Source organism: Cannabis sativa, chromosome 6 (genome assembly GCF_029168945.1).
Source record: "Cannabis sativa cultivar Pink pepper isolate KNU-18-1 chromosome 6, ASM2916894v1, whole genome shotgun sequence".
In the NCBI taxonomy this organism is placed as follows: Eukaryota; Viridiplantae; Streptophyta; class Magnoliopsida; order Rosales; family Cannabaceae; genus Cannabis; species Cannabis sativa.
The window spans coordinates 14,242,945-14,315,033 of NC_083606.1; the positions used below are offsets into that span (position 1 = coordinate 14,242,945).

At 31.4% G+C, this 72,089-nt stretch overlaps 1 protein-coding gene and 2 long non-coding RNA genes across 3 annotated transcripts; 2 read left to right on the forward strand and 1 right to left on the reverse strand.

Moving 5' to 3' along the window:
- Positions 1–8,761: 8,761 nt before the first annotated feature.
- LOC133038793 (uncharacterized) lies at positions 8,762–10,053 on the forward strand. The gene is made up of 2 exons (XR_009688304.1): positions 8,762–9,204; positions 9,870–10,053. It is a non-coding gene; the product is annotated as an uncharacterized LOC133038793 (long non-coding RNA).
- Positions 10,054–17,863: 7,810 nt separating this feature from the next.
- On the forward strand, positions 17,864–21,224 carry LOC115694795 (uncharacterized). Its single transcript, XR_004007464.2, has 2 exons — positions 17,864–18,519; positions 18,586–21,224. It is a non-coding gene; the product is annotated as an uncharacterized LOC115694795 (long non-coding RNA).
- Positions 21,225–33,148: 11,924 nt separating this feature from the next.
- On the reverse strand, positions 33,149–40,813 carry LOC133039170 (uncharacterized). Its single transcript, XM_061118002.1, has 4 exons — positions 40,487–40,813; positions 36,126–36,222; positions 35,483–35,692; positions 33,149–33,222 (listed from the first exon to the last, which is right to left on the reverse strand). Exons 1-4 carry the CDS (start codon positions 40,811–40,813, stop codon positions 33,149–33,151), a joined length of 708 nt encoding a protein of 235 aa, XP_060973985.1.
- Between the last annotated feature and the right edge of the window lie 31,276 nt (positions 40,814–72,089).

Sequence of the window (72,089 nt, forward strand, 5' to 3'; positions counted from 1 at the left end):
GGCTAGGCCCAGGTTATGTAATTAATGGCTATGATATGTCAATGTTATGGTAAAGACATGATATGATTGAAATAATTTTTATATGTTATTGCTATGATTGTGCTATGAGTATGATGTCAGGGTTGTGATCCCTACATATATGTAATGGTTTCGTTTAGTACAAATATATGGTATATGATATAGCTTTCCATATCTTGAGTTATTTAAATTACAATTATGAGCTAAGGCATAGAATTTTGTTAAGACTGGATACGTTAATGTTATAAAGAATCGTATTATTGTGAATTTTAAGATATGTTTAGTGTATTGAATGCTATTGTATGTTAAGCATTTCCTTAGTGGGCTTTTAGCTCACCCCCCTTACTTTCCCCCTACAGGCAATAGACAGGGAACATTGAATGTAAGTTTGATGAGCTGGGTCGCCCGGTATGTATACTGTGAGGGGCTATGTACGAGCAAACGGTCTAGAACGTCGGTGGAGCCTTGGTTTTGTTTTTTTTTTTATATAATAAAGTAATCTGAGCTCAGTGGGATGTTGCAAATTTATTTTTTTTTTTAAGAAAAATACACTCAACTACTTATTTTGTTTTAATATGAATGATCATTCACCTTTTTGCATATTCATTGTAAAACCCACTGTGTATTTCCAAACATCTTTGAATCTTTTTAATTAATGCATCAAAAATAGTATTTTGTAAAATAAGGCAAAATATTGGGGCGTTACAATGTTATATGGTATATAAGTTTTATTATATGGTATATCATTTTATTTTAGATAATGCATGTTCAGTTTTTATTTTATTTTATCATTTTATTTTATTTTTATTTTTATTTTTATTTGTTGTTATTATTATATATATTTCTATTTTAAGGTATATATTTTATGTTATATGGTATATAAGTTTTATTGTATAGTATACCATTTTATTTTAGATAATGCATGTTTAGTTTTTATTTTATTATACATAAAGGTAATATATAATTTTGTTAATATGATATATATAATTTTTTTAATAATATTATATTATTTTATTTTATTTTTTATTGTTTGTATATACGTTTTCTTGTATGGTATATAATTTTTTTTTTATCTATAGTATATCATTTATTTAAGATGATATTTATTTTATATTTTATTATATATACATTTTTCGGTATGTATTCATATTTTAATAGTGGTATATATAATTTTGTTAGCATGATATATATTTTTTGAGCATTAATTTAGTGTTGTTATAATTTCTTTGTGGTATATAATTTTATTACTACGGTATATTAATTTTCAGTAACACGATATATCAAATACTGCTGTATATATTTAATGATTTAATATATTTATTCATTTTTGTTACAATATAATAATATGCAATACTAAAAAAAAATTATATAACTTAATTTTATTATTATATATTTTTTTAAAAAATAAAATATGTGGTTAATGTATTTTTATAATTTTTATCACATAATTTATTATATTTGGCCATTTTCTTAATTTGTTTAAAAAATGGACATTTACTAACTTAGTTTCTAAATTTAGGGTCATTTTTCATCTCAGCCCATTAAGAGAAATTATTTCACAAATACACAAAAATAATAAAAACAAAATTATAAAAATATGGTTTAAAGGAATTTTAAATATTTTTACGATTTATTCTATTTTATTTACAGAAAATACATTTGTTTTATGTTGTACTCTTGTTAATTTGTTGTTGATTTTTTGTTATCAGTATATTATTTTTTGTTGTTGTTTTGATGTTATTTAAATGTTATTTTCATGTTACTTTTAAGTAGTTTTTTGTTGTTTTTATGAAAAACTGTAAAAATATAAAATAAAAAAAAATCTTTAATCGTAAAAATATAATTTTTTTTTAAAAAAATAAATTATACCATTATTTATTATATGTTATTTGAAAAATTAATTGTTAAAAATAGACAATATTATTAGTTTTTTTGGAAGAAAAAAATTCACCAAAAATATATTCTGGGGACCATTTTAATTATGGGATGATCTTTTTTTATCATTTTTTTTAAAACAGATAGTCTAAAATGAAATTTCCTTATAACAGAGAGCACTTTTTTTTTTTTTTGTATTATCCCTTTTTTTTATAAGGACTTATTCCTAAGACTTTCTCAATTTGTATTTTGATATTTTTTTGTTAATTCTAATATTTTTTAGTTTAAAAAAGTCAATATTATTCTTTTTTTTAGGAATTATTACATAGAAAATCTAAATTGACACTTTATTTACAAAAATACCTTCATAAGGTGTGGACAGCATTTATACCTTTTATGTAATTTTAATTACTAAAATACCACGTACATAATCACTTACATAATATTCAGACGATAGTTGCAGGGTGGTTGCTGCGTGGTTGTGCGGTGGTTGCATCAGACGAAGGTTTCAATCAGACGATGGTTGCAGGGTGGTTGCTGGGTGGTTGGCCGAAGGTTGCATCAGACGAAAGTTTTTGGGTAGTTGCTGGGTGGTTGGCTGAAGGTTGCATCAGACGAAGGTTTCAATCAGACGAAATAACTGTTAGCAAAATGTTTATGCAATTGTAATGCAACTATTGTGAAACATTAAAAATCAGAATAGTGTTTCCACGTACATAACTCTATCTACATGTCTTTTTATGATTTAATATGAACAAATTCGTCATTAGTAATTTGGAAAACAACAAAAATACATCAAGATAAATATTTTACTATAGTATTGACATGCTTTTTTTTTTTGGAATATACTTGAGTTGGAGTGTTTGGGAACTCCAGTTCAACTTTTTGAGACCTGCCTTTCATGGATCTGAAAATTGAAATCAGGACATTAGTTTTATGTAAATTAAACTGGATTTCCGGTTGAATTTTAGTTTCGTAGTAGTTTTTCTACACTTTTTTTCATGAATTCGAAACAGCCTGCGTTTTGATTGATTCTGGTTGTCTTCTCAGGTGAAGTCGCCGAAATTAATGGTGGTTCTCTTTCTGATTGAATTTTTGTTTCGATTTCGCGTAGTTGCGCGATAATTGCCCAAGAAACATGGATTTTTGGTTGAAGGTGTATGTAAGTGGTGTATGTATAATTTTTTTTATTTAGGCTGTATATTTATTTATTTGGCCAGCTGAAAGTATTTTTGTAATATTGTTACTTTTTTTTTTTAGTTAAAACTGAAAACAGTCCAATTTTTTTAATCTTATTTTCATATATATTTTTTTTTTAAATATACATTTATTTTACTTTAGCTTTTCGCATAACAGTTGAAAATACATTTATCTAAACTACATTTTATTTGTGATAATTTTCTTAAAAAAATTTATATTTGATTTTTTTAATAATAAGAAGAAATTTAGGAGAAAATTAGTAAAAGTTAGAAAATAAAAAGGTTTTACATAATAATAATAATATTAAGAAATATAACGTCTCTAAATTTTTAAAAATAATACAAAAATATAACGTCTCTAAATTGTTATGTCTCACATATATGTTAATTAGTTTATCATTTTTAACAATTAATTGAAAATAATATGAATATGTTATAGGATGTTGGCATTAAATGGAAATAAAAAATAATAAAATATTATTTAAAATAATAAAATAATATTTTGAAAAATAATATTTAAAATATTATTTATGAAATAAATTTAATGACAAATAAAATTATATTGATAATTTTGCAAAAATTCATTATATTTAATTTAGTGGTATACTACATAAATTAATATATTAATGCCGAATAAATATCATTTTATGAAGATAAAATATTTATACAACAAGGTCTATTCTAAAAACAATACAACAAGGTTTAAAGCCCTCCAATTGGCAGGACTTGTAATTTTGTTGCCCATAATATGGCTAAGTGGGCCTTTTCCCACAATTTGGTTGGTGATATTCCGGTATTCACCATCCCTTTGAACATTTTATGTAATGACCACGAGGTCTAGTTTGTTGATTAATCAAAAATGCTTTTATTCAAAAAAAAAAAAAAAAAAAAGCCCTCCAATTGGCATGGACAGTGGTGAACACATAAAATACGATAAAATGGGAGAAATTTTATAAAAATACTGTGACACCAAGTTTTTTACATTTTTATGGTACCAACTTAACAAAAATATTATATTTAAAGTTGTAAAATTACAAAAATACTGTATTTCAGTAAAATAAATACAGTATTTTTATTGAAATTAGCACAATAAAAAATATAAAACACTTTGTGTCACAGTATTTTTGTAAATTCTCCCTTATTTTACAGTATTTTTGTAAATTCTAAAAAATAATAAAAGAAAACCTTAGCCTTAATTTTATGGGGTAAAATAAAAAATACCTTTTCTATTTATCAATTAATTAAATCTACCTTTAATTTATATTTAATTGAAACATACCTCTCTTTATATGTACTGTACCCAAAATACCCTGATATAAGGAAGTCACATGAAAGTATGTTGAAGTGACAAGGAAAAAATTGGTAAAGTATATTAAAGTCACATGGTTTTTCTAGCTACTTTTTCCAGGACAATTAGGAGCTAATAGGGAATGATATATATGAAACAGTGGATTCTTTTTTGACTACATGGAACATTTTGAAGGAGATAAACTCCACGGTGCTTACTCTTATCCCCAAAGTTAAGTGCCTGAACACAGTAAAGGACTTCAGACCCATTGCCTGTTGTAATGTCATATACAAAATTGCCACTAAAATGTTATGCTCCCGGCTAAAGAACATCCTTCCTAGCCTTATTGCTCAGAACCAAAGTGGATTTGTAAAAGGGAGACTCTTAGCTCACAATGTCATGATATGCCAGGACATAATAAGGCACTATGGGAGGAGGAATGTTAAGGCAAACTGTATGATTAAGCTGGACCTGCAGAAGGCATATGACACAATTGAGTGGGACTTCATTGAAGAAATATTGGAGGCCTTTTAGTTTCCTAACTAGTTCATCAGCTTAACCATGAACTGTGTTAGGACTCCAAGGTTCTCCATCATGCTTAATGGTACTCTACACAGATTTTTTGAATCTAGAAGAGGTCTGAGACAGGGAGATCCCATATCACCATTGCTCTTTGTTATGGGAATGGAGTACTTGTCTAGAATAATGCAAAATATTGGAGATAGGGAGGATTTCCAATTCCATGAAAGATGTGGTGGACTCAAACTCAACCACTTGAGCTTTGCTGATGATATGCTACTTTTCAGCAAAGGAGATTTCAAAAGTGTCTACCTCATGCTACAAGGATTGAAGTTATTCTCTTGCACCTCAGGTTTGCATCCTAATCCTACAAAATCTGCTATTTATTTCAGTTGTATGCAAAATGGAGAAATTCAAAGAATATTGGATATGTTTGGGTTTAGTAGGCAGGATGTACCTTTCAGATACTTGGGTGTCCTGATATGTGCTAAAAGAATCTCAGGGCAGGATTGTAAATTGCTGGATGAGAAAATGACTTCCCGAATCAAAACCTGGAGCTCCAGGAACTTATCTTTTGTAGGTAGAGCAGTCCTTGTGAATTCGGCGTTGATGGCGATCCATTCATATTGGAGTCAGATAATGATATTGCCTAAGAATGTGGTTAATGAGATTGAAGCTATTTGTCGAGCCTTCTTGTGGAAGGGACAGAACACCCTGAATGGTTCGAGTCTAATTGCATGGGAATCTGTTTGTCAAACAAAATCAGAAGGTGGTATTGGGTTCAAAAGGGTAGCTGAATGGAATAGAGCCGCAATGTTCAAGTATGTTTGGGAAATTGCAAATAAAGAAGATAATATGTGGGTTAAATGAGTTCATAGTGTGTACATTCGGGAGGAAGATTGGTGGGGCTACAAGGCCCCATCATAAGGGAGTTGGTACTGGAATAAGGTAGTGGAGGCCAAGAACCAGGTTAAAGACTTGGTAGATGGACATCAGTTTACCCAATCCAAGTACTACATCTCCCTCGGGTACAAGCTACTTGTTCCTCCAAATCATAGAGTCCATTGGAGTAATGAAGTTTGGGGGAGGCTCAACACTCCCAAAACTAGTTTCATCATGTGGATTGCAATTCAAGGAAGATTGAGAACAAAAGAGAGACTTCACAGGTTCGGAATTATTGATGACCCCGTGTGTGTACTGTGTAAAAATCATGCTGAAACTTGTGAGCATCTCTTCTTTTCTTGCTCTTTTTCAAGGCATGGACTTCAAAGAATCAAAGATTGGTTAGGGTGGAATGCATCCACTTTGGATATCACAAGACTCACCTGATGGATAGAAAGAAGCAAAGGCAGCAAGTTCAGGAAACAAGCTCTCGGCTACTTTGTCAAGCCTAGTGTACCGTGTTTGGAAGGCTAGGAATGATCAAATATGGAACTCGAAAGTAGGTAATGTAGACAGAGTTGTATGTACAATTAAAGAAATGGTAAAACAAAGAATATATAGCATTTTGCCTAAGAAAATTGGGCAACAAGAGTTGGATTGGTTTAGATCATTGTAAGTTTGTAGAGTTATACTCATATTGTGTATTACATACGAAGTTTTGAGGTCCTTCAATTGGGATGCTCTTAGGTTGTAAATTGGTTTATTGGAGTAATGAAAACACTGTTGATTCATAAAAAAAAAAGAGATAAAAATGATAGACTTTAAAAAAGATAGTAAAAATAAAAGAGGACAATATAAAAAGGATATAAAGTTTAATTTTCAATCTATGCCAATTGAAGGGCTATAGACCTTGTGGTATTTTTTTAGTATAGACCTTGTGGTATATATTTTATCTTCATCTTTATTTGACATTTATTATATTGAAATTAGTGATAGTTAAATTAGTTACAAAAATAATATATGATCCGTGTCAATGAAAGATGTTATTATATATCTGTCCAGTCATGCAAAATTTAATTATACACATCACATTTATTATATTTTTATCCACATATATGATCCGAATCAAAATCACACACACTAGAAGTATAGTGTATAGTAAACCATACTTAGCGTTCCATATTGAAAATTCCTATTACTTTAATACACTACCAATTTGTTTTATTCATATGGCATGATTTTAATTCTCTTGCACATCCTTACAAAATTATACCTTCTCCATATGAATAAGAAATTTTCATATAATTATTAATGAGCAATTTGCGGCGAAACCCCCTTATGTTTTGATTTTTATACACTTAACCCCCTTATCTTTATTTTTGGTGGCAAAACCCCCTTATGTTTTAATTTTTATACACTTAACCCCCTTATCTTTTTTTTTTTGTGGCAAAACTCCCTTATGTTTTAATTTTTATACACTTAACCCCTCTATCTTTTGTTTTGGTGGCAAAACCCTTCAGTTTACTTTTCTTTGCAAATTTAAAGTTTTAGTTAAATATTACCGTTAAATACTAACCGGATTACTACTGTATCGACTTCGAGGTTTTACCGTTACATATACAAAGGTGTATACAGTGGTCATCCAGTTGATATTTAACGGTAATATTTAACTGGCGTGTCAAATTTGCAAAGAAAAATAAACATAAAGGGGTTTTGCCACCAAAAAAAAAAATAAGGGGGTTAAGTGTATAAAAATTAAAACATAAGGGGGTTTTGCCACAAAAAAAAAGATAAGGGGGTTAAGTGTATAAAAATTAAAACATAAGGGGATTTTGCCACCAAAAATAAAGATAAGGGGGTTAAGTGTATAAAAATCAAAACACAAGGAGGTTTCGTCGCAAATTGCTCATTATTAATTATACTTCTATAATTAATAAATGTCCCCTTTATAAAAAAATTAAAAAATGACCAAATAGAATAAATTAGCTAATAAAAATTATAAAAATACATTTATTGTATATTATTATTTTTTTAAAAAAATATATAATAAATAAATTAAGTTATATAATTTGTTTGGTATTGCATATTATTATATTGTAACAAAAACGAATAAATATATTAGATCATTAAATATATACAATATTATTTGATATATCGTATCACCGAAAATTAATATATCGTAGTAATAAAATTATATACCACTCGAGGAAGCAAGTTTTTGCTTTAGTACTGGTTGCAACGATTAGGGGTGTTCGCGGTGCGGATGGTGCGATTTTTGACTATTTTTTCAAACCAACCCGCACATGTAGTTTTTCAAACCGCACCCGCACTGCAAACTTAAAAAATCGCAAAAACTGCACCGCAAAAAATGATGCGGTGCGGTGCGGTTTTTGCAGTTTGGACTATCACCAATAATTAAACTATCACAAATACAACAAAGCTTGAGCAAGACTTGTCAAAAATACTTTAAGGTTTGAAAATAAATATGAAAAAAAAAAAATTAAATTTCAATAATACAATAATTAGTGGGCTTTGGGTTGGACATTCACATATTGGACCTAGCTAAATATAAAAATTGGTATTTTTATAATGTGCGGTGCGGTGCGGTTTGAACCGCATATTAATAATTTAAAACCGCAAACCGCATCGCACCTCGCGGTTTAAGAAAAATTCAAACCGCGACCGCACCGCAAAGAATTTCAAACCACATTTTTTGGCGGTGCGGTATGGTGCAGGCGGTTTGAACGGTTTGATGAATACCCCTAGCAACGATATACCACATATGGAGATGCAAGAATCAACTGTTCTAGAATCAAACAACAGCACCAGTAGACACAGTTATACAGTGTATAAAGAAAGAAACCAAACATAGAATTCAAAGCTTGGAATAAAAAAAAATAGTACATGGAGATAAAGATTGGTTGGAAAGTTTGTAATTAAAAGTGTGCTGCTTGGAAGGGGCAGATAGATTGTAAAGGGGAAATTTCATATTTTGGCCCTAATAAAACACTCAATATCAAAATTTATACCTATTAATTTTTTGAACAAATTGATTCCTCTAATTTGAAAAAGTTCCTAAAATACCCCTAAAATTAAATTTTCACTATCTCTCTGACTTTCCCTCTCTCTCTGGCTCTCTGACTTTCCCTCTCTCTCGCTCAAAGACTTTCCCTCTCTCTCGCTCTCTTCACGAACCCACACGAACCAGACCAACGTACCCACGGCGTCGACCACGAAACCAACAAACCCACGCCGCCGTCGACCACCCACGAACCCAACCCCACGAACCAAACCCAATCGACGAACCGAGGAGAAACTGCCGTCACCACCACGAGGAGAAACTGCCGTCGCCACCACGAGGAGAAACCGCCGTCACCACCCACGAGCAAAAACCGTCGCCTACACCACGAAATTCAGTCAAAGGTAAGATTTTTTTTTTAAAAAAATACATTTTTCATAGATTTGGATGCCAATTATTGCATGTTGTTGAGATTAGTGGATTTTGTGTAGCATTTGTGATCTTTAGGTGTAGTGTTTGAATGAAATCTGTGTAAATTACAGGATTATCGATGACATGTCAATAGGTTATCGATAGGATGTCGATAGATTGAGTGTCTGTTTGAATGTTACTGTAATTTGTATGTCGATAGGATATCGCCTGTATGTCGATAGGATGTCGACTGGTATTTTAAGAGTATTTCTGCCCTATATTGTCGACGACTTATCGACAGTATGTCGATGGTATGTCGATTAAATGAGCATGTTGATTGTTAGGTTGTATTGTCGACTGAATGTCGATTGTATGTTGACAGCATGTCGATATATTGTGTAATTGTTATTTGTTTGAATTGTCGACTGAATGTCGACAGGATGTCGACATTTTGTCGACATGAAAGTATTTTCTCTGCTTTTGATAATGTCGACATAATGTCGAGGGTATGTCGACATAATGTCGACATGTTTGTTTTGAAATTTTTGTGTGCTTACTGTTAGATAATGTCGACTGAATATCGACATGATGTCGATGTTATGTCGACCATTTTAAATTTTTTTAGCAGCTTTATTTATTTGTTTTTTTGTTTTTTCAGATGGCTCCCAGACTCATTATTCCAGCACCCGAGCATTTCACTGGCCGCGTCACATATAGGGGCACTGGAATTTTTGCAAAAATTAAAGCTCGGTTTGAGGAGTTCAACCTTAATAACACGGCGAAGGAAAGCCGTTTCGGGAGCTTCTGGAATGCCGTACCACTGACATTCTCCTCGGTGTTATTTCACCACTCGATGCTCCACAAAATGAAAGTGGATGCTCAGGAGGAGTTGAGGATGAGGTTTTATGTTGGTCGGAAGGAGGTCCGATTCGGGGTGCTGGAGTTTGCACTCATTACGGGTTTGGACTTCTCCTCGGGGCCAACAGAAGAGGAGAAGGCTGCGCAGGTCGCGAGCTCGGGGTCAGACCGATTGATCAACAAATATTTCAACCGGTCTGATAGTGTGAAGACAGAAGCACTCCAACTTCAGTTCACAAACTGCCAGAACCCGGAAGACTTGTACAAGCTCGGCTTGTGCTTGTTTGTGGAGTCAGTGCTTCTGGGCCGCGAGGCCAACGCGCTGATCACGCCTCACATCATTAGATATGTGGAAGACCTCGAGTTCTTCTTCCGGATTCCTTGGGGGAAGCACTCATTCGCCAGACTCATGCACTCGCTTCAGAAAGACATGTTGAAACGTAAGGCCAACTACGAGAAGAAGCCGAGTTCGGATGTTCAAGACGAGTGCAAATACACGGCATATGGCTTCGCACCCGCAAATTCAATATTGGGCGTACGAGGCCATTTTGGAGGTTGGCAAGAGGTATGGCACGAACCACGGATTCGGTTCCCCAGATGCTTAGCCGGACGAGCAAAGGCGATATTGGGAAGAAAGACGTCGCCGCATTATTTTCTAGACGGGTATGATTTTCACTTATGTTCTGAATAATTATTTAACATAAATGCTTGTAATAAATGCTAAATGGTTTTATTTTGATATTTGTTAAACCATAAACAGAATCTGGAAGTGGTGAAGGGGCTACTTCCACGGACGCAGGAGGAGGCATTTGTGAGGACAATATCTTACGATGGTGTGGAGAACCCGGTTGATGATGCCGTGGATGACACGTAGGCCGAGGCAGTAGTCGTACCGTAGACTCGTGTCCCGTACACTCGTGAAAGAGACACTCGTGTACCAATTTCGGAACTTTTTTTATGTCTTTATTTTTTTTTGATTTTTTTTATATAGTGGAGGGTATATCGTATGCTTACCGTATTTTTTTGATATATATTTTTTCAGGCCACTGCTTCAGAACCTCAGCCCAGTGCACCATCTGCATCAGGCGTTCGGGGTGCCGAGTACACTGATTTAGTGGCTCGGTTGGATAGGATCGAGGGTGACACTCAGGGTCTGTATGCTGCTCATGTCGAGCTGAAGAAGGCATACGAGACCAGCCATGTAGAGCTGAAGGGTGGTCATAACGTAATTATGGAGCAGCTCAGACACATATTGGCCATGTTGAATCGTCCGCCAACGACAGCTTCAAAGACCGGAGGCCCCGGAGATCCATCTACCCCACCACCACCGCTTCACCCCCGGTAGAAGAGGATGAGGTCTTCCCCGACGATTACGATCCTTATGAGGGAGCTCCGGCCGACTCCGATCGAGGCACAACCTCTTATCCATGTACATGACACCGAGTCGCAGGGTGAGATTCGTCCATAGAGGCACAACCCGCAAGTGGTTAAGAGTCGGAAGAGGAAGAGAAAGCCTCCCGTATGGTTCGGTGACTATACGGAGATGAAGAGGAGACATAGGCCATCTTCGACTTTTGATCCCCGGAGCCACCTGGGATGAGAAATTGTTAACCACTTTCCGAAAGTGGTGTGTTGGACTCATTCCGAACCACCGACTTCGGATTTGAGAAGTGGTGATTACGGTCCAGGATTCTTTTGGATAATGCTCACACCAAAGGAATGGCTTACGGTATGACGTAAGTAAAGTATTTTATAATATTACTTCACTTTACAACTTTATGTGCAATTAATATATTTTTTTGTGTAACTGACATTTCCGTTTATATGCAAGATATAGATGCAAAGAATGCATATGCCGAGGAGGCGACGCACCGACTATCCACTGACATTTCCTCAGAAGGGTATCATTCTCTCCACATTCGTGACCGCCATGATCAGCAGTGCATGGACGAGCCACAAGGGTCCGAGGAAAAACTTTAAATGGGAGGAATATATCCTGGACTACTGCACAGGGTTTCATAAGGTATTGTTTTAGTAAGATTTTAAATGTTAATTGTTTGGGAAGATTATTATGGTTTGTTAATTGTTTCGTTGTTCTCCGTAATTACGTCCCAAGTCTTTGAGAGATGGAGGGGTAACGAGTTTATTTACTTCGTTCGCACCTTCCCACGGCAAGACACCGGGTCACGCTGAAGTGGACATGTAGCCGTGGAAAATTAATGTCTACGACCGTGATTCCGCCGTCCGTCATTGGACCGCCATGGAACCCATCTTGAAGGTTTGGTCGAACCGCCGCCCTCGCTAATCCTTGCAACCGGGGAATTTCCACATAACAACCGCATCATGGCGTTAGCTAACGGTGACATCACGGTGCTTCCAAAAATGCACGCGACTCGAGCCACTCACGACTTAGTTCCGAAGTCGGCAACTGTGTACATAGCGATAAAAAAGTACTATAGTATTAAAATATGTTTTACGTTAGATCGACTTTACATTTTATTTTGCATTTAGTGGTGATTGTGGCGTGTATTGCATTGAGTATGTGGAGCATCTCATGATGCAACGTGGATTGACCGATGTGACGCCGATCGGATAGCCATGTTTCGTCAACGGTGGTGTGTCGATTTATTTTACCAAAATGTCGGTGATTATATGTGTAATTATTGGGACATTGTATATTTTGTGTAATTAACATTACGGTTATGTATATATAGATTTTCTTTTCGTTCAAATTTTGATAATTATACGTGGTTTCAAATATAAAATATCAACATTATTCAACAAAAATAACTATTAAACCTAAAAATAATTAAAATATTTGAAAAATATTCAACCTCAACAAAAATAACTATGACAAAATATGCATCATTACAATATATCAAATTTCCCAACGAATACGTACAAGACGCCTCAGATGCGGGCTTTGCATGTTGCTCGTTGTGGCACGAAGCACCACGGCGGCAGCTTCGTGGTACGTAACCTTTTTTATCACCGGACGGAAACGGTTCTCCCGTCTTCTTCCAACCGTTGCTTTTTCTTGGACGACCTACGGGCTTCTTTTCCACAGGTACCCCAACTTTCATATTCTTGATGTGTTTTGGGAGAACCCAATCATCCTCGTCACCAGCGAGATTGATGGTATCATCGTAAATCTTCCTCCACGTTTCTTTTGAATAATAAGGTGAGCAAAGCGTGTACACACTTGTGTTCGTTTTCAATGCCGCGCACATGCATGAAGGCAAGGGAGTTTCAATAACGTGAACACGCCGCAGTGCATGTTTTTTCAACTAGATTCACATCACCACCTCTTTCACCGTTAGGTCCCCTACCAACGTTATACAAATTGGCTCCATTTCGTTGGACGCGCCTGTACCTTGCATTTTCATGAATTTTTGCCAAGTTTTTTTCGAAGAGCGTGGCCAAAGGGGTAGCACATTTGTCAGCATTTTCGAGGCGATCAGCGAACCACGATTGGAGTGTGAACTCGATAAATTCAACCAAAGTAGTTATTGGATATTTCCCGAACTCTTCGTGACACTATTGAAGCTTTCGGCGGCGTTGCTCGTCATGATGTTGTATCTATCGCCCAAACAATAAGGGTGAGCCCACTTCTCAAACCCTATACTCTCCACATATGCGGCGATGGCCGGATTCATCTTTCTAAGCTTCTCGAACTCTCTATCGCATTCGCCTTCGACCATGCGTAAGCAACATTATATATTTGGTTGTGAAAAGCATCGGTCTTGAATTTGGCGTTCACGTTCATAACAATGTGGTGATAGCATGCACAAGTGGACCGCTTCGGGAAAAACGAGTTCAACAAAGATGATCAATGCTTTGATGCCTATCCGACACAAACACTAAGTTCTCAACCACGCCAATTGCTACCCTCAACTTCGTAAGAAATACGTCCAGAGTCGTTATTCTCACCGTCAACGATACCATAAGCAACCGGCAACAATTGGTTGTTCGCATCGTATGCCACAAAGAACTAACATTATACCGCCGTACTTCGTCTTCAAGAAGGTGCCATCGATACTCAAAACAGACGACAAAAAGAAAAGCCCCTTCTACATGCACCGAGTGATATAAAACAAGACTTGAACCGCTCATCCTCTAAGTACAAGTCGGTAATGGTACCGGATTCTTCGTTCCGCATGTACAAGTACCCAGAAGCTTCATGTATGAAAACTCGGGCGTACCCCTAGCATACGTAAGTCCCATCTCCCCGCACCTCCACGCCTTCACATAACTCATACCGATACCGTAGTTGTCAAACATGTCCCTCTCGTATGTCTTTAGCCTTGTACTTAGTTCCGTCTTGGGTGTACTTCCCCTTAATAAGGTGGCCAACTACCCATGGTGCCGCTTGACGGTGATCCGAACGTCTCGCATTCAAGTTACATGTGTGTTCATTGTGAAATACGGTTGACCTCAAAGTTGTCGAATGCATCTTCTTCCTCCCCCTCAATCTCCATTTACAATCTGGAGCCTTGCATGTAACGTACAACACATCGGTGGGATGACTTCTTCACCATCCACTCGAAATTGTTATTAAGGGCAAACCTACCCACAACTTGTCTCGCTTCTTCCTTGTTTTCATAAAAATTACCAAGCTCTATCACCCCTGCTTCCTTACTTTGTAAACAAGTAGTTAGCTCATGATTTTCCATTATATCTTCCTTTGTCCACATGGGAGCTTTGAACTTGGTACAAACTTCGAAAGAGGAGAACGTTGAGAACGTTGCATGACGAGCATGTTCTTCGCCCGCCCGGTCGACTACTGCTAGTTCCAGGTGTAGTGCGATTTTCACTACGAGGTTGTCGTTCTCGCTGTGTACCTTGGTTACTCGGTACACACTCTAACCTCAACAATGGTCCCGCTACGGGTTCATCGACTGCTAAATCATGGTCATCGTCCATATTCAAATCTACAATAGGATCATTATTGTAGAAGGGTGTATCGAACTCTTCAAACTGATGAAATCCTGTCGCTTCTTGTTCTTGCCCTACATTGGTCGGAACATCAAAATTGGTCGGAACCTCTAAATTGGCCGGAACCTCCTCATTCACACCAATCCCAACATCTGTTTCGGGAACCCAAGACCCTACCACACTCCGAGGGAGAGGATTAGTAGGCGGCGTAGGCTCCGAATTCCTAACTTTTCTCACCTTGGTCACGAATAATGGCATAAACTCTGTATTTGACATTGTTGCCCTCATCTCTAAAAACGTTCTCAGTTGGCGTTCTCTCTTAATAACCTCTGGCGCAACCATTTTTCCCTTCATGTACAAGGAACAAATCTCCAACTTTAAATCATACGCTACCGGATCAACTTCCAACTCTTCATATAAAATTTGTCGCAGTTCTTGTAGGGTTGTCTCGGTTGTAATCGTCAACGTCAAGCCGCTATTTGCTTTGTAGATCCAATTATAATTCTCACATAACCAAACACCATCGTACGATACAACAAGGAACACTTTGTCTCCTGCAATTGCAAACCAAAAAAACAAGGTGAGTAAAGGAAAAAACACCAAAAAAAAAATAAAAATCGACATCCCATCGATATCTATAGACATAATGTCGAGAAGCACAACACCAGAAATTAGGGCACTGATTGTCGACATTGTGTCGACATATTATCGACATACAATCGACAACAACAACAACCATGCTCGTCATCGACATACTATCGACATACCATCGACATTCAATCGACAATTAAAAACGGTTGCACATTAAATGTTAATAAATTTTACATACGTTCCCAACGACCCTTCCCAACTGAAACGTTGCATGTCAGACACGTGTCCTATCGACAACATATCGACATGAAGTCGACATGTCGTCGACAAATGTGTTAGCAGTGACACTAAATTGGCATGTTGTCGATAAGATGTCGACATAGTATCGACATTCTGTCGATAAATACGCCATTTCATGCGTTTTTCCCTGTACAGTTACGCATTTAATGACCATTAAATTTTCATACATTCCCAACATTTTTACTGCTCTATAAAAGCAAAGGGAAATCTTATTCATAAGTGCTCTTGTATTCTACCTATCTCTTACTCTTAAAAATTTTCTCTTATTCTATTAAGTTTGAAATATGGCCCCAAGAAAGAACGGCAAATTCCCCATCCTAACTCCTGAGGAGCTGAAGCAGGAGCCTGATGTTGGCATAGTTACTCCTGCAATGCAGAAAGTTTTGGACGCCGCTCGAGCTTTCAAAAGAGAGCGAAACGGTAACGAGTTCAGGTTCATGCAACTTGAAAGAGAATTTTGCAAAACTGGTGTATGGCCGGCTCCACCACCTGGGTTCCCCGAAGGATGCCGTCGTTGCAAACTGGGCATCTTCAACGGTAAACCGGTGAAGCCGGGAACATTATGCAAGTATTGCAAGGCTCACCCACAAGCCAAAGAATTTAAAAAAAAATAATTTCTTATGTTATGGTTTGTGGGTTTTATTTAATGTTTTTTTTTTTAATTTTTATGAACTTTTATTTTCTGTTTTTTTTTTTTTTTATGTTTTTTTTTTGTTATTTTTAATGAACTTTATTTTCTGTTAATGTTATGTTTATGTTTATGTTTTATCCACGGTATTTTTCCATTGCATCGATATTTTATCGACATCATGTCGACAAAATATCGACAACTTCTCAAAAACAACAAAAATGCTTGTTGTCGACATTCTGTCGACAAACATGTCGACAAAATGTCGACAAATAGTTAATCCCAAAGTTGGTTGCATGATGTCGACAACATGTCGACATAACGTCGACATAACGTCGATAATGGTCATCACTGACCTTTCCTTTATAATCATCGACAAACCATCGACATATCATCGACATATCATCGATAACACTGGAAAACCCAGAAATCAACTGAAAACCAGATCTGCCAGATCTCAACAATTTCAGACCAAAAAACAGCAGTTCCAACAATAAACACACGTATAACAATTTTAAACTACATAAAGTCAAACAAAATGCTTAAAATACAACTTACCCATTATAATGGTGTAAGATTCTTGAGTGATGTTGTATTGTGCTTCGGTTTTCCACCAACACCCACCGAGAAAACAACCATGCAACAGCAAATAAAGAGAGTGGGACGGATTTCAGCTTCGGTTTTTCATAAATTTTTCAATTTTTTCCTAGAGAGAGAGAGTGGTGCACGAGAGAGAGGGAAGAGGGAAGAGAGAGAGAGAGAAATACACTTTCAGATTTTAGCTTTTTTTTTTTTTTTTAAAAAAAAAAATGTTAAAATGGGAAGTTCATGTAATTAATGGACTAAATTTGTACAAATTATAAAGGGGTATAAATTTTGATATAGGTTGTATTATTAGGGTCAAAAATTGAAATTTCCCTTATAAAATGATAAACATCTTGTTAGCCAATAGTAATACTTTTTGGTATCCGGTGCCAGTCGAGTTTCACCTCAGCAGACAGTAGTAGTAGTAGTATAATCCACCTTCCTGAGAGCGCGTGGTACCATATTTTTCGCTTAATAAACGGACAGATCTGAAACTGAGGGTCCCACAACATTGCCCACACTACGGTGACCATCACCCTTAGATCCAGTAGGTTTCATCCTAGCCGCACATACATTCATTATGACTTTTCTTTTCTCATTACACAAAATTTACAATTACATTACATGATCTGTCTATGTATATAAAAATACAAGAGATATTAATAATAAACTAATTATTATTTCGTTATTATTTTCTATTCTGATCGGATCAAAATCAAATGTAGTCAGCTTTTCAAGTAGAGCTTGTATTATTATTATTTTAAATAAAATCAAAAGCAGGGTAGGAATGAGTAATCTGTAACTTTAGGTCCCAATATTCTTCTTGGGATTGGTAAAACTATTTTTTATTTTCTTATTTTTTTTTTATTTTTTTAAATCCCAACAAAATAAAAGAAAAAGAAAAAAGAAACCCTTCATTTCCCCTATAAATATCACCTTCAAGCCTCACCTAAAACCTACACCTTTACTCCTATCTCTCTTACCCAAACCAAACCAATAAAACCTCTTTTCCTTTTTCCGTTACAGCATTCATTTTAATGGCCGGAGTTTCTTTTGATAATTCCACCAAAACCCTTTTTCTCTCTAACCTTATTGGTTAGGATCCACAGGAATCTAAATTTATGTATATATGTATATTATTGTACGTTTGGTGGCCGTGTTTATGGATACATACATGACCCTCTTTTTATTCTTCCACAGCTTTCTTGAACTGCATCTGAGAAAAGAAAGAGAGAATCTTCACAATTTTTTTTTTTTTTTTTTTTGAGATGAAAGAAAGACTGCTTTTTGAAACTTTGGTTTATGGATACTTCTCTCTCTCTTGTTAATTGAGTTGCGGTTCAATAAAGCTGTGGGAAGATACAAATAGGGTCAAAGAAAAGGTTTTATCAACATCGGAATTCAAGTAATGGTATATTCCCCCTCTTGATTTTTGTTATATAAATATACTTGATTTTGATTTTGTACTTGTTTGTAGGTGAAATTGATCTGTGAACTTTCGTCTGAGACATGGGTTTTTTTTTTTAAAAAAAAAAACCCAACATGATGAATGGCCATTATTAAAGATTTGTTTTGATAATGATTTTATGTTGATAAGTTTGTTCTTATGTGCCTATGGGAATTAACCTTAAACTCAATGTGCTTTTTTCATGTGACTGAGATTTATGTCATCAAAAAATAATTTTTTGTACCGATCCATGAAAAATCTCTGGTCTAGGAGTATGTATATATGTCAGAACATGGGGTTTTAACCATGCAGACTTAAAGAACTATGTCAGTCATTATAAAAAAAATATAAATTAAAATTAAAATATCCTCCTTTTCGGTGAAAACTTTCTCTTAAACAATTCTTATTATAAAATTAAGAACCATTGATCTGAATTATCTTGTACTTGAGAAAATGCACAATATAACAATATATATATGCTATATACATTGTACTTTTTTGTTGTTGATCATGATGTTTTCATGGACTTTATTTGTATATCTTTAGTTTAGATTCTTGTCTCTGTTTTTTTTGGCATTTTAGTTTTTTTCTTCTTACCATATATTTTAGCATGCTTTCACAAAAAATGTTGACAGATATTCCATGCACAGGCCTTGTATATCTGTTTTGTTTTTTCTTTTCTTGTGTGTGAATCAAATATATATATATCCATATATTTATGTATGCGATCTGTAAATAATTTGTCGGTTCATAAAGTATTATAACACATACACACATACATATATATGCACACACACAATCCAACCCCTCAGATTCTATTATAAGGCTTTCAATATATATAATCTTTAAGTGAGTCGATAATTGATTGCACATAATCGATAGTTTGGCATCTTCAAGGCTGTTTATTTTTAGATAGTTAATGCTATACACACACTGTCATATACTTAATTTAAAGTAAATGTATAGCTAGGTAGGTTTTCATTGTAATAAGTAGTTTATTAGGTTTACATTTTACTTAGTTGGGAATTATTTGAAGAGAAAAAACAAAGACTTTTATTTAGATAGATGTATTAATATTGCGACTAACTGATTAATTAATGACATGAAACAAATTTCAGTAGCTAAATGTTCTTCTGGACCACAAGGTACTGTACATATATATATACATACATGTATATATCTTTACTGAACATCATGAAATTTTACATCATTACAATTTACCTTGCTTATTAGTTTTGAAAAAGCAATCAAGCTAAGATCTAGTAACAGTTTGAATACTTAAAAGATATAGATCGATCTTCTGGTTAGTTTAGTTTTGCTAATATATATTTATATATATAAATATATATTATGTGTGTTTATTATAATAATATGTATAATAGAAAATACGAGTTAATTAAGTAAAGCAAAGAAGAAATTAAATAAAGAAAGAGAGAAAAAAGTATCCAAGATAATTTACCATGCATTGAGAAGAGTAAGATAATTAACCAAAGAAAAACTAGAAACTTTTGTGAGAAAAAGAACTGTCAAACCACTAAGATGTACTCATGTCTTCATGTATTTTCTGTGATAATATACAGCAAACAACTTCAGCTTTTTCATGTGCATACACAAGCTGGTGTGCGATATATATTTTATGTATATATATATGCCATGATCAGTACTAGGAAAAAATACTAAGCATATTTATAAGATATTCCCAGGCATAAATACATATATATTATGTATACACTATAGTAGCTCAATCCTGTACATATATATGAGAGTAAATAAATACTAAGTAACATATATTTATATATATAACAGGATCTTAATTTACATGAAATCCTTAGCTGGATTTGTATATATAGATTCCCTTTGAGGTTTCACGGGGCCTCCAGTCTTGATCCAATTAATAAGCCAACCTACTTTATATGATCCAACAACCTTTATTGTTTGGATATGTACACATACATACATATATTTATATAAATATTTCTTGATCTTACCCACTAATCACACACCTATGCTAAATGCCACCCTTTCATTTGCTGTTCCATCTTCTTTAAACAATTGTTTATTTAATATATATATATTATATAAAAAAAAAATATATGATGCATAAACCATCTTTTGAACTGTTATTCCTTTTTCTAATTTGTTTTTTTCTGTGATTATAATATATAATATATATGAACTCGTGAATCATTTGCTTTACTTTAGTGAAGAGTTTAATTAATGTATATACATAAGGGCTTTTTTTTCTTTCTTTTCTCTCAAGTTTTTCTCATCATGATCTTTATGTTGATAATGTTTGTAGACTTAAAGCTAAACAAAGTGGAGACAAAGAAACTTTATTTGATCAAAGTTGATTAATCACTTACAGGTTATCAGGATTACAAGTCATTAATATGAAGAAAAAGTGGCACTGACTTGTTATTGAATTATTAATTAAATGATAATTATGACCATTGGGAGAGCTAGGGGTGTGGTGAAAAGTCTTAAACTAATTAACTTTTTCTTACCCTGGATTTTTGTGAATAATTAAATTTCATGATGAAGAGGTTAAAATCTCAAGAATAGAGAAAGAATTTTAATTAATGTGTTCAATGTATAAGATGTGTTTCCTTACCAAGAAAATGTATAATACGTATATATATATATAAATTTAGTTTCCTAAATTATATAAATTTTCGCGACTCTTTCCTTAATATTTTGTTTTTACAAATTTGTACCCTAATAATTAAGTTTAATTTGGCAAGTTAGAGCATCTTCAATTATAAACTACCAAATAATTTGTGTGGAATTTTTACATTTTTACTTTAATGGCATACTAAATTATACACTATATTTTATACTATTAATAGTGTTGAGTTTTGAATATACACTAATTTAGTGTAAAACTTTTTTCTTAGAGCACACATGTACACTAGCTCTTTTAAAATAGCTAATTTTTGAAAATAGAGAAAAGAGAATTGCTAAAATATACTATACATCAAGTAATTTATTTTACATATATTTTTTAAATGGAATGAATAGTACTTCTCCACATGTAGAGAAGTATTTTTAATGCTCTAAATTTATTTTATTAATATTTTTTTGTTTTATGTGTGTATGAGTGTATAAATTAATGTTATATATATATATATTTACAATGAATAAATATATATTTTAAATATAATATTTTATTGATATAGAAAAAAAGAAAAAACTAATGTATGGTGTAATGTAAAAGTTTAAAATAAAATAAAGAAAAAGTAAAGTTTTAGTCATGTATTTTAAAGGAATAAGTTGAGAAGCTATATAATGTGAATGCTCTTGCATTCTAACCCTTAATTTAATTTATTTTAAAAAATAATTTACATTTTAGTCATTAAATCAAAATTTATTATAAAAATAATAAATGATTCAAAACACTAATATATTGAAAAATATAAAATAACAATAACAAAAATACTAATAAATATAAAATAAAAAAAATATACTAAAGTTTTAAAACCTAAAAAGACATCATTGTTAAATTAATCATATGTGAAAATACTATAATAATTTAAAAAATCAAATTATGTTGGTGTAATTTTATATATATATTTTTTTAAAAAAATATATTGTGTAATGTTAAATTAATTTATTTATTTATTTTATGAATCAAATCATTATATTGCTTCAACTTCATCCTAACATCCTAACAGCACCAAAATTGGTCTGAGTAATCTATTGTACATATTCCTTCCTTCAGAGCTTGTTAAACCACTATATGTCAGATTGTTTCATTTAATTTTTTAGGCATAATAGTTGAAATTATACACTTTACATCTTGTTTTATCCAGTATACCCAAGTTGTTGGGAGTTTTTGAGACCAATAAACTGTAATGTTCAATTCATTTAATAAATATTTTATTTTATTCAAAAAAACATAAATATAATAGGTGAGATCTTTTAAAGAAAAATATTTATTTGGTAGAATATTTTATGTTATATTTAATGTGAATTATTGAAGTTGTTACACTAAATTAGTAAAAGCTCCTACACACTAAATTAGTATAACCATTTAAAGATAGTCTTATTAGACATTGAAGATAGTCTTATTAGACATTGATCTTTATATTTTTGCAAGTTCGTCACAAACTTTTAATTTTGTAGAAACCTTAAAATTTTCACTTTTAAATAGTTTTGTTGCTTTTTTTTTTTTTTTTTTTTTTTTTTTTGTAATTTTAAATATGTGCTTTTAATAATTTCTATTTTATTTTTTCACTTTATTATTTATCTATACATATATCTTTTCAAATATATTGTATTTGTATGTATTTTTTAGAATATTCAAAAAAAAAAAAATGGACAAAGAGCTTAAATTAAAAAAAAAAACATACAAATTCATTTTATTTTCCAATTGGCCTAAGTAATTATGTTTCAAAATTTGTTTTTAACTTAGGTTCATTTTTTTTTTTTTTGCATATTTAAATATATTTTAAATAATTAATTTTTTAAAAAATTAAAAATACATATATAAAAATTTGGAATTATTTTTACATTATTAATACCCACTATTTGTTTTATAAAAATATTTAAAATTTAAAAAAATATAGAATTAATATAAAATATTTAACAAATATCTTTATATATTAAAAATGTCTATTTAACGGCATTTCTTAATTTAACAGAATATACTTTAAAAATAAAAGAATATTCTGTTAAATTTAACGATGTTAGTAGGTTTGATCCTCCCGTTAACTTTCAAAAATATATAAATAATTAAATCCAAAAAATTAAACAATCTTTTTTTACATGTTTAAACCCAATAATTAAACCTAAAAAATATTAATATTAATATTTTTACACGATTAGCTTAACAGATTAGGCTTACACGATTTTTTTTTAAACTCAAAAAATTAAATAATCTTTTTTAAACGTTTAAACCCAATAATTAAACCCAAAAAATTAAACAATTTTTTTTAAAATTAAAAAAAAACTACACTGATACCCCCCTAAATAACAATCATCAATATAAAATTTAAATTCTATACAAAAAAATCGTTTATAACCGTTAACTTTCAAAAATATATAAATAATTAAACCTAAAAAATTAAACAATCTTTTTTTAAATGTTTAAACCCAATAATTAAACCCAAAAAATATTAATATTAATATTGTTACACTTAACAGATTAGGCTTACACGATTTTTTTTTTAAAACCCAAAAAATTAAACAATCTTTATTTAAACGTTTAAACCTAATAATTAAACCCAAAAAATTAAACAATCTTTTTTTAAAATTAAAAAAAAAAACTACATCGATACCCACCCTAAATAACAATCATCAATATAAAATTTAAACTCTATACAAAAAAATCGTTTATAACATAAAATATTTTAATAACAATGTGTATATTATAGGTTTATATACACAGTTATGACATTCTTAACAATTAGTTTTATAAAACATATCGTTTATAACATAATTTACAATTAGTCACTAAATTCTTAAACAAAAACCACTAGAACTTAAAATAAAACTAATATTTATGTGACTCGCCTCGTAACTCTCATCTAGTAAAATATAAAAGTAAAAAAATTACAACTTTTTTTTTTTTTTATTATTATGGAAAGCATGATATTATTACAGAACCAAATCAAAATTACAACCTTTTAATATGGGGACTTATAAAATTATCAAGAAACTAATTAGGTGACTTTTGGTTGGGATGAATGAAAATTTAGGAATAGGAATAAGAATTGAGTGAAAAAAAATTTAAAATGCATAAAAAAAATTGATAAAAAGTTATTAAATTTTTTCTCATGTTATATTCGTATGATTTTTCCTTCTAATTCAAAATATAATAATTATTTTACCAAAATGATAGAAAAGATATTTTATGGGAATGATATTTCAATACTTTAAAATATAATCGAACAAAAATTCTATTCTATTTCATTTTATATTACCTCCAACTAAACGATATCTAAGAGTTTAAGGACCAATTTACTAAAACATAAATGTTCCCTAACAAACTTAACAAAACACACATATTTGGGACAAATTTATCAAAAATAAATCAGAGAACAACTTGTCAAAATCTATATAATCGAGGACCAGCTATACCAATAAATCTATAAATTAATTAATGTATTGAAACTATAGAAAATGTTCTAATAATAACTAGCTATCTAAGAGAATATGGATAAATTTGTCTTTGTCGGTACTGTTTTGGCTTACTGCTTAAACAACATTGATAAATCCATTTTTCTCTCCGGGAATATTGTTATCTTTTTCTTGTCGTCTTTTCTGGAGAAGGGGACAACAGTTAGTGCTATTACCAATAAGTCTTACAGTGTGTGCATTTTGAAATGTGAAATAATTTTACATTCTTTGAGGAGTATGTTGCATAATAAATATTTATCTATATGTGAAAACTCTACTTTGACGATCAATCAGAAAAAAATGTTAGGTTTACTATGCAATTGTTTGTGGACCAATTCAATTTATATCAGCTATAGTATTTGTTTGTCCTTCCATCATTTATAAGCACTATCGTATACTGAAATTACTACTATACTCGACAAATATATGAAACAGAATTAACTTTGAATTTTTCATCATAATTTACATATCATGTCTTATAGAATTTAGAGATACTCAAATTGTTGTCCAAATAATTAGCTTTGTAACAATCCACTTGAAGCTAGAGCAGCTAAATTTCTGGATTATTAGCTGGCATTTGCACACACATATGTATATATATATATATATATATATATATATTGGTTGAGCTAATTGTTATATAAATTTAAGCCAATTGGTGTGACGTGACTGTTCCACTGTTGTGCCCCAACACATGGGGGCAACATTATTGCATCTCTCCATGCCATTTCTTTGTCAGTTGGCCATTTAATAAAAAAATTTCTATAGGGTACTAATATTAATCTCTTTATTACACAAACAATATTTTCTTTTAATTAAATTTGATAGTAAATAATTTGGTATGTATATATAGATATGAATAATATATATATATATATTCGACTGATTTTTTGAAAAATGTCGTACATATAATATTTACCTTCATGTGTCAACATCTTCAAGAAATGGATATGATCAGTTGTGTATAAGTGAAAGAAAGATGATACATTGTACTAAACTGCTAACTCATTATAATCATCGCCATCGACTGCCTGCATATCCTGCACAATCGAAATCATGATGATGAATTTTTTTATTTTTTATTTTTGAAATGTAATGATCATGCATGTATATATTTAGGTATAATTAATGCATACATGTTGTCTTAGCCATTGTTGATTGTAATATTAGAGTTTATATTTGTACAGTTATGGTAGGGAGATGAGATCAATATTAGTTTCATTCTGTCTTTTGGCTAACATAGAAATGAATTGCTCATTTTGTGTGAATGTATTTTATGAGTATATGTAGATATATTATATACATATATAAACATATACGGTTTTACTAATTAATTAACATTACCAAGAAAAAAAAGATCAAAACCCTATGTTTGCCTCTTCTAAATCTTTATATATAATTGTGAAAATTCACGATTTGAAGTTGAGATGATTAACATTTTATCGATAGAAAGAAAGCAAAAAAAGTCAATAGTCATAGATCTTGATAATCAATCTATCGAGTTTTGACCAAGTCTCCCCCATAATCTCAAGTCCCAACAATATCATGTTAAATTAATTAATAAAAATAATGTGTACGGGTTAGTATTCTCTTATGCTATAATATTGCTATTAATTGTATCAAGTCTCATGTACATAAAATTTTGTAATAATTTTTAAGGAATATTATTAACTAATGGTCTAAAATGACAGCTTGAAAAATATTAGCTACCACTGATAATGAATAACAATGCTTATAATGATATCAATAATTGTGGTAATAACAGATCAATAATATAACAATATACACTGCGCTAGTGCTATATAGTATATACATACACCGTATACCACGTACTATATAATTTCTTGTTTTTGGAAGCATTCCAATTAATATTAATAAAAATACACAAATACAATATTCAATGATTCTTGCATCAAGTTCTCTCTTGCATAACTTTTTGCAGAACACAGCTTAGGTGACCCTTCAAGCCCTGATAACTAGGTAGAGAAAGAAAGGTCTCTAGCTTGTGTTGGCTATATATCTATACATATATACATAGAGAGAGACACACACAAATATATATAAACATGGAACATTTTCTTCTTTATTTTCTATTTTTTGCAACAACAGAACCCTCCATGCCACCTTGTCTGGTCTAACTTTAAACTTATATAATTGGACCTAATTGGACCTATTTATGATGATGATGATCTATCTATATACCTCTCTATTTAATATTTATTCTCCATTTAATTACTGGGTATATATATATATATATATATAATGAACTTTCTATATGTAATATATGTGTATTATTGCCTGATTGATCAGTCTACTCCATTTACGGGGTATGTACATTAATTGTAACATAGGTTTTTATTAATTTTTTCTTCTAAGTACGCACTTGTATATGATATACATATTCTACACCCTAAATAGACCTATAATGATATTTGGTAACAATATAATTATGCATACGTATTATTCATATAAATATATATACTAATTTCTCATTTGTCCTTACGAGTAATTAATATGTCTAATACACATTTTATACAAATTATTAGTGTAATTAATTATTAGGTGAAAAGTAATTTATTTATATTTAATAATTATTATAAAATAATACCATATACAATCTCAGGTGGTGCTAGACATTAATTGTTGAGCTTGAAAACTAAATGCTCTTATTGAAAACATTGTTCACTTGAAAAGCCAAATGAAAATAAACATTATAAAAAAATAAAAAAGAAAAGAAAAGTTGTCCATGAAGAGCCAGCTGCAAAAACTTAACGTTGTACGGTAGTACTTGTGAAAATTGCCCAATTAAAAGGATCGGAATATTATTATTATTATTATTATTATTATTATTATTATTATTTTGATGAATAATATAGGATCTGAGTATATTGCTCCAATAGTCCAATGTATATCATCATTCATTTCTTTTTCCTTGGCATATATATATATATCATATGAATTATATATAATAATCTATGTTATATATATATATATATATTTCTATAGTTGTAGAATTGTGACAATTAATTTCACCTGTATAATAATTCAACAGAGACATATAAAAGATCAAGTTGAATTATTATTGATTGTTTGTTTGGGTAATAAAAGGTATTTGATTGACCAAAAAAAAGACAAGGGGTGTATATATATATATATATTTAATATATTGTTCCATTCAAAAAAAAAAAAAAAAAAATCAACGTGACAATAAATAGAACAGAGAAAAATACGAATAATTGTTGGATCAGTGAGATACGTACTCTTTATTAATTATTATTATTATTATTATTATTATTATTGATCAGTGGAAACTGATTAATTAATTAATTAATGAACACACAATTAAGTATGGTTTTTATATTTCGATTTACTATAGCTCAAAATTCAGTGATACAAAAATTTAAAGTTCTAGTACTCAAAAATGGAAAATTGTACTGGAATCTCTCAACATCCAATCCAACCTAATCATAATTGAATCAAGCACCATAATTTATACCATCTGTTTCTCCATTTCTTTGCCAAGTTCATAAGTCCAAACAACAACATAAAAAATCAATTAGGATTATTAATTCTAAAAAGAAAAAACACTGAATATATATATAATTTTCATATATACTTACTTGGAGAAACATGATCACATACAAGTGGCAGTAAGTGCAATTTAGCTAGCAATTGTGCTAATTAAATTAAAGAATAATCATCCTCACAAAAGAAAAAAAAATACATCATTGAGAATTAAATTTTACTTTTTTTTTTTAATTTTTATTTTTTACCTTGGCCATTGTTTTTCAAATAATATGTAATGAATTTATGAAGCTAATCACAATTATCTAAATAGTACATTGCATTGGATTGCCTACATAATTAGTATAGAGAGAAAGAGAGAGAGGGAGGGAGATAGATACATACAGAGATATTGAAATAAAAATAGGCAGAAATAATAAATAGAAGTGTGATGTAAGAATGGGAAGTGTGGTTAAAAAATGATGTCAGATAGTGACAAAGTTTAACCTTTTTCACAGAAATGTAGGAGAAGATGTGGAAGCAAAAATAAAAGGCTACAGGAAGAACTGTCATCATTGGTGATAAAAAGGAAAGCAGGGAATCTTCTCTGCAGCTTAACTCTTTTATCTTTTATCTTTTTCATTATTTTTAAATGCATATACCAAATTAATATCATTTTTTGGAAAAAGAATTATATTATTTTTTTTTTTTGATAGGAAAAAAAAAAAGAAAAAGAATTGTATTATTAGTAAAGCTAAGACAAATAGAAATTTCATAAACACAATTTCTTTTTATTTTAGAAAAAGAAAAAAAAAATCCCTTCAAACTACTAATCTACACTTTAATTAATTCACCTCTATAGTTTCCCATGCATGGCTCAAACGTGTAGCAGTTTATTTTGCAAAAGAAATGAAAAAAAGAGAAAAGAGAAAACTTTATCAGAAAATTTGTATGACCTTCCCTTTTGCTTTTTTTTTTTTGTTTTTTTTTTCTATATATATCCAGTGGTCAATTTGGAGCTATTGATGTTTTCCTATGGTTCTGCTTGTAAATCCGTAACTAGTTTACACATTAATTCAAGAAACTCAGTAGGTTTAAAGATAAGAACTTTATAATTAACCCCCCACCCCCAAAACTGTAAAAAGAAAATACATTTATCAAAAATCATAAATGGTTTTCATGTAATTCATACTAAATTGTAAAATTACTGGTCAATTTCAACCATATTGGCCTAAGAAGAAAAAATTATTATGTAAATAAACAAGAATTTTAGCTTAGTTTTTTGGAAAATTAAGAACAACAGAATTATCATGAATAAATTTAATAGATAAGAAGATGTAAAATAGAAACACACCTCAAGATCTTGATGAACTGCATTGTCTAAAAGTCTTGACATCACCATGTTGTCCCACAGCTTTCTTGAGCTTATAATAATAACTATTGTAATAATAATAATAAAGTGTATAATAAACTTAAATAATTAATCTTATACACAAAGAAGAGATCGAGATAGATCGATTCAGACACTAAACAAAAGAAATTATATAATAAGTTCAAGAAAGCTGTGGAAAAGCATGACCAAGACTACCCTTTTCAGCTCATATATATGAAAAGCTAGCTTTCTCAACATATACATCTCAGATCTCAATTGTGAAGAGGATATATATATAGTAAAAGAAGAAGATAATGAATTTGAAGATGGATGAGAGAAAATTGAGAAATGGGTAGTTTAAAATGAAGCCTCTTATGGACCACTCTACCATATATAATCTCTGTGCACCAGCTTTATAGAGAGGGGAGAGGTGAAAAAGAGAGGGTGGGGATAATATGAGTAGGGTTTTCACTCATGAGTGAGAAAGAGAGAGAAACTGTTTATTTTGAGGAAAGAGAGAGAGAGAGACTACTATGCATTATTCCAATTTTACCTACTCAATTAATAGTATAACTATAATAATATTATTTATAAGATTACTAATAATAATAAGTTAATAACGTACGTGTCTTCTTTTAGTCTTTACATTTTCTAGCTAGTGAGTGCGCAGTAGGGTATATATTTATATTTATTTATATATAAATGTTTTTTGTAATAATTCATATGGGTAGAAGATGAGAAATTAACAAAAATGACGAGGTAAAAAAGTTGGAAATTTATGTATAGATATTAGAATGATAAATAATATATATGTTAGAAATAATAAAGAGGGGGGAAATATAAAAGGGGAAAAGAGGAAAATTCAAAAACCATCCCATCCCCATCACATGGTGGCATGTGATGAAGATCTCTTTTTATTTTATTGGGATTTAAAGGTATGGGGTGTTTATGGTCCCCCAATCGACATGTTTCAATTTTATTTTATTTTTAAAATTTATGTACTTATATGCATTAGACTTATGTATATGTACATGTTGTGAATCATCAATAATGTAATTGTGTCTCTTCGGCTAGCTTTCTTGCTTGGATATGTTATTTCATTTATGTACACATTAATATATATATATATTTATATATATATATATATGCACCTTAAAGGGACATTAGCCATGAGTAAATCATATTTTAACTCACATATTATAACTAAATACAGTAAAAAAAAAATTAAAATACAAAAAAAAAAATATCAATATAATAAACAATCTTTTATACTATATCATATCAAAAATATTTTTAAATAAATATAATATTTATAAATATATTACAATTTAAAATAAATTTATTAATACACTTTTAATTATAGATTTAGCCATAAAATAGTGGAAATTTATCTTGTCTTTTGACATGGTTATGAAATTCTCTCTAAAGTGGTAAAAGTTTGTTTGTGTGTTTATTCTGTTTTATTGTATTTGTTCATAGCTTCATCGAGTACGTTATTTAAAAATATTAAAGATCAGTATGCTAATATTGCAATTGACGGGGAGGATGATAGTGAGTTTGCTTTTGACTTTGTTGATGAGGGTGAACAACCGGTTGATGAGCGGTGGTGTATCGTGGCGAGATTCCTGACTGAACATGCTATTGATTTTGATACTATGCGACATATCATGGCATCCCTTTTTCAACCAAGTAAAGGAATGTATGTCAAAGAACTTGAGCCAAACTGATACCTCCTTCATATCTATCATCAACTTGATATTGAAAGAGCGATAGAAGGAAACCCCTGGATGTTTAATCACATACAATTTGTTTTCGAGCGGCTACAACATGGTCAAGACCCACGATCTCTTATTATCAATAAACTTGATATGTGGGTGCAGGTTCATGGTCTAATGCCAGGCTTTAAATTCGAACATGTGCTATGGGAGTTAGGAAACTACATTGGTACATTTGTTAAAACAGATCCTAAGAATTTTCAAGGTATTTGGCGTGACTACTTACGGGTTCGGGTGACCTTGGATATATCTGTCCCGTAAAAAAGGAGGAAGAAACTTCGAAGAACTGCTGCTGAAGAAGGATTCTGGGCTTTTTTTAAATACGAGTATGTCCCAACGTTTTGTTTCATTTGTGGAATTTTGGGTCATTCTGATAAATTCTATCCTCAGTTGTTTGTTTTACCTGCGGATCAAATTGTGAAACCTTACGGAGTTGCTATGCGAGCGCAACCAAGATGGAGGAACCATCTGATCGGTGCTAAATGGCTTCGTACCAGAGCTGAAGAAGACATGTCCTCTGGTGATACTTCGAGATCTAATGCTGTAAATTTGACAGCAAACAGAAATCTCCTGCATATATAATGGAGGAAATTTGGCTAGAAATCAGGAGAAAGTTAATAGCAAATCAGGTGTTATCTTAAGGAATCAATCTGAAGGAGACAAGTGTGGGAAAGCTATAACACACAATATTCCTTTGATAGTTGGTCATATTGATATGGGGCATAATGTTGAGATTGGTGAGGACTCACAACTTACCATATTGGATATCAAAAGAAGAAGGACTAATGAGTTAATGTCTAGTGGGCCATGTGTGTTGGATCTTTCTAAAAATGGGCCGACTGTTATGTCAGCACAAGATAAAATGGAGGTCTATGATGGTGATGTTAGTGACAATGGGGCTTCAAAAAACGGATTGTTGGTGGGTGCTGGTTTCCAGGCTCACCGTTCATTATGAGTATTTTGAGCTAGAATTGCTGGGGACTTAGGAACCCATGGGTTTTTCAATTCTTAACGGATCTTATTATCCGAAAGGGTCCCAATTTTATCATTCTCTGTGAAACTTTATGTCAGAACCATGTGATTGATCGTTTGAAAGTGGTTGTGGGTTTTGAGGGCATGTTATCTGTTGATGTTAGAGGCCATAATGGCGGCATTGCTTTGTTATGGAGATTCACTGATGAAGTGGAATTTCTTGGTACCTCTGTTAATAATATTGATTTAAAAGTAACAATGATCAGAGGTTTGTTTCTGCCCAGCTTTTTAATCTCGAAGTATTCGTTTCTGATCATTCTCCTATACTTCTTCAGTTATCGTCTCAGCTTTTCACCAAGTCGAATGCTCACTTTAAATTCAAAAATACCTGACTCCGAGAACCTCTTTGTTGTCAGGTTGTTGCTGACTGCTGGGAGATGTGTGTGGGTCGGCCTATAATAGAAAAATAAAAGTTTGTGGGGAGAAGTTGTGGGGACGGGATTATACAGGAAATTTTCAAGATCACATTGCTGCCTGTAAAAAAGAATTACAGAAATTAAAAAGAAGCAAAGATCATGATTCAGTTATGAAGTATAAAAATGCCCAGGCCTCTCTTGCTGAGATTTATAATCAACGTGAAGTGTTTTGGCGGAAGCATTCCAAGCAGCTTTGGCTTCGTGAGGGTGATCAAAATAGTAAGTTTTTTCATGCCAAGGCCACTTCTAGAAAGAAAAACAATACTATTCACTCTTTGAAGAACAATTCTGGTGTTTGGGTTGATTGGGAAGGGGGTTTGGCTAATGTCATTGTCCACTATTTTGATGAGTTATTTACTTCTTCTAGTGTTTGATTATCATTGTGTGACTGATGGCATTTCACCTATTGTTACAAGCTTGCAAAAGGCTGAGTTATTACAGCATGTCACACCTGAAGAAGTAAAGAAAGCTATGTTTCAAATGCATCCTGAAAAGTCTTTGGGACCGGATGGAATGACTCCAGGATTCTACCAGAAATATTGGGATGTTGTTGGCAGCGATAGATGTCATACACCAGGTCACTAATTTCTTCAATTCGTGTTCCCTACCCGACGGTATGAATCAAACAAACATTGTTCTTATTCACTAACAAGTATGTTTTTAACATCCTAATATGAATTTCTAAAACGATGAAAATAAACACATAAAAGGTATGAGAAACCTTACAGTGGCTGCAGCGGAATTAAATGACTCTTTCTGCTTAGATCTCTAACCCTTGTATCCTTTCTGTAGTAGAGTATCACCAAGATTTGAGCCCGATTCTCCTTCTTGTTGTTTGGATTCTTCACAGTCTTACATACTATGATTGAGCACTCACTTGTTATGTGTGGGCATGCAATCAATCACTAATGGCTGAATTTTGTTTTGTGAAGAAAGGCTATGGTATTTTGAATTAGAAGAAGAAGAAGGAAGAGGTCTCATAAACCTAGAGAGAAAACTAGGTTTTTAGCTTTGGAGGCATTAGTTGGATGATGAGACCATAGCCTTCCTTTTATATTAATTTCCACTAGGGTTAGGGTTGAGTTATTTGGAATAAAAAATTGATAAAAATAGAGCAAAATTAGCACATAGTGGCCGGCCACTTAATGGGCCCAACACTAGTTTGGTTTTTGCCATTTTTCTCAACTATTTTTATCTATTTTTCACAAATACCACTTTTTGTAATTTCAACCCTATAAATGCCAAAACTATTTATTTAATAATTAAAATAATTATCAAATAAAATTGTCATTTATAATATTTATTAATTAGACTCCACAAAGTCTCTTAATTAATAAATTAGCCCTAAAATACCATTTCTTCACAATCAAGTCATGACATAGTGAAAATTCATAAACTAGACATAGTCTGATTTTAGAATTAAAATCAATTAACTGAGTCTTACAAGCAGTTTGTCTCAACTAGTATGGGGACCATGGGCCTATATATAACCGAGCTTCCAATAAGCAAATCTAGAATTTACCAAGTAAATTCTCTAACTTATTAATGCCTCGTTGAACCACTATAGAGCTTGGAATTGCACTCTCAGTTACATAGAACGCTTTATATGTTCCACGATATAGATACGCTATTAATTATCCATTGTTATAATCCCAATAATCAATGATCCTCTATAGATGATTTACATTTCATAGGGACAATAAAACCGTACACACTTTCAATGTATTTTATCCTTAAAATACTTAGCCACCTATAAATATTTTAGTGAACTAATATAATCACTAGAATGAGCGTTCTATCATTTATCTCTATTTAGCCAAGCTCGAAGGAAATCATCGTTTCACTTCTATATCTGGATAGAAGCTATAGATTCCATATCTATGCTTAGCGCTCCCACTCAATTGTACTATAATGTTCCCAAAATGTACGTATTACCCGGACCATAAGGTAGGCTTAACTAACAAATCAAAGAACACAAATAACACTCTCGAGATTGAACCTAACCATGTCAGGATTGAGATCATTTGATCTACGTTCAACTAGGTGATATTGAATTGAATAGATATTACGGTAAAATTATCATATCTAGTTTAATTTCAATATCGGTCCCTTTCGATGCATACTCCATACATCCAACCCAAGCTTACTTTAACCAATGCCTTGAAAAGAACATAGCACTTATCCAAGGTGCAAGTAAACTACGTTGTAGCTTATCATATCAGTTAAACCCTGTGTACTGATAAATCTAGGATTACATTTAATCACACAATCTTGATTACTTTTCACTGTGTTGACAACATAATAAACAAGAATATCAATGTGATAAGGATTTGGATGAATTTATTAATCAAATAAGTGAATAAATGATCACATGAACCAAATAACACATTAAACAAGTAATGAAATTAAATCTGTTCTTTATTGATAATTTAATAGAAAAGATTACATTGAAATAAAGTTTTATTTAGGGCACAAAGCCCAACAAACTCCCACTTGCACTAACATAAAACAATCAGTACATTTCAATTAATTCTAAATTCAATCCGTGCTTTTCAAATGTAGTTGTAACCAAAACTTTGGTGAATGGATCAGCTAAGTTGTCTTCAGTGTCGACTTTCTCCACCAGTATGCCCCCTCTTGCCACATATTCTCTAGTAATGTGGTTTTTCCTCTCTGTGTGTTTGCTTCTCTTGTGGCTTCGAGGCTCTTACTATTGGCTATAGCACCAGTGTTGTCACAAAGTAAAACCAGTAGTTTTTCCATTCCAGGATCAACATCAAATCCTGAGAAGAACTTTCTTAGCCAAACAAGTTCCTTAGCAGCCTCAACGACAGCTATGTACTCGGCCTCCATGGTAGAGTCTGATATTGCAGTTTTCTTAGCGCTTCTCCAAACAGCTGCTCTACCCCCAAGAGTAAAAACTATCCCAGATGTAGACATTCTGTCATCAAGACATGCCTGGAAATCTGAGTCGGTATAGCCTACGGGATTTAAAGCACCACCCTTGTAGACTAACACATAATGCCTAGTACTTTTCAATATTTCAGAATATACTTAACTGCAATGCAATGTTCATCTCCTGGGTTTGTCCGATACTTGCTCACAATTCCTACTAGATAGCATATGTCAGGTCTAGTGCATAACATTGCTTACATTAGACTCCCAACTGCTGAAGCATAAGGAACCCTTCTCATGTCCTCTATCTCTTGAGGATCAGTGAGACACTGTTCCTTAGATAGACGAACACCAAATCTAGAAGGCATCTGTTCCCCTTTAGAATTGGTCATTGAAAATCTCTCCAAAACCTTATCAATGTAAGTTGTTTGAGAGAGAGAGCAAGGGATCTATTCTTACGGTTTCTGATGATCTGAATACCAAAAACATAAGCAGCTTCACCCAAATCTTTCATTTCGATTTGAGTGTCAAGACATTCCTTGATGTCAGTCATTTTCTTGATATTGTTGCCAATAATCAAAATGTCATCAACATAAAGGACCAGGAATACTACCACTTGATTATCCTTGAGTTGGTAAACATAAGGTTCATCTTCATTTTGATGAAAGTCGTAGGTCTTGATGATTTCATCAAACCTATTATTCCAAGAGCGAGAAGCTTGCTTAAGTCCATAGATAGACCTATTGAGTTTGCAAACTTTCTTTTTCTACCCTGGAAGAACATAGCCTTCTGGTTGCTCCATATAGATGGTTTCTTGAAGAATTCCGTTAGGGAAAGTTGTCTTGACATCCATTTGCCAAATTTCATAATCGAAAGCGGCTGCTATGGAGAGAAGAATTCGGATGGATTTGAGCATGACAATTGGACTAAAAGTTTCCTCATAGTTCACACCTTCTCTTTGGGTATAACCCTTAGCGACCAGTCTAGCTTTGAAAGTTTCGACCTCGCCTCCAGCACCTCTTTTCTTCTTGTAGACCCATTTACATCCAATTGGACGATAATCATAAGGTGCGTCTACATATTCCCAGACTTTGTTCTTTTTCATGGAATCCATTTCTGAATCCATGTCAGCTGACCATTGTTTCTATTACGGACTTGCCATTGCCTGTTTATAGGTTAATGGATCGTCATCAATACCGTCACCAATGACCATATTGATTTCACCATCCAAGCCATAACGAGATGGTTTTGTAGAAACTGTCCCACTACGACGAGGAGCCATGATCTTCTGAACAAGAACATTAGTGGTAGATTTCCCAGTTGTATCAACTTGTAAAGGTTCAACCGAGGGAGTGGGATTATCCTCTTCTTGAGAAGAAGAGGATGGAACATTAGAAGGAGTTATATCTGAAAGCATTTCCTCCAATACTACTTTCCTTTGCGGCTTGAAGCTCTTAATATAGTCATCTTCAAGGAAAGTGGCATTTGTGGAAACAAACACTTTATCATCCTTGCGACTATAAAATAGTCCACCCCTAGTCTCCTTAGAATTTCAAACAAACATGCAAACCTCAGTTCACTTTTCTAGTTTGCCATATTTCTTTCTTAAGACATGAGCAGGGCACCCCCAGATTTTGTAATGGCGTAAACTAGGTATACGATTATTCCACAATTCTAAAGGTGTCTTAGGGATCGATTTAGATGGAACAACATTTAAAATATCAGTTGCCATCTGAATTGCATATCCCCAGAAGGACGTAGGTAGAGTTGAGTAGCTAAGCATGGACCTAACCATTTCCAAAAGCGTGCGATTTCTTCTTTCTGCAACTCCATTTTGCTGTGGAGTGCTAGAGGCAGTCAATTGGGATTCAATGCCAAGTTCAATTAAATGATCTTTGAACTGAATATCCATATATTCTCCACCCCTATCAGTTTGCAAGATCTTTAAAGTTTTACCCAATTGGTTTTGAGCCAATGCTAGAAATTCCTAAAACTTTTCAAACGTTTCAGATTTCTCATGCATAAGGTAAATATGACCATATCTAGAGTAATCATCGATGAAAGTGACAAAGTACTCATAATTACCTCTAGCTTTGACATTCAGTGGTCCACAAAGATATGAATGCACTATGCCTAGTGGTTCCTTGGCACGGTCTCCCTTTGCAGAGAAAGAACGTTTTGTCATTTTACCTTCTAGGCAAGATTCACAAACTATTAATTCACCTAAGGTGACATTTTTCAATGGACCACCTTTGGTTAACCTGGGAAGTCTATCATAGCCTATATGACCAAGACGTAAGTGCCATAGATATGTTTCATCTTCATTATCGATCTTTTGCTTTTTGTGGTTTCTAGGTTTAGCTACTTTAAACAATTCATTATTAAGTGCAGATGGTTCATCTGGTCTTAGAACATAAAGCCCCTATTCCATAGATGCAACACAAATTTGAATATCATTTTGAGAAATGATAGAACCAGAACTCAAAAAATCTAATTTGTATTGTTGCAACTGTAAGCATGAAACAGAAATCAAGTTTCTACTGAAATTTGGAATGAATAAGACATTGTCTAAATCCAAAACTCTGTTCTGAAACTTGAGTTTGGATTTTCCTCTAGCTCTAACCGATACCATTTCGCCATTACCAACCCTAAGTTTCAAGTCTCAGGATTTTAAATAGTTCTAGTTTTCAAGCAATTGCAATGAACAACAGACATGGTTTGTAGATCCAGAATCAAGAATCCATATGGATTTGTCATTCTTTAAAACACATGATTCAAAAACTAAAGCATTAGAATCATTGCTTAATTGTTTTTGGAATGTTCTTATTGCTGGTTCAATCCGTTGTGAAAGATAATATGAGGAAGTGGAATCACTTTCTCTATCCTTTTAAACTGAGCCTGAAGTAGTAGGATTGTTGGAGGAATTATTCTCAATATCTTCAACTTTCCTTATGCCCTTATTGTTGAAAATATTTTACCAGGATCTAGATTTACTAACAAGTATGTTTCATTAACATCCTAATAAGAATTCTAAAACAATGAAATAAACACATATAAAGTTTAGGAAACCTTACATTGGGTGCAGCGAAATATAATGACTCCTTCTGTTCAGATATCTAGCCCTTGATTCCTTTCTGTAGCAGAGCATTATCAATATCTGAACCTGGATCTCTTTCTCTTTTTCCTTTGATGCTGAATCTCCTTCTTGTTGGTTGGAATCTCCTACAGTTTTACACACTATGATTGAGATACCACTTGATGTGTGTGGGAACTCACTCACTCACTCAAGGATTTCGAAATTTAAAGAAGAAAAGAAGAGAGAAGGTGGCGGCTAGAAAATTTTCTCTGAAGGAATGAGATGCTTCTCTATTTTTCCTGAAGCCATCACTACCTATTTATAGGTAACCACCTAGGTTTAAGTTAGAATTATTTGGCATTAAAATAATGAAAAAATAAATGATAAAAGCCTACAATAATGGCTGGCCTGGGCTTTGGATATTGGGCCCCACTTTTGCAATTTTACTGTTTTATCATTTCTGCATCTAATTTTCTCAAAAACGCCAATTTTCAAATTCAACCATTTAAATGCCAATTCTAATTATTTAATAACTAAAAATTAATTATTAAATAATATTGTCATTTAATATATTTATTAATTAGACATATAAAGTCTCTTAATTAATAAATAAACCTAGAATCTCTTATCTTTACAATTTCGCCCTTGCTTAGTGAAAATTCATAAAGTAGACATAGTCTAACTTTAGAATTATAATTGATTAATCAAAATCAATTAAATGAGTCTTACAAGCAGTATGGTCTCAACTAGTATGGGGACCATGGGCCTATATTTCTGAGCTTCCAATAAGTCGAACCGAATTTACCAAGTAAATTCCTAACTTATTAATTCCTTATTGAATCCACACTTAGAACTTGGAATTGCACTCTCAGTCATATAGAACGCTTTATATGTTCCACGATATAGATACGTCATTAGTTATCCATTGTTATAATCCTAATTTGATCAATGACCCTCTACTAGATGATCTACATTGAATAGGCACTAAATTACCGTTACACCTTCAATGTATTTTATCCTCAAAACACTTAGCTCCGTATAAATGATATTTCAGCGAAGTGAAATGAGATCTCCACCATTTATCTCTGTTTAGCCAAGCTCGAAGGATATCATCGTTTCACTTCTAAATTCCTATAGAAGTTATAGACTCCATATTTATGTTAGCGCTCCCACTCAATTATACTATCATGTTCCCAAAATGTACGTATCACCCTGACCCAAAAGTAGGCTTAACTAACAAATCAAAGAACATGTACAATACTCTTGAGATCGAACCTAAACATATCAGGATTAAGATCATTTGATCTAGGATCAACAGGTGATATTGAATTGAATAGATATTACGGTAAATTTAATATATCTAATCAAAGTTCAATATCGGTCCCTTCCGATATATACTCCATACATCCGATACTGGTAAACTTTGCCAATGCCCATGAAAGGAAATAACACTTATCCAAGGTGTAAGAATACCTATCGCTGATTATCATGTCAGTATAAATCCAGTGAACTGACAAATCAGGGAATAAACTTTCGAACATATAATCAAGATTATATTCCACTTTGCTGACAACACTATAATCATTAACAAATTCATATGTTCTGGACTTAAATAGAATTCATACATTATATATATAATCACGAAATAAATCATGTGAACCATGCAACATAAAATGTTATTTCTGATCTTTATTAATAAGTAAATCTGATTATATTGAAATAGGCTTTATTTAGGGCACAAAACCCAACACTTATCTGCATTACTAGAGAAAGATCTCCATGGAAATGACAATGTCCGTTCATAAGCACGCAACACTTCGTCCAGCTTGTCTGTGTCGGAAGAGTTCCAATTCTTTAAAACAAATTGGTTAAACTCAGGTGATAAGCTGTTGAGAATAAAATGAACTCTCTGCACTTCAGATAAAACAATTCCCAGCTTAGCTGCTTTCTGGTATTTCATGTTCATCATGAGCAAGTGTGAAGTGATACTCTGACTAGGAGTCATCTTCACACTTTGAAGTTCATTCCTAAAGGCATATTCTAGATGAGGATTTGGGTGTGGGTTGTACATTTTGACACTACAAATATCAATAAATAGAAATAAATTATTGGTTCAATAAATTCATAGACAAGTTCAGAAAATAACAAGTAAAGCAAATATGTTTGCAAAAATACTAAAATCTAAACATATTTATTATTTTCCAAGGTTTCCAACATAATGAAATACAGTGTCCCGGTAGGTGAGAGTCAAAGATAACATTAGTTGAATAGAGTAGTCAACTCATCTAAAATGGACACTATTTTAGCAACCTTTTATTCGATCAAAATGAGAATCCAACGTTGTCCCGGTAGGCGAGAGTCAAGGTTATTCTCATTTTATGAGCTTCCACCATTGTTTCACACTCTGTAAGTTTATCTCTAAGTAGTCACTGTAGGGGAGAGTATGAAGACGAAAACTTACAAAATACTTATCATATGAGATCTTACGTTGTTAAATCCTTTCAACGAATAACCATATATAAGGGGGACGAAGTCTAGCGTCTCAAGGTTATATTGAAAACATTTAACCATTGTAAGACCAACAATGGAGATCGAATATCTCTATGATTAAAGCTCATTATTTAAAATAATGTATTTTTAATTAATCATTTATTTTAATCTGTATATTTTATTAATGAAAATTACTTAATTTAAGTTGATCCAAAATTAATTAAATAAATAATTTTCAAATTTAATTTTCGAAAATCATTATATAAAAATATAACATTTTGAAAATAATTAAAATACAATAAAAGAAATATTTGAAAATATCTAATTTAAGTTGTTCTAAAATAATAAGATTTTCAACTGAAATTATTTTTCAAAAATTTAATTAAATAACAAATTAAGTACCTTGAACCAATCACCTTAATTTGAAAAATATTCCATTTAAGTTGATCCAAAATTAACAAATTTTTAACTTAAAAATATTTTAAAGAATATCTGAATAACTAATTTTCAAGAAGATTCTACTTAATTATTAATTTCAAAATATTCTAATTTAATTTGATCTAAAATTAGTTTGAAAAACTAGTTTTCAACTTAAATATATTTCCTTTGAAATTCAAATAATTAAGTATTCAGAAGAATCTAATTAGTTATAACTTCTTTTATTTAATTTAATATAGAAAAATACATCTAGTTTATCTTGAATTTGAATTTCATTAAACTAAGTGTGTTTTTCTTAAATTAATTTCAAAATAACCAAAAGAAAAATTAATTTCATATATTTTGAAATTAATTATGTTGCTAATCAATTTTATTAGGTTAAACTAGTTTAATTAACCTATTACAGTTATTCAAATCAGACAAATGGGCCTTCACAATTGGGGTTGTTCATGTGACGGAGGGCTGAGTTCAGTATGTCGTACACACTACTAATGGCCCCCTAACTCTCACACAAGGCCTAAAAGAGAGGAATTTAACCTTAATTTAAACAACTGTTATTAATTGAATAGGCCCAATACTAATTGGGCCTAAATAAAATCTATCATAATGTGACAATTTTATTTAGCAACCTAGTCCATTTTAATTACAAAAATTAAATGGGCTCCCTATATATATGCATCTAAGCCCAAAGCAAATATATAGGCTCACAGAGGCATGAATCCTATCATGTTACTAGGTTTATACACAGATGAAAGAAGATTGTAAAATTTACCTGTTACAAATTATTTATTTGACCTATTGACAATTGAACCATTGGTTAAAATCAGATTATTTGATCTGTCAACAAGTTAACCATGGAAATTTAGATCAAACAATAATAGGTTTTATAAAACTTGTTTTAATAATAAACAATATAAAACACACACATGCAACAAATTGGATAGTTAGATATATGATTTATTTAATTTTAATTAATTAATTTTCGAAAAAGTCTAAATAAGAAAATATATTTTTGAAACTTTAAAAAAAATTAAATAATTAATTTCAAAATTAAACCTATAAATTTGAAAAATTAGGTTTTCAACAAACCTAAATATCTATTCAATGATATGCTAACAACTTTTCAAATTTCATGTTATTTCAAAAAAATAAAATTAAATATCCAATAAAATAAAATGATAAATAAATACCATTCATCTAATTTTATAATTTAACTTAAATAAAATAATAAAATTTAAAAGTTAGCAAAATATCTTGTTACAATTTAAAATTTCTTGATTAAAATATTCTTATTTTAAATTTCAAATAAGGTCATTTTATAAAATTAATTAAATAATTTAAAATATAAAATATTTGATTTAAAAATAAGATAAAATAATCAAATTTTAAAAATAAGATAACAAAATAAGCAAAAAGATATATTTTTACCTATTTTCAAGGTTCAAATATCACTAATATCTTAAATTATTAAAAAAATATTTATTAATTTAATTATGATAATTAGATTTGAAATATGAAAAATAAAAATCTAAATACAAAATTATACAAAAAATTCGAAATTAATTCCATGAAAAAGCATGAAAAATGAAAAAAAAAATAGATTTGGTATGGATGGTATGCATTGCATACCATCCGCGCGCGTCCTAGGAAGGGGCTGGCGGAAAAACCTCGGCCAAGGAGGCTGCCAGCAGGGTGTCCCACGCGCGCATGACCCCAAATTCAGACAGATCTGCCTTTCTGACCGAGAAAACTTAGACATGAGCCTTGTCCGAAGCCGCACGCACTCGAAAAAAAAGGGATCCACACGCGCATAGGAGGTGTCACACCTCCTTATTTTTTTTTCTGATTTTAAAAGAATCATAACTAATTAAAATAAAATCAAAATTGAGTTCTGTAAAAAAAATTGCTTAATTTTTTCCATACTATCCAATAAAAATAATTCCAGAACAAAAATCCAATTATTTTACGTAAAAATTTTGCAAACATCAATCAATCATCAATAAACACATAGATTAACATGAATCACATCCAAATCACACAAACATCGTTTTAAATCCATATTACTTGAAAGTAAATCAACCAGTTGTTGGAATTAATTTTGCTAGGATCTAGATTTACTAACAAGTATATTTTTAACATCCTAATATGAATTTCTAAAACGATGAAAATAAACACATAAAAGGTATGAGAAATCTTACAGTGGTTGCAGCGGAATTAAATGACTCATTCCGCTTAGATCACTAACCCTTGTATCCTTTTTCTAGCGGAGTATCACCAAGATCTGAGCCCGATTCTCCTTCTTGTTGTTTGGATTCTTCACAGTCTTACATACTATGATTGAGGACTCACTTGTTATGTGTGGGCAGGAACTCAATCACTAATGAATGAATTTTATTTGTGAAGAAAGGCTATGGTATTTCGAATTAGAAGAAGAAGAAGGAAGAGGTCTCATAAACCTAGAGAGAAAACTAGCTTTTTAGCTTTGGAGGCATTAGTTGGATAATGAGAACATAGCGTTCCTTTTATGGTAATTTCCACTAGGGTTAGGGTTGAATTATTTGGAATAAAAAATTGATAAAAATAGAGCAAAATTAGCACATAGTGGCCGACCACTTAACGGGCCCAACACTAGTTTGGTTTTTGCCATTTTTCTCAATTATTTTATCTATTTTTCACAATACCACTTTTTGCAATTTCAACCCTATAAATGCCAAAACTATTTATTTAATAATTAAAATAATTACCAAATGAAATTGACATTTATAATATTTATTAATTAGACTCCACAAAGTCTCTTAATTAATAAATTAACCTTAAAATATCATTTCTTCACAATCAAGCCATAACATAGTGAAAATTGATAAACTAGACATAGTCTAATTTTAGAATTAAAATTGATTAACTAAAATCAATTAACTGAGTCTTACAAGCAGTTTATCTCAACTAGTATGGTGACCATGGGCCTATATAACCGAGCTTCCAATAAGCAAATCTCTAACTTATTAATTCCTCGTTGAACCAATATAGAACTTGGAATTGCACTCTCAGTTACATAGAACGCTCTATATGTTCCACGATATAGATATGCCATTAATTATCCATTGTTATAACCCAATAATCAATGATCCTCTATAGATGATTTACATTGCATAGGGAAAAAATTACCATTACACCCTTTCAATGTATTTTATCCTTAAAACACTTAGCCACCTATAAATGATATTTTAGTAAACTAATATAATCACTAAAATGAGCGCTCTATCATTTATCTTTATTTAGCCAAGCTCGAAGGAAATCATTGTTTCACTTCTATATCCGGATAGAAGCTATAAATTCCATATCTATGATTAGCGCTCCCACTCAATTGTACTATCATGTTCCCAAAAAGTACGTATTACCCGGACCAAAAGGTAGGCTTAACTAACAAATCAAAGAACACAAATGACACTCTCGAGATTGAACCTAACCATGTCAGGATTGAGATCATTTGATCTAGGATCAACTAGGTGATATTGAATTGAATAAATATTACGGTAAAATTATCGTATCTAGTTCAAGTTCAATATCGGTCCCTTCCGATGCATACTCCATACATCCAACCCAAGCTTACTTTATCCAAGGTGCAAGTAAACTATGCTATAGATTATCATATCAGTTAAACCCTGTGTACTGATAAATCTAGGAATACATTTAATCACACAATCTTGATTACTTTCCACTGTGTTGACAACACAATAAACAAGAATATCAATGTGATAAGGATTTTGATGAATTTATTAATCAAATAAGTAAATAAATGATCACATGAACCAAATAACACATTAAACAAGTAATGAAATTAAATCTATTTCTTTATTGATAATTGAATAGAAAAGATTACATTGAAATAGAGTTTTATTTAGGGCACAAAGCCCAACACAATCATCTCCACCACCACCATCCTCATCATCATCTGGACCACCGTCCCCAGAGCTATCATCGCCATTATCATCAACATCATCTTCATCTTTAACATCATTATCTTCAGGCTGATCATCTTCCTAGAATCGAATTCTTCATCATCCTCATTTTTGAAATCACCAACAACATCGTCGTCATTTTTTGAAGAGGAAACCACATCATCTGTTTGGATCGATTGATGGCTAGAAGCAGCACGGGAAGACTAGAAAAAATAATGGAAATTTGAATATAAACGTACACAATATGAAAAAACTATACAAAAACTACACATCAACTACATTAAAAAAAGAAACAAAAAAAAATACCTTGAGAAGAATATCCATCTTTCTGTTCAAATCAGCAAAAGCAGACATAATAATCTGCTGCTGGCTAAGAACAAGGGACACATCTTTCTTCAAATCCTCGTACTCAATACGAGTGATATGATCATGAGCCGTAGATGAGAATAGACCAACATGATAACCTTTCACAAAAGCACTGGGCATATAGATTTAGAAGTGACTTCACGATTGCCTTTACCTTTAACCTTAATAAAGGAAGGAGTCGTGTCACCCAAAAAATAATCAATCAAATTCTAACTAGATCTCTCAACAGAAGTTGGAGAAATATTTTCAAGTTATAACTGTAACAAAAAAGGAATAATAGTGAATAAACATACAATTTATAAAAAAATAAAAAATAACACTTAAACAACAAAAAAATAAAAGTAAAACAACACACATATACCTCCTTTAAAGGTCGAGTGAAGATGATGTAGTTGACATTGTCCATTTTCAACTGAGATACTTTAAGCTTTGGAATTTTTGGCCAGTTAAGAAGCCTAGGAATGACAATGCTTGAATACAAAGGAAGTTTCCCAATGACGTATGGACAACACTCAAGAAACCAAACTTGCAATGCATACGAAAAACCTAATAACCTATAAAACCACCATCCTTTTCCTTCTTCTTAACCATCCTAATATTGACATCAGTCTTACTCTTAAGAGATTCAAGAGTCATCTCAAAGCACTCATTGCCCCACCCATACTCATTATTATTGGGATTGTTTTATCAGGATTTAGATTTACTAACAAGTATATTGAATTAACATCCTAAATATGAATATCTCTAAAACAATGAAATTAAAAACATAAGGGTTTAAGAAAACCTTACATTGATTGCAGCCGAATATAGTGACTCATTCCCTTCAGATCTCTAGTCCTTGATTCTTTTCTGTCGCAGGGTATTATCAAGTTTTGAAACTGGATCTCTTTCTCTCCTTCGAGCTTAGTTACTACCGTCTTACTCACTATGATTGAGTACTTGACTTGCTGTGTGTGGGCATGGCACTCTATCACTCAAGGGTTCGAATGGTGAAGAACAATGAAGGAGGTTTGAAATCACTATGGAATGAACTCTCTCATCTAGGTTGAAGGCAATAGTTAAATTGTTAAAAAAGGGGATGAGTGAGAGCATCATGTTCCTTTTATAGTGTTTCAACTAGGGCTTAGGGCTGAATTATATGGATTAAAAAATAATAAAATATTGGGTAAAAATCAACACTAGGGCCAGCCATGTAATGGACCATTCTCTAGTTACAATTTTTCCACTTTATTTCAACCAGTTATTCTTCTTTCAATAATACCATATTATCTAATTCAATCCTATAAATGACAAAACTATTTATTGAATAATTATAATTAATTATTCAATAAAATTTTCATTTATACAATTTATTAATTAGACCATACAAAGTCTCTTAATTAATAAATAGACCCCAAAACCTCTTTTCTTCACAATTAAGCCCTTGCTTAGTGAAAATTCATAAATAAAACACAGTCTAATTTTAGAATTATAATTGATTATTCAAAATTAATTAACTGAGTCCACAAGCATTATCATCTCAACTAGTAAGGGGACTATGGGCCTATATAATCGAGCTTTCAATAAGTAGATCTAGAATTTACCAAGTAAATTCTCTAACTTATTAATTCCGTCTTGCGTCACTATAGATTTGGAATTGAATAGCACTCTCAATTATATAGAACGCTCTATATGTACCACGATATAGATACGTTATGATTATCCATTGTTACAATCCTAATAGTCAAAGATCCTCTATAGATGATCTACACTGAATAAGGATAAATTTACCGTTCTACCCTTCAATATATCTTATCCTTAAAATGTTAGAAAAATTAATAATATACCCAAGATCTATTTGTATATAACATAGAACACAATAATAAGATATAATAATTTGGTATGTGTACCTGATTGATCCATAGCAATTATCTCAGTTTGATCCACAACAGTTACTCCAATTCGATAGTGTAATACTATCAACTAAGTCTTCCTCCCTAGATCCCTAAATCAGAAGCAGTTTATTTTATCTGATTATCAAAAGGTATACAATTGTGATGAGACAATATGTATTTATAGAGTTAGGGAGGGGACTTAGCTACAAAACCCTAGTTGGGCTGGGCCTGCTCATCAAAGGCTTCAGTCAACTAGAAAAGCCCACACTTATGCTTCACCTAGACTTTACACACAGATGCTAAGCCCATTAACAATTGATCACCAACAACATGGGCTAACACAGCAAAGAACTATCCAATCAACCCAAGTTTTAATAAAACCAATAAAATTTAATGTAAGCCCAAATAAAAGTCTAACATTCTCCCACTTGGGCTACATTAATTTTAATACATATATATATTATATTAAAATAATTTTGTTTGAAAACAACTCATGGGTTGAACAACAGGAAAACATTTTGTGGCCACTTTAAAAATGATAGTTCTCTGATAGCATCTCAACATATCGGTCCAATTTAACCTTTGGTAATGAACTATGACAATCATATTATTTTTAACTCAACAAAAGACATTCATAATCACAAATACCAAAGTATTAAATCGACATGGTCAATAAGTCTAGTAGTGTGGTAAGGAATTATGTTCAACATGTGATCAATTTAAAATAAAATAATATCCTTATCAGTCCTCAATTTCACTGATAGGTGATGCTTAATAAATAAGCCAGTGAAATTAAACACACACCACTTAAAATAAGTTAGTGTCACTAAATATGCTTAAAGAATTAAGCCAACAAGATATCATTGTCATTAAGCAAATAAATTTAAAAGACAATGATCACAACAATATGAACCACATGCTTTCAATTCAATCATTCTCGAGAATATAACAAAACATATCCATTCAATAATAAAAAATATTGAAACATAAAATATAGTTCATAACTTTATTCAGAAAATTATAAATAATAATTTCTAAAAACAAACAGAAAACAAAACTCCCACTAACCCAAAAGATCAAAAGATTCTAAAATGCCCATATTAACAACATGTTTATTAAACAGCACGTCACTTAACCCTTTGGTTAGAGGATCAGCTAACATCGACTCGGTCTTGCAATTTTCAATGACAATGTCTCCTTTCTTGACCAAGTCTCTGACAGTGAGATACTTTATTTCCATATGTTTAGAAGCACTACTAATCTTGTTATTCTTTGAAAAGAAAACAGTAGCATTATTATCACAATAGATTAGCATAGGTGTGGAAATAGAATCAACCACTCGTATCTCCGAAATAAAATTCTTCAGCCACAAAGCTTGCAAAGATGCCCCATAGCATGCAACAAACTCAGCATACATAGTAGATGTTGTGATCAAAGTCTGTTTGACACTCTTCCAAGAAATAGCAGCACCTGCCAAGGTGAAAATATAGCCAGAAGTTGACTTTAAATCATCTACACAACCACCAAAATCTGAATCTGAATAACCAACAACTCGAAGATTGTCAACATGCTTATACACAACCATAAAACTCTTCGTTCTTTGCAAATATCTCAAAACTTTCTTGGCTGCAACCCAATGATCATGGCCAGGATCAGATAAATATCTCCCAAGAACATTGACTACGAAAGCTATGTCAGGTCGAGTGCAAACCTGAGCATACATCAAACTCCCTACTACACTTGCATAAGGGATGTTCTTCATTGCTCCTCTTTCCAAGTCGTTCTTAGGACATTGCTGCTTAGTGAACTTGTCCCCTTTCAGAATAGGAATAGAACCTGCTTTACACAAATCCATGTTGAACCTTTTGAGCACACGATTAATGTAAGCTTCTTGAGATAAGCCAAGAACTTTTCGATTCCTGTCACGATGGATCTCAATCCCCAAAACATAGGATGCCTCTCCAAGATCTTTCATATCAAAATTGGAAGACAGAAAATTTTTGGTCTCATTTAGTGTGACAAATCACTGCTGGCAAGTAAAATGTCATCTACATAAAGAACAAGAAAAATATAACGACTCCCACTGATCTTCATATAAATACACTGATCAAACTTGTTCTCTACGAAACCAAACGATGTCACAACCTTGTCAAACTTCAAGTACCACTGGCGAGATGCCTGTTTGAGACCATAAATGGATCGTTTCAACTTGCAAACTAAGTGTTCTTTTCCTTTCTCCTTGTAGCCTTCAGGTTGAGACATATAGACTTCCTCATTCAGTTCTCCATTCAGAAAAGCAGTTTTGACATCCATTTGATGCAACTCTAAATAAAAATGCGCAACTAAGGCCATAATAATTTTGAATGAATCTTTAGTGGAAACAGGTGAGAAAGTTTCAGTGTAATCAATACCCTCTCTTTGAGTAAAGCCTTTAGCCACTAAACGCGCTTTAAACCTTTCAATCTGTCCCTTTTTATCCCTTTTAGCCTTTAAAATCCACTTACAACCTATTGGTTTAAAACCATCAGGTAATAAAACTAGCTCCCATACACCATTTTTCTTCATGGAGTCGATCTCATCATCCGTAGCTGCTAACCATTTTGAAGATTGTGGACTATTAAGTGCTTCACTAAAAGTGACAGGATCCATAAAATGATCAATATCATATTCTCCTTCTCCAAGATAAACAAAATTATCATGACACTTTGTTGACTTCTTTTGTCTCTGAGATTTTCTTAGAGGAGGTACTTCTGGAATAACTTCTCTTTGTTGATCATTGTTTTGAATAACATCTTCCACAACTGGAATTTCTTCAATAACAGGATTCTCATTAACAATAGGAGCTTCATCATTAATAGGCCCTTCATCAATAATAGGACCTTCATCATCTTCGATATCGGGAGCAATGTATTCATCAACAATGGGAGCATTACCAATTGGAGTAGGATTGAGACTACTATTATCATCTCTTGAAAATGACATAGGAATACAAATTCCTTTAGATGACTCCCCCATTTCAAGAGATGTCGAAGGAATATTTTCAGCAACATCAAATTCCAGAAATTTAGCAGTCTGCGATTCAACAATTCGCGTACCACGAGTAGGACAGTAAAAGCGATAGCCTTTCGAGCGCATTGGATAACTAATGAAATAACAACGATTTGTTCTCAGATCTAACATTTTCAAATTAGGATCATAAATCTTTACTTCAGCTGGACAACCCCATGCACGAAGATGATTCAGACTAGGCTTCCGCCCAGTCCACAACTCAAAAGGGGTTTTGGGAACAGATTTACTCGGAACACGATTTAAAATATAAGTTGCAGTCATAAGTGCTTCACCCCATAAAAACTCTGGAAGATTTGTTCTACTCATCATACTTCTAACCATATCCATGAGAGTGCGATTTCTCCTTTCAGCAACGCCATTTTGCTCAGGTGAACCAGGCATAGTGTATTGAGCAACTATACCATTTTCTTGTAAGTACTCTGCAAAAAGCCCCATGTGTTGTCCTGATTCTGTATAACGACCATAATATTCTCCTCCACGATCAGAATGAACAACTTTGATGACTCTTCCTAATTGTTTCTCAACCTCATTTCGAAAAATTTTGAGTTTATCAAGGGCGTCAGATTTTTCTTTAATTAAATAGGTGAATCCATAACGAGAAAAATCATCGATGAAAGTGATAAAATACTTATTTCTGCACAACGTGGTGGAATAAGGACCACTGATGTCCGTGTGGATAATTTCCAATAAAGATTGACTGCGGTTTGCAGTCTTCGTTCTTGTTTTAGTCAATTTTCCACGAGTACAATCAACACAAGTATCCCAATCAGAAGCATCAAGAGGAGGAAGTATTTCAGATTTAATTAAACGATCAACCCTTTCCCTGGAAATATGACCCAATCTTTTGTGCCATAACAATAAGGATGTTTCCTTAATATGAGGTCTTTTACCCACATTCACAACATTAAAAGAGGAATCTAAAGGAGCCAATGACAACTTGTAAAGACCATCAGAATAAAAGCAATTTCCAATAATTTGAGAGTCAAGTATAATGTCAACATTATCATTTGCAAAATGAAAAGAATATCCTTGTTTAACCAAAAGCGGAAGCGAAACTAAATTCCTTTTAAAAGTAGGAACATAAAAGGTATTGTTCAAAATAATCTTAACAGTAGACTGTAATTCAAGAATAAATGTTCCAACATAGATAACGTCAACTCCAACATCATTGCCCACTTTAAGCTTGGACTCCCTCTCACTTGGCTTCCTGAGATCCCTTAGCCTCTGTAAGGAAGCAGAAACATGAACAGTAGCACCACTGTCTAACCACCAAGAATCAATAGGAACATCAACTAGATTAGATTCAAAACAAACACATGCTAATAGATTACCTGATTGTGCTTGCTTCTTTTCTAACCAAGTCTTAAATTTGTGACAGTCTGTTCTCCGATGCCCTAGTTTTTCACAAAAGTAACACTTCACATTAGAGTATTTGGACTTTCCATTGTTATTCTTCTGTTTATTCTTATGCTCCTTACCATTACCATTCTATTTAGTAGCACCATCATTTTTATTCTTGAATTTTCCTTTTCCTTTGTTGGGCTTGAGGTGAGAAACATAGTTAGCAGATTCATTCTTCTCCCTTTTAAGCTTGCTTTCTTCAGCTACACACTGAGAAATTAGGTCGCTGATAGTCCATGTTTGATTGTAAGTGTTGTAGGCTGTCTTGATAAGGCTGAAAGAGGCAGGAAGTGCATGAAGAGCTCGATGAATAATGAAAGAGTCAGGAAGAGGAATATTATGATCTTTCAACTTGGACTGAACATTCACCAATTTCAGAATAAAATCTCGCACTCCTTTTAATTCATCATACTTAATGGTTGCCATTTCATCCATAAGATGTCCAGCTTCAGCGTTTTCACCAGTGTCATATAGTTTTTCTACAGCATTGAAAAACTCTTTGGCATTTGTAGTGTCTGGCAAACCACTCAATAGATGTTCAGGAATAGATCTTTTCATAGTAAGAAGACTAAGACGACTTGACTTTTCCCATTGTGCATGATGAGTTCTCTCGGCAGCTGTACTGGATTCAGTAAGATCAGCAGGTTTTTCTTCTCGTAGGCACAAGTCCAAATCCATTATGCCTAAAGTAAATTCCACATCTCGTTTCCATGTCTTGTAGTTGGAAGCATTCAAAATATGGATGGAAGCATTATTGTTGTTCACAGAAAAGGAGACTGAAAAATTCAAAAATTAAAACTTGAATAAGCAATATGAGCAATGTATTAGAAAATATTGTAGAATCAACTGGTCATTATAAACTCCCCTTTGGGGTGAGAATATAACACACACATGATCTACCTTCATGAAGTTAACAACAAAGAAAAAAATACATATCATTTAAGAATTTTATTACCTTTGGGCAAATAAATTTCTTAAAAATATGTATTAATTCAAGCAAAAAAAAAATAATAATAAATTTATATATTTAAATTATTACCTTTGGGAAAATAATTAAAATATATATATATTTAATATTAACTCACTTCATGGAATGTGAACTAATATATGTAAATACTACCTTTGGGCAAGTAATTACACATATAGTCAACCAAAAGATATAATATTTTCTTCAACATGTGAAATTTGGTGATAAAACAATCTTTGAAAATTAATAATTTTCAACCAAATTTCCAAAAGAGATATATAATTGTTTTATTATATTGATAATCAAAAAATAAAGTGTCCACCATAACACATTATTTTTGTATCAAACAACCAAGTTTTATAATTTTAGAACAACAAATAATCAAAAGATGTGAATATAAGAAAATTGGTGGAGACTACATAGTCAAAATAAATTAAATAAGAGAGTGACTATGTCATATGGAACGAGAAGAAACCCAAAAAATTTTCTATGATCGAAAGATTTCGAAAAATCATCAAAAATTATTTTTAATAATTTTTTAACTACATAATTATCATTAAAATAGTAATAATTATTAAACGGAGTCAAAAAATTAATTAAAAATCATAGAAAAATCAGAAATTAAATTCTAATAACGCTGAAAAAAAAACGTCGAAAAACGACATCATAGGCGGCCCCACGCGCCCCCACGCACCGCCTGCGCGAGTGGGCTTTGCGGCTGGGAGTCATCTTCTTCCTCCAGCATGCTGAAAGCGGGTCGAGCCCGACCCGGTGGCAGGCGGTCGGGTCTGGTCGTGAAAAACCGGCGAAAACCGACGGAAAAATTGGGGAAATTGATGTGTTTTGCTCGGCATGGAATTTCTAATGGATCTACGCTACTAATTTCGAGTATTAAAGATTAAATTTGCAAATATTTTGCTAAAATCAATCCGAAAATTGAAGAACACAAAAGAAAAAATTGTAATGTCAATCTTAGTTTAAATTCGAAATTAATTATGTAGGAACATTCTTAAACAATTGATAATGAAAGATCTATAATCAATTTTAGATCAAAAACAATAAAATCAAAACACACAAATTATAATTTCATATTATAATCATATAAACCCTAAAACTTTAAAGTTAAATTTCTCTTAATATACACAATGATTTCATGCATATAATATATCAAAAGAAAGAGCATTTAATGAGGAATAAAACCCCTAAACTTTTAAGATCGAAAAATAAAAAATTCAACATAAAATAATAACGAAATTAATATGTAATTGGAAAAACAAAGAAAGTAACATATACATATTAATTGTTATAAAAATTATAGGTTCTAAATCATATACAATAGGCAATCTGATACCACATGTTAGAAAAATTAATAATATACTCAAGATCTATTTGTATATAACATAGAACACAATAATAAGATATAATAATTTGGTATGTGTACCTGATTGATCCATAGCAATTATCTCAGTTTGATCCACAGCAGTTACTCCAATTCGATAGTGCAATACTATCAACTAAGTCTTCCTCCCTAGATCTCTAAATCAGAAGCAGTTTATTTTATCTGATTATCAAAAGGTATACAATTGTGATGAGACAATATGTATTTATAGAGTTAGGGAGGGGACTTAGCTACAAAACCCTAGTTGGGCTGGGCCTGCTCATCAAAGGCTTCAGTCAACTAGAAAAGCCCACACTTCTGCTTCACCTAGACTTTACACACAGATGCTAAGTCCATTAACAATTGATCACCAACAACATGGGCTAATAAAACAAAGAACTATCTAATCAACCCAAGTTTTAATAAAACCAATAAAATTTAATGTAAGCCCAAATAAAAGTCTAACATAAAACACTTAGCTACCTATAATTGATACTTCAGTAAACTAATATAATTACTGAAATGAGGTCTCAATAATTTATCTCTATTCAGCCAAGCTCGAAGGAAATCATCCTTTCACTTGTAAATACTTATAGAAGCTATAGATTCTAAATCTATGATCAGCACTCCCACTCAATTGAACTACCATGTTCCCAAGATGTAAATATCTGTCAGAACCATAAGTTAGCTTTCACGAATAACTTGAAGAACATAAATAATACAACTAAGTTGAACCTAAGTATATTGGGATTAAGATCCATAAACCTAAGATTAACCATTGATATTGACTTAGAAAGATATAAATGTAAGTTTATGATATGTTATCCAAAATCAATATTGGTCCCTTCCAATGTATACCCCATACATCCGATACTGGTAAACTTGGCCAATACCCTGAAAAGGACATAAAACTTATCCAAGGCGTAAGTATACCTTATTGCTGATTATCATGTTAGTCTAAATCTAGTGAACTGATAAATCATGGGAATTAAACTTTTGAACATATAATCATGATTATGTTCCACTGTGCTAATGACATTATAATCATGAACAAATATATACATATTTATATATATGTTCTGGACTTAATAGAATTTATACATCAAATGTAATCATGAAATAAATTATGTGAACCATGCAACAATGTAATAAGGATTTGAATGAATTTATATATCAAATAAGTGATCACATGAACCGAATAGCACATTAAACAAGTAATGAAGTAAATCTGTTTCTTTATTGATAAATGAATATTCAAGATTACATTAAAATGGGATTTTATTTAAGGCAAAATACCCAACAGTATGTCCCACGCATCTTCCATTAAGGAGCAAGCGCTGGCAGACTTAATTGTTTAGTGCAATGAAACTGAAGCAACTGCTCATGAACCCGAAGTGAGTTCCCCTATCTGGAAAGTGTATGTGGATGGGGCCTTAAACGAGAATGGATTAGCAGTAGAGATAGTGATAGTGTTGCCTCAAGGCTTAAGGCTTCAAACTGCTTTACGGTTCAAATTTTCATCCTCTAATAATGAGGCAATAAATGAAGCCTTGTTCGCAGGGTTGAGACTACCAAAATTTGTTGGAGCCCAAAAAATAAAGGTCTTTAGTGACTCCCAATCGGTCGTTAACAAGGTGCTTGGGAAATACCAAACTCACAGAGAAAGAGTGGATTTTTTTGTCGCTACTGTTTAGGGTTTAAGTACCGACTCAATTATTAAACGGGTCTCGAGACGTATAGGGTGGATTTTTTTGAAACGATTATTAAATAGGTCGTGTTCGGGTCGAGCATGTGCCTGTCATACATGGGTCTCAACAGGACACGAACACGACCTGCGAGCAAAAATTGCCACCCCTAGGGCGTAGGTACGAGCGTCACTGAAATATGATAAGTACCAGGCGTAGGTACAGACTCGTCTGATTAGATGATGTGATATATTGGTGCCAAGTTGTGGCACGGGCTCACCTAATTAGGTGGTGCAATGATATTATATATGATATTACATTATGACAAGGGCTTGCCTAATTAGGTAATATAAATATATGAGCATATCTATTTCTATGCATATGGCTGGTTATATTATCTATTGTGGAATGTTATGGTTATGATATTGTATTATGACACACGCTTGCCTGATTAGGCAATATAAATATATTAGCATATCTATTTCTATGCATATGGCTGGTTATATTATCTACTGTCGAATGTTATGGTTATGATATTGTATATGATATTGCATTATGACACGGGCTTGCCTGAATAGGCAATGCAAATATATGAGCATATCTACTTCTATGCATATGGCTGGTTATATTATCTATTGTTGAATGTTATGGTTTTCTATTACCACGTATCTATATACTAAAGTTTATTCATGGCAGATACAAGTAGTGATTTAGATTTCATCTTATGAACAATGCGTAATGGTTTGATTCTGGTTGTGTATAAATGATAATATTTGAATAATAAACTATATAATTATTATTATTGCTTTTCTTGCTGAGTCCTTGTTATTCACGGGTGCTACGTGGTACAAGTAAGGGCAAGGAAAAATTAGAGCTACCATGAGGTGACTACCTTCTCCAGCAATGTACATATTGACCTCACCGGCCTGCGTATCGAGTTGCCAGGAGTTGTTTTGGGCTGATTGTATTTGCTATGTATTTTGATTTTGTATTTGAATGGTTGTCGTATATATTTCTTTAGTGAAACTTTTTATAATAGGAATTCCCGGAATACACTTTTTATACCATTATAATGTTTGTTTTTAGTATTTTATTTTACTCAAGTTTTTAATATTATCACAGTTTTTAATAATTAATTATTCTATTAGTATTAAACTAGCTTATAAAATCATACGTGGCATGCCGATAAATTAAGGTGTTACATAAATTGTTGTATCTGTTGTATGAGATGATTCCCATAACCACCTCTTTTTTTGAATACATATTTAGTATGGATTGTGTGCAATCCTTGTTAGCTTGGTTAGGTATTCATACCATATTTGCACCATTTCTTGTATGTATAATTGGATTACAAAAGCACGATTAATAGGTTTCAAAAGAATGTCTACTTGGATGTTCTTTCAGCCATTGTTTACTCTATTTGGCGTGTTGAGAACGTAGCTTGTCACTACAAGAATTTTCTATAGTACTGGCGGAGACCTCCGCCAGTATTAATTATCCAAACTGCCGGTAATAAGTAATACCAGCTGAATCCGCCGGTATTAATTGGTCGCTATTAATGACTATTAGCGACTAAAATGGACTTCTGCCGGTAATAATATTAATATCGGCGGATTAATAGTGGTGGGGTCCGCCGGTATTAATGTCTACACTTTTACACACAGACACATTAATACCGGCGGACCACAATTAGTATTCTGCCGCTATTAATATTTTTTTATATACCGACGGTTTGACTCCGCCGGTATTGAAGCAAAATATTGTAGTGTGTTAAGAGAACCGAGTATGGATGGTGTACTATACAATTAGAAGATTTAAACAATATGTTTATAATAGAATTCCTTATACAAGTCTTAATAGAGTCATTGTAAATGATTTACTATGGTTCTATAGTTTGTTTGAGATGTAATTTGGTTGAGATGAGTTTTGTAGTGTAAGGTGGATGCTAATCTGTAATTATCTGTGATCCTTTTAAAGTGCAATACAATTTAATGATTCACCAAAAAAAATTATGGAGAAGGTACAAGTTAAAACTAAAGTTGGTAGTGAAACCCAACCTTCAAGAAATAAAAAATTGTTTTGATAAATTTGACTAAAGCATTGTGATAAATTTATTTCTCGTGAAATATATCTACTTATTAATTACATATTATTAAAAATAAAAATATTCAAATAAATTAATATTATAATAAAATAAATAACATTTTAATTTTTTATTATTTTTTTTGTTTTGAATCATTTTTATGTTTATTGGATATTTTTGTAGTTTAATAATATGTTAACAAACGATGTGAATCTTTAGTGTTTACAATGGTTTTTTATATGCGATAAAATAAAGGATTTTTAAATTATTTTTATTAAATGTATATAAATTCATATAAAATAATAATAAAAATTACAAATTTTGTATAACCTAAATTTTGATATATTTGTGATTAATAATAAATAATAAGAAAAATTGTGACAAAAGTCTATAAAAATTTATGTTTAATGCAGATAAGTCCCCAACCTCAAAAATTAGCGGTAATATAGTCTCCAATATAACATTTTCTGTAAGTCTATTAGTTTCTCTTTCTAATTGAAATATCATGTGTCCACTTTTTATTGGTCCAAATACTAATTTTAATTAAAAGTTTTAAAATAAAATAAAAAAACTAAAAAATATATTTTAAACTCATAAATTTCTTTTCTTTTTATTTTGTTCTTTTTTTTTTCTTGTTCATCTTCTTCATGAACCCAGCCATGAGAGCTCCACCGGAGCACCACCACGAGAGCTCCACTGGAGCACCACCACGTGCTCCATTTTGGCCAGTGGTGACCGGAGCTGGCACTATCATGCATATCCGAGAAGGAGACAGGGAGAAAGACAGAAAGCCAAGGGGCTCAAGGGTGGAAGGTCAGGGTTCGGGTTTCAATTTTTTGGGGTTTGTTTTGAGCTTGGAGGGCCGAGAATGGTCGACATCGAGCCTGACCGTGGCTGCTTGACGAGAAAACAAAAATACAAGAGAGAGAGAGAGAGAGAGAGAGAGAGAGAGAGAGAGAGAGAGAGAGAGAGAGAGAGAGAGAGAGAGAGAGAGAGAGAGAGAGAGAGCGAGCTCGAGAGATCTAGGACAAGAGGGAGAATCAGGCTTTGGCATCCGGTTGGACAACTGCTGTCGGAGATGTTAAGTCAGCGCCGCACACGACAAGGTAGAGAGAGAGTGCGACAAATAGTGTTTCAGCTGGTAAAGTTAGGGCTTTTTAATTTTAATTTTTTATTTTAACTTTTTTTAAAAAAAAAAATTAAAATTGGTTGGTTTTTGGTTGCCAATTGACAACATCGGGGCTGGGGTAGGGGTGGCTAGGGTTGGCTGGCAGTCGAGATATGGTTGGGGTCGGCTTGGTACACTGGGAAATTGGAGGAGGTTTAGAAGAAGAAGAAGCAAAAAAGAAAAAAAAAATATTTATGATTTTAAAATATATTTTTCAGTTTTTTATTTTATTTTAAATTATTAATTAAAATTATTATTTGGACCAATAAAAAATTGACATGTGGTTTTTTATTTGTGTTTAACGGATTAGTTAGAAAGAGGAACTAACAGACTTATAGAAAACGTGACCTTGAAGACTATTACCGCCAATTTTTAAAGTTGGAGACAAATCTGTATCAACCATAAGTTTTTGGAGATTTTTTCTCCAGATATCCCTAAATAATATTATAACATTGTTATCATTAATCACAATCTTAATAATTCACAATATTTTAAAATTTATAATTTACTAAACACTTACCGCAAGTTTTTTCTACAGCTCATTTGCAGCAATTTTTCCTTCCAGCACAACTATAGTTAATTTTTTCCACAACATAATTGTGCCAAACTCGATCTACACTAAAAAAAATTATTTTTAAAAGTGAAAAAATTGTGACCAATTATAAATTATTATTCTTATGTTGTTACTAAAAAGTCCTTGGCTAAAAGTATAAGTCACAAAAATTATAATTTATTGTAAATAAATGTATTTTTAGTCACAATACTTGTTGTGACTAAAACTAAACTAGTGACAATTTGTAACTAAATATTATGTTTTAGACACAAAGTAATATTTTGTTGTAACTAAAAGTCACATTTACTTACAAAAAAGTTATATTATAACTACAAAATTATTACTAAAAGTAACAGTTTTTTGTAGTGCTATTTCTAATTTTTTTTTCTCATTTCTCCCCATCACTTCTTCTACCTATAGAGTGGCTACCCGTAGAAAAAGTGATGGAGAGAGGGAGCAGGACGGAGGGTGCCAATTTATTTTTAAATTTGTATAAAATATATGTGAAAAATTATTACAAAAAACTAGAAGTTAATAAGTTTTTTATTATTATTTTTGTATGTGTTAGTCCCTATTAAATTTTGGTCTTTCTCCGGCATTGTGTGTAGAGGGTCATACCTTTGTCGTGATGTGAAATATAAATATTATAAGCAACCTTATGTCATGGCAAAATACATATTATATATAGTACAATTAATTTTTTTTTTGAACATATAGTACAATTAATTTAATTTATACTATATGTAGTCATATGATATAATAAAATGATAACATATAATATGATTATGATCACATGTTGATGGTGATGATGGGCTTTTGTTATCAATTAGAGTTGTGAGTTGAGATGATGGCAGAATCAACATCACTGGGACAGCGGTGGTGCTGGCCATATTAGCAATACAATTAAGACTATGTTCATATTTTAATGAATTATATATTTAAAAATTTATATGAAAAATATAAAAATTTAAAAATATTACCCAAGTACTCTTACAAGATTACTCTTACATTTTTATTTTTGTTTTTTTTTTTCCTATTTTAACTAATACCTCTTATACATACATATTGTCATTATACCACTTTCACACACTATTTATTTTTTCTCCTAATCTATTATCTTTTTTCTTTTTATTTTTTCAGCTTCATTTCATTTTTCTTTGTAGTTTTCTGTTTGAAAACTTCTCACATGATCAAAACTAATTTTATTTATCTTTCTCAACTACCTTCCTCCATCATCTGACCATGTTTTTTTTTTAAAAAAGAAAAGAAAATTATTTTTCTCTTCTATAAATAACTATTACTTGGTCTTCATCTTTCCTATCACTGTTGCTAAAAAAACCTTCAAAAATGAGTGTTAAATCTCTTGCTAACATATCCAAAGGAAAATGGCCTATTGTTGAAGATGATAATTCAGACTTTGCTATACCTATCCAAAAAAGTGATCAACGACCTGTTAAGAAGAAATCGAAGGTTAATGTTGCTGAAAATATTTCTCTCATTGAAGTTAAAAAAGGGAAGAACCAAACTGATGAGAGTCTGAGATTTCTTTTTAGTTTCTTTATAGTTTTATCCTAACATTGCCCTAACTTTTCTTATTTCTTACCACACTCGAGTTTTCTCTGTACGAATCGTGTATTGCCAATCTCTAGCCCTATTTTTTAAAATAATAATAAGATTGCAGTAGCACAACTATTATTCAACTAATATACAACTTAAATACAACTAGAAATAGAAAATTTGAATACGTATCGCCATGAAAAAATTTGTCAGTATTTTTTTTGTCACTAATCAACAATCAATTGTACCTTAATAATATTATGTGGAGAAACAACTATTAGAATTTTGTAAACTAACTTTATAACAACCAAATGAATATATTAATAGCACTAATCATGTTGTTATCTTTTTTTTTTAAAGAACTTTGTGTTGGATTACAAATATGAAACACCTACAGATATCATAAAAATCATTGTGTCGTTGACAGTTTGTAATTATTCATATGTCTAGTTTAAGAGCGTTAGTAAAATGTTATTGCAACTGCAATGCAACTACGTTGAAACTTAAAAACTAGAATAATATTTCTATGTATGTGGCTCTAGATGAATTCAAATTTTCTTTGTTATTCGTGATTTTATGTGAATAAATCAACAATTGAAAATATGGAAAATAATGTTATTGCATCCTAGGAGAAACATTAGCTAATATATTGATACATTTTTCTTCGGTTTAAATCCGATTTGGATTGATCAAGAACTCTAGATCTATCTCAGACATCTTTATATTTTATGAATTTAAAAATTGATATTAGGAGGTTTAGTTTTCTGCGATTTCAATTGTAATTCAGGGCTGAATTTTAGTTTCGAACTAGTTTTTCTGCCTTATTTTGCATAAATCCGAAATTTTATGTGTTTGGATTTCTTCCGGTCTTCTTCTCAGGTGAAGTTGCTTGTTTTTTTTTTCGGTTGGCCTGCTAATTTAGTTGCCAGAAGTTCTCATTGTTTAAGAAGGTGGTTAGTGAGGCTGAATGGTTAGAGCAAGAGGTAGTTTTGTAAATTTTTGTTGCTGGGCTATATAAATATTTATAGGGCCTGCCCAATGTATTTTTGTAATATTTTTTTACCATTTTAGTATATACACGAAAAAAGCTCTTTTTTACTTTTTTTTTATTGAATTTATTTTGTACAAGTTTTTTTACTTGTTATTTGTTTCAAAGAAAAAAAAGGAATACTATTTTTAGGTTAAAAGAAAAAATAAATTAAAATTCAAAAAATGTAAAAAAAAAATATAAATCCATAAAAATATGTAAACTTTTTGTCATTTTTTTGAATTTATGAAATAATTTCTTTTTTCTTTTTCCTTTCAAATATTAATCTTGTAGAATTTTATTTTTGAATTTTTATTTTTTCTTAAAAAGTTGTAACTTCATTAAAATGCAGCAATAAATACAAATTACATCATAAAGAAATTTGGAATAAACTATTTCAAATGATCTCTTCATCTAGTCCTAAACCTCTCCTAGAAAGATTGTGAGCCATAAAATTCAAGCCCATGAGTCAATGGCGAACCTAGGATTCAAATTGTGGGGGGGCGATACTTTTTTTTGTAAGTGAAAGGGCGTCTTTTTTTTTTTTCTACATTGTATAAAATGTTAAAAATTAATGCAAATTTATATTTTATTATTAAATGTAGTGTAAAGTAAAAAATAAAGTAAGAATAAAAATATTGGGTTCAATAATTAAGAACTCGTGACCTCTATTATGTGCATGATATAGATTTACCTTTATACCATAACTTGTTTTATGTTCATAGATATCACTTTAATTTAATTAAAAAATAATATGTTGTAACTTGCTAAAATACATATATATATATTTCTTAATTTTTTTAGGGGGCGATTGTCCACCTCGCCTATATGTGGGTTCGCCTCTGCCCTGAGTACATAATTAAGAGAAGCATTAGAAATTTTAGACAAATAGAACACAACATCTTGTACAACATCTGATAAAGATGATTTATTTTTCCATTTATGCCTAAATTTATTCACAAGAATTTGAGAGTCAGATTGAACAAACACAATTAGAAAATCTACTAGATCACACCAAAGAAGAGCTTGTCGTAAAGCCACAACTTCTACAAGAACAGGGGTCATCTTACTATCAACTGGAGAAGATAAACCACAAATTACCTGCCATTTACAATTCTTAACCACTGCCCCAATCCCAACCTTATTTCTCTGATAGCTAGTTTAATATTCAGTTTAAACAATCACGGTGGTGGTAGAATTTCCAATTGATTTCGAGTCTTGGCACTGTTACAATATAACTTTACTTCTCTGTTCACGAAAACACTATTGTTGTAACGCCTTAAATAATTAGGCACGCTACCCAAGATACTTATGAAACCCTAATCCCTTAAACAGGATTACTAATCAGATTACAGCGGAATTTAAACTTTACGATAAACAGAATGAAAATAAAACTTGTAATAATTTAAACTTTACAACAGTTGGGATCCCAAAAATATTTACAAACTTTATTACAAGTCTTTTTCAGTTAGCCGACCTAAGCCCTAAACCCTATACCAAGAATTATTTTACCAGGATCTAGATTTACTAACAAGTATGTTGGATTAACAACCTAATATGAATTCTAAAATAATGAAAATAAACACATATAAAGTTAGAAAACCTTACAGTGGGTGCAGCGGAATAATATGACTCCTTCCGTTCAGATCTCTAGCCCTTGATTCCTTTCTGTAGCAGAGCATCACCAAGATCTGAACCTGGATCTTCTTTTCTTCTTCTTTGATGCAAAATTTCCATAGTCTTACATACTATGATTGAGATACCACTTGATGTGTGTGGGCACTACTCATCTCACAAGGATTTCGAAATTTCTCTCTCTTTTTCTCTCTTAATTTCGTGGCTTATCATCCATGCAAGAGAAGAGAACAAGGTTGCTTTATATAGGGAAAAGGGAGAGCACAACTTTCCAAATAAACAGTTTCCTTAATTACTGTGTAATCAATTAACTGCCTTATTTAGTGTGATCCACCACTTTCATATTTTTCCTAGGCTTTGATTAGTAATTACATGGCAATTAAAATTGAAAATAATAATTGGGAAACAAGCAAACCATGTGGCCGGCCATAGGATGATATGGGCCTCACTTGGATTTTGCAGTTTCCTCAATTTTATTTCTATTTCTTTCCAATTCTAATCATTTAAATGCCAAAACTAATTATTTAATAACTAAAATAGATTATTAAATAATATTGTCATTTAAAATAATTATTAATTAGACATACAAAGTCTCTTAATTAATAATTAAACCTAGAAACCCTTTTCTTTACGATTTCATCCTTAAACTGTGAGAATTCATAAAGTAGACATAGTCTAACTTTTAGAATTATAATTGATTAATTAAAATCAATTAACTGAGTCTTACAACCAGTATGGTCTCAACTAGTATGGGGACCATGGGTCTATATAACCGAGCTTCCTATAAGTTGAACCGAATTTACCAAGTAAATTTCCTAACTTATTAATTCCTCATTGAATCCACACTTAGAACTTGGAATTGCACTCTCAGTCATATAGAACGCTCTATATGTTCCATGATATAGACACGTCATTAGTTATCTATTGTTATAACCCTAATGTGATCAATGATCCTCTATATAGATGATCTACATTGAAAAGGCACTACTGTTACCGCTACACCTTCAATGTATTTTATCCTTAAAACACTTAACCCTGTATAAATGATATTTCACCTAAGTGAAATGAGATCTCCACCATTTATCTTCGTTTGGTTAAGCTCGAAGGAAATCATCCTTTACTTCTATTTGCCAAATAGAAGCTATAGATTCCATATTTATGTTAGCGCTCCCACTCAATTACACTACCGTGTTCCCAAAATGTATGTATTGCCCTGACCATAAATTAGGCTTAACTAACAAATCAAAGAACACGAATAACACTCTTGAGATTGAGCCTAACCATATCAGGATTTCGATCATGTGATCTAGGATCAACAGGTGATATTGAATTGAATAGATATTACGGTAAATTTTAATATATCTAATCAAAATTCAATATCGGTCCCTTCCGATGTATACTCCATACATCCGATACTGGTAAACTTTGCCAATGTCCTGGAAATGACATAACACTTTTCCAAGGTGTAAGAATACCTATCGCTGATTATACCATGTCAGTCTAAATCCAGTGTTCTGACAAATCAGGGAATAAACTTTTGAACATTTAATAAAGATTATATTCCACTGTGCTGACAACACTATAATCTTTAACCAACTCATATGTTCTGGACTTAAAAAAAAATTCATACATTATATACATATAATCATGAAATAAATCATGTGAACCATGCAACATAAAATGTTATTTCTGATCTTTATTAATAAGTAAATCTGATTATATGAAATGAGTTTTATTTAGGGCATAAAACCCAACAAACTCCCACTTGTACTAATATAAAACAAAAAGTGCATTTCAAATAATCATTAACACCTTGATATACCAATCAAGTGTAATAGTAGTAAACTCCTCGTAATAGGATCTGACAGGTTGAATTAAACACAACCTCTTCTCCACCATTACTCTTCCTTAATCACAAAATCCTTGATAATGTGAAATTCCTCTCTATATGTCTACTCTCTTGGGATACTGGATTCTATACTTTTGGGCAACTACTCTTTGGTTATTCAGGAAGTAACCCTAGTAGTTAAGGCAAGTTGGAACAGTGCCACAAAAGTATAGAACTTTCCTTAGACTGAATAAGTATCTTTCCTGCAACTTTTAACATTCAGTCTCTTTCTGGTAGACCAAGAGATTTCAGATAGGTTTTTACACTTCTCCAAAATCACTACTCCACCCCCAAAGTAATCACCATCTCATCAGCAGACTTTCTAGCACACAGGCAAGTCTCGAAATCTGATGTGGTGTAGTCTAAGAGTTTCAAAAACCACCCTTATTGACTAACATATAGTTCCTCTTCTTAATCTTAAGATTTACTTGATTGTCTTCCAATGTTCCTCTCCTGGATTAATCTGATACTTACTCATTACTCCCACTCAACAGCAGGTGTCTGGTCTAAGGCATACAAAAGCATATCTGAGACCTCTCACTGTTGATTTAAGAAATTCTTTCATGGCTTTATCTTCTCTGGAATACTTGAGACTTTTCCTTAGATAGATAAAATCTATGCTTAGAAGTTGTGAAGCTTCTATAGATTGCCATTGGAAAGAAAATGCTCCAGCATCTTACTAAAGTAAGTTGCTTGCATTAGAGTAAGTAATTACCAGGTTTACCACAAGCCATAGGCTTAGATAAACTCAAACCTATAATACTAGGAACATGAAGTTTTGTTAAGTCCATTGAATAGACTTATTAACGAAAATTTCCTTTCATGTCCTTGTAACAGAAAACTTTAGGTTACTCCATGTGAATGGATCAAACTATAGTTCTCTTGGCTTTCTTCTTAGTTTCTTATCTTGAGAATCCATTACTTGTTTAAACTCACAATGGATTTTAATCACTAGTGTCTTCCAAGTTATAAGAAGGTGAGTTCCTAAAAACTCTCCCACTATAACAAGGTACCGTGAACTATGTCAAAGAAAACTAAATGGTATGGACCTCTTCAGTTGTGTTAAGACAACAGAGGCAGTGGGATCATCTTGTAAAATAAGATGATAGAACACTTTTGGAATCAAGAAAAAATTATCTCCTTTATTTGCTACTTTATTTTCAGACTTAGTCATTTTCTTAGAAAAGTAGTATTTGTTTAAACAAACACGTTCTTATCTAATGACTATGGGATGCTCCACCCCTAATCACTTAGAATAGCTAACAAACATGCAAACCAGGGTTAGCAGTTCTAGCTTTTCTTAAGATTTCGATTAGGTCATCCATGAATCTACTAATGATTTACATTAAGTATACAACCAGTGCATCATTCTGAAATTTTATTACCATAGAAGGATTTAGGCAACGACTAGTAACTAATCATCAATATGCAACTCGAATTTCTGGGGAGGTAAGTTTGGATATAATTCAAAATCAAATTAATGATCTTTGAACTACATATCTACTAACTTTTTCTCCACTCCTATCAGTTCGCAAGATCTTTAACCACTTTCCATTGCTAGAAATTCATGAAATTTTTCAAACATTTCAAATTTCTTTTACATAAGGTAAAATCTAGAGTGATCGTTTTAAGAATACAACGAAAACTCATATCTACCCCTGAATGTACATCCATCTACGAATGAGATGAACTTACTTTCAGTGGATATAGGCATATTAACTCTTTGCAGAGAATGATCTTGTCAAAACCACTATGAACAAGATACAAATGCCATAGATTTATAAAATATGTGGTTGTATCTTTTGATGACTTAAGTTTAGTTACGTCAAAGAGTTCTTAGAATAGTGCAAGTGGATTCTGGTCACAGAATACTAAAATCATACAGTTTAAATCCATTGATAGAAAATGGTTATGAAACACTTGTGAAAGTGTAACTGTATAATTAGTCATTCTTTCTTGGACCACCACTACTAGTCTAACTCTATGATTTGCCTATACAAGTAGGAGATATCTAAGATTGAGGATTTATATCATTTTGGGATAGAATTCCAGGAATATAATCATATGCGTCATCTAATTTCTTAAGAGAAAATATGACTTTATATGATTTATAGACCATTCATCCAATGATATGTTATTAAGCTGATTCGAAATGAATAAGCTAAGAGGAATTAGGATAATTTCGTTTTAAATAAGAATCCAACGATGCTCCGATTAGCGAGAGTCAAAGTAATCTTATTTATACAATCTTCTTGTTTCATATTGTAAAACACTAGTCTAAGGTGTCATCAATTGATGAACAGCTAGATGTTGCATATACAATATGCATCTTTCGAGATCTAACACTATTATGTTAGTCTAATGGTGAAAATCCATTAGGGATTTATCTCATTAGAAAAACAAATCAAGTTAGACCAACAATGAAGATTCGAAATTAAACTACAATTTAATAACAGAAAATAAGATGGTTCAATACAAATTCATACACAATTCAGAAATTATGAAGCACATAGCAAGTAGGAATGACAAGTGAAAATACTAAAACATACAATCCTAAATAATTTCCAAGGTTTTCAACAAGCTGATATCAGTGTCCCGTTTAGGCGAGAGTCAAAGCTACCATCCATTGAATAGAGTTGTCAGCTCATCTAAAATGATCAACATTCTAGCAACCTTTTATTCGATCAAGATTGGAATCCGCGTTGTCCCGTTTAGGCGAGAGTCAAGGCTATTCTATCTTATGAGCTTCTACCATTGTTTCATATTCTTGCAAGTCTTATACAGTCGCCACCATTAGGGTGGTCATAAACTATATAAAAAACTTACAAGATTACTTATCTTTCGAGATTAAACGGTGCTAACTTGCTAATGAACGTTCCTCCATTAGGGAGGATTACTCACTAAAACAATAGCTATATAAAACAAAAAATGGAGATCGAATATCCTTATAATAATAAAGCTCATTATTTAATGAAGGGTTGTATTTTCTACTAATATTTATTTTAATCCATTTATTTTAAATATATATTTATGTAATTAAAATTTCCAATTTAGAATGAAAAATTCCGAATATAAATTTTAATTTAATATTTATAAATTATACTTAGATGGATATGAAAATAACGTGAATTATTTCCATCTTAGTAATAATTTGCATAAATATTCAGAAAATTATTCAATTTAAGTTGTTTCAAAATTAATTTAAATTAATTTACAACTCAAATTTAATTTTCTATAAATATATATTGCATTTCGAAAATGCTTTAAAATAAAATAAAAAATAAATCCTGGAAAATTACTCTAATTTTATGTTGGCCCAAAATTAATAAAAATTAATTTTCAACAAAAAATATAATTTCCCTATTTAATTAAATATCTAAGAAAAATTTCAAACATTTAAGTATCATGATTAAAAATCAACTTAAATATTAATTTTCTATTTAATTAAATATCACTAGAAAAATACTTCAAGCAAAACAGATAATATCTATCTAGACTTTCGTAGACTAATTAATTCTATTTCTAATTATAATATATTTTAGTTCATTTATTTTAATTAACCATTAAATGAAAAAGTCATTGATTTAAGTTGGTCCAAAATTAAATAAATAATTTTCAACTTTAATCTATTTTTCAAATAAAATTCGAAATTTCTGCATCAAGGTGATGCAATTTCGAAATTTTGGGAAATGATTAATAAAATTAAATAAAATATATTTTGAAAATTATTCAAACTTAAGTTATTCTGAAATAAGATTGCAAACTTAAAATAATTTTCAACTTTAATTAAATAACATAAAAATAACAATATTAAAGTATCTTGATGAAAATCAACTTAGATATTGAAATTTTTAATTTAATTAAATGTATTAAATTCAAGAAATAAATAATTAAGTAAAGAGGAAACTTAATTATTAATTCTAGTTTAATACTAGGAAAATATTCTAAACTTAGATTGTACCAAAATTAATTATGAGACAATTAATTTCACAATCAATGATATTTTCCTATTTAATATTAGAAATAATAATTAGTACTAGAAATAACTGTCTAGAATATATACCATTAACTAAGTATTTTTCTAAAATTAACTTTAAAATATTGCAATGAAAATAAATTTCATATATTTTAAAAGTTAATTATGTGGCTAATTCAATTTTAATTAGGTTAGACTAATATAATTAACCTAATACAATTATTTAAATAAGGCAAATGGGCCTTCACAATTGGGGTAGTTCATGTGAGGGGGAGCTGGGTTCAGTATGTCGTACCCACTTCTATTGGCCCCCAACTCTCACACAAGGCCCAAAAGAGAGGAATTTAACCTTTAAATAAACAATTGTTATTCATTGAATAAGCTCAAATCTAATTGAGCCTAAATAAATTTCCTTATGTCAAAATTTATTTTAGCAACCTAGTCCATTTACTTAGTAAAAACTTAAATGGGCTTCCTATATGCATCTAAGCCCAAAAGCAAACATATAGGCTCACACAGGTCAAATGATTTGGATGGGCCATATCATGTTACACAGATGAAAGAAGTACAAAATTTACCTGTTACAAATTATTTATAAGATCTATTGACAATTGGACTATGATTAAAATCAGATCATTAAATCTGTGAACAAGTTAATCATAGCAATTTAGATCAGATAAATAATAGGTTTGTTAAAAAGTTTTTGAATAAACAAATTAAATAAACAAAGATTGTCCATGTAACAGATGTGAAATAAGATATTAATATAATTAAATTATTATTCTTAAACTAACTAAATAAAGGAAACTAATTTTAAAATATCTAGGTTTATTTGAATCAAAATAAATATCTAATAAGATCAATGATTTGAAAGGAAAGAATCTTCAATATTACTTCCAGATCTTATAATTTAATAAAATAAACCAATTTTAAAATAATTTGGTTAGATAATTATTATTTTAGGAATAAAATAATAAATGAATAATAATTACCATAATTATATGTCAAAATATCTCAAATTAAGCAATATTCAAATCTCTACAAAAATATCTATGTTATTTAAATATTTAAGATATGATTTATAAATTTCTAATAAGGAAAAAATGATATATATATATATATATAGAAAAAATATCATTTTTAAACTTATAATTTATAAATAATTAAATATTTAACAAAATAACAAATTTTTGAATTTGAACAACATTATGGTAAGTATATCTATAAAAATATCTATGTTAATTTCAAATTTATTAATTATTTAATTTGCCATATAAGATAATTTTAATATAATATTTTAAATAAAAAGACAAAGTTATCTTTTAATTTAAAATATCTTAAATATCAAAATATCTAATCTTATAATTAAATAATAAATAAATATTAAAGAAGTTAACAAATTTTTAAATCTAACCATAATAGGAAATATTTAAAATTGGAAACATTCCAAAATAGAAATATTTAAAAAATTAGAAAAATTCCAAATTGAAAATATTTAAAATTGGAAAAATAAATTTTGGGAAACAATCCCATGAAAAAATTGAATTTTTGGGGAAAAAACCTCAAAAATTCGCAATTTGTGGGGAACTGCCAGGATAGGCTGCATGCAGCAACCATGATTTCCAATCTTCCAAAATTCATATCTTTCTCAATTTTTATCGGAATCAAGTTCTGTAAAAAATAAAATTGCTTCATTTTCACAAGGAATTCAAATAAAATATTTTCAAAAATTGAGAAAATATTTTTCATGGAAAAATTTCGTACAACACATACATTCATCACATAAGCAAATAAACACTATTGTTGTAGAATTTCCAATTGATTTCGAGTCTT

What these genes read in the sequence shown, in the direction of transcription:
- LOC133039170 (XM_061118002.1), bottom strand. Translation starts at nt 40,813, where the DNA reads ATGTACAACCCACACCCAAATCCTCATCTAGAATATGCCTTTAGGAAT. An exon ending in GTAATGCAGATAAGTGTTGG is followed by an intron (nt 36,223 to 40,486) that starts GTTTTGTGCCCT and finishes AACAATATCAAG; the next exon opens with AAAATGACTGACATCAAGGA. An exon ending in CACTGGTGCTATAGCCAATA is followed by an intron (nt 33,223 to 35,482) that starts GTAAGAGCCTCG and finishes TTACTTCTTCAG; the next exon opens with GTGTGACATGCTGTAATAAC.